General features: G+C 31.3%; 1 protein-coding gene across 1 annotated transcript; it reads left to right on the forward strand.

The window, feature by feature from the left end:
• Positions 1 to 19,640: 19,640 nt before the first annotated feature.
• Positions 19,641 to 20,048, forward strand: LOC136234676 (PHD finger-like domain-containing protein 5A). Its single transcript, XM_066024142.1, has one exon. It carries the CDS (start codon positions 19,716 to 19,718, stop codon positions 20,046 to 20,048), a length of 333 nt encoding a protein of 110 aa, XP_065880214.1. The 5' UTR covers positions 19,641 to 19,715.
• The last annotated feature ends 52,041 nt before the right edge of the window (positions 20,049 to 72,089 follow it).

Here is a 72,089-nt window from a genome sequence, read left to right on the forward strand (position 1 = left end):
TTTCTAGACGGAAATAAATAATTAAATATTCGAGATTATATATAAAACATGATTAAATTAAATTAAATAATAATAAAATACAATGGAGATGTCATATTTAGGAGATAATACTGATGAAAATGGGTACAAATTAATTAAAAACATGATTAAATTAAATAATAAAAAATGATACCGATGAAAATGAATACAAATTATTTGGCTGATAATAAATTTGGAATATGAATATCCACCTTTTCAATTCAAGGGTACTTGTGTTCGCGGTTGTGGGTTGTCATATTGGCATAGCAACAACAGGCATCATAGTTGCCGGAAGTTCCTGGAGGAACGCACGCACAACGGGCACAACATGTTCCACATGCTCTCTGGCACAGTTGTGGCCTCGATGATAGCTTACACCTAGCTACGCAAGCTCAGCCGCAATCTAATATCACAATTCAAAAATATGTTAATATTTCAGTAATATTTCATTAAAAATGTTAAAAGATTGTATAATAACAGGGACGGATCTAGATTGGAGGTTTGGGAGCACCCACTGGTTGCCAGAAAATGCTAAAACTTTTCTGAAAATCGGGTAAAAACATTAAAAAAATATCAATTTAGCAATTATAAATCATAAGAGATAGTTAATCCTAGATCTGTCACGGTATAATATAAGCAGAGAATATATACCTATATTTTGAGGAAAAGGATTTTCCAGTACAATATCATGGTTGATCTGTGAAATAAGTATTAAAATTAGGCAAAAAGCATCCTGAGGCCCCTGATTCTTTCATTGTTTGATGTATTAAGCCCTCGATATTTTATTTAGACACTTTGAGCCCCTGATCATTCATTGTTTGGTGCATTAAGCCCTCGATCTTTCATTTATGCACATTGAGCCCTTGATATTTCTTATATGGGTGTATTAGGCCCTTCCATGAATCAATTTATATATGGGTATATTAAGGGTCTGTTTGGTTAGGTTTATATAACCGCAGCGTTTAGCATTTCCTCTTGACACTGCAGCATTTTGGAACTTTTCACGAAAAGCTCTTTTCTAGAGTTTTTCATGAACAACTGTTTATAGTTACTTGTTATTGACAAAATTATCTTTCTTATTTCCACAAAATGTGTTTCCTTTTTAACATTATTTTTTTATTTTTAGAACATAGTTATCGAAAAATAAGGTTTTATTGTGTTCAATAAATTTTTTATTTTTTATTTAAATTATTTTTATTAATTTGTATAATACATTTTTTATTTTTAAATTTATTTGTTGATTAATTTAAAACATGTCCATATTATTCATTTTAAATACTAACAGCAATAGTTCAGTATAATTTTACCAAACTAATAATTAAACAACTAATAACAAACAGCCAACAATAACAACAAACAGCTTACTACAACCGCAACTAACATCAACAACAATATCTATTAGTTAACAGTTGAATCAAATAGACCCTTAATACACCTATATATGAATTGATTTGTGGAAGGCCTAATACACTCATATATAAAAGATCAAGGGCTCAATGTGTCTAAATGAAAGATCGAGGGCTTAATGCACCAAACAATGAAAGATCAGGGGCCTTAGGATGCTTTTTGCCTAAAAAAAAATAATAACAAGCGCGTCAAATTTAAAACAGCATACACATACATATTCAGGTTAATTACATTAATAGTCACTGAATTTTGAAGTTAATTTTAAAAAGGTCCTCAAAGTTTCATTTTGTTTTAATAAATTGATTAAACTTTCATTTTTATTTCAATAAAATCATTACAACCGTTCTAGACGGAAAAATCACATAAATAATATGGCCGACACATTGAAAATCTTTGACTTTTGTGTATAATTAATCACGTGACTGTCATGTTATACGTAGAGTTCTTTCCAATATAATTGTCACGTCACTATTTTACTAAATTTTTTTATCTGAATTTGTTGAAATGACTTTATTGAAATAAAAATAAAAATTCAGTCACTTTATTGAAACAAAATAAAATTAGGTGACCTTTTTAAAACTGATTCTAAACTTTAGTGGTCATTTATATAATTTATCCATACATATTCATAGAGTTTTAGCTAATTAGGATTGCTCAAACCTCCTCCAATTAATCATATATATGGAAAAAAACAATATCTGTAGGGATTATTTTCATATGAAGTGAATATAAGAATATCATTAATTAAAAAAAAAGGAATCTCATTAATTATTTTTAAGTTAAAATTAGCAAACATTATAAATGACCAAAACTCTTTTAATTAACTCTTCAAAACCAAATACCTTAAATTTGGCTGCAATGCGATTAATTGATCCAATTAATTAACTCTTCAAAACCAAATACCTTAAATTTGGCTGCAATGCGATTAATTGATCCAATTTATCAACATTAAGGTTAAATGGCTTTTGGCTGCCAACATTAGGATAAAATTGCACCATTTTAGAGATTAGGAATAAAATTATTTTTGGTTGCCAACGTTAGATGTAAAACTACATCATTTTAGACATTAGAAATAAAATTGCTTTTGGCTGCCAATATTAGAGGTAAAATTGCACCGGCTTCTCGAATAGGCAATGTTGGGCTCGGGTAAGAATGTTGGTCTAAAGTCGGGGAAGAGACAGAACATGTTGGGTCTAAAGCCGAGGAAGATCAGATCAGTCCCCAGAGGTTTAGACGTTCCTGACTGTAACGTTAAGGGTATTTTTAGAGCCGTAAATGAGCCGAGCCGCTCATGAGCGATTCGATGGTTGGCTCGATTTGTAAACGAGCCGCTCGTGAGCACGATTTACTGGCTCGGTTCGTAAACAAGCCGAGCTTGAGCATGCCAAAGCTCGGCTCGAAAGCTCGCGAGCAAGCTCGATTAGAACATTTATGAACAAATTTTGTGTTAGTTCATAAATATCTAAATTTAATATTATTTCATTTGCTATTAGATGAGTTCGTTCACAAACATAATAAATGAGTAATGGACGAACTATTTGTAAGAATCTTGTTTATTTATTCACGAACTTTGCTTGTGAGTTTGTTTATGTACACAATTAAAAAGTTACTTGCGAGCAAACTTAACAGATATAATTAACTATTTACTCACAAACAATTTATGGTTAGATAATTTTCTTAATGAACCAAGTTCAAAGAGGATTTTGGGTTCGAAACAAACTCAAAGCTCGGCTCGAGCTCGTTGAGCAAGACAAAACTCGACTCGGGCTCGAGCTCGTTAATTTTATAGCGAGTCGAGTTTGAGCAGGTCAAAGCTCGGCTCGATTACAGCCCTAAGTATTTTACACCTTATCCCAAATAAATATTAACCAGAAATACAAAATAAAAAGGCAATAATCATTTTGGTTTCATGCGTTATGCACCAAACTGGTTTCCTTTGATCACGAAGTCAAGGTATAGAGGTCAAAGTAAAGTTGACAACAGCTACGTTTTGGACCGGAACTGAGGTGGATGATATGTCATATATATGGCAAGCATAACCCATAATTCCATAAGCAAATGTTAACTTATCCATGAAATATCTAAAGTCTAAGTTTAGGAGTCTTAAGAGACCGAATTTTTTATTATTATTATTATTATTAACTCGTGTATTGACTCCGATTCCAAACAGTTAGAGAACCAAACAGGTTCAAATGGATTCGGATTCTGATTCCATATTAAACCAAACATAATAAATAATTTTTGTTTCCGATTTTGTAGTTTTAACCAAATGGACCTGAATGGTCAAATTCATAGTTAAATATAGGTTTATTAAATCATAGATTTAACAAAGCTTTGGAATGTTTAGAATCTTTAATTATGATTCTAATACGCATAGATTTAACAGTGAATGACTAAATTTATTTGGTTATCTATAGTTTTTTTTGGTAGTTTGGGAATTACAAGAAAACAACAGCAGCAAAACAAAGAGAAAATTAAAGACAGCAGGACAAGCAAAGAAAACAAAGGGGGGAAAAGAAAAGGAAGAAAACAAAAACAAAAACAAAGCCAAGAGCCAAACCAAACAACTGGATCCAGATTACATTACAATACTTCTAAGGGAAGATTTCCCTAGTTTATCTTCTTGAAGCAGCTTGCAGATTTCCTGTGAGGCTTGGATTAAGGAGAGGACGCTAGTAGGTTTCTCTTGGACAAGGGAGGCTAGGATGTTGGCACACTTATTACTTTCACGGTAGATATGACGAATGCTAATGGACTGAAATGCTTCCATTTTCCTTTGAATAGCTCGAATTAAGGACTTGGAGGGATGGTGGATGGGGCATATAGAGTTAACTATAGTTTATTTAAACACTACTGGTCGAGGCGACAAATTAATCTATTATTTTAGATTTTTTTTCCTCATCATAAAATTTATTATTTCAATTTTATTTGATATATTATTCACTAACAGTAATGGAAAAAAAAGCCCAAATAACATACGGGCCCAATCTGCTTTTGTTCAGTTACTTCCAAATTTTGTCAACTAAACCACGTTTCTGTTTTTTAGGCAGAAATAAATAATTATAAATATTCAAGATTATATAAAACATGATTAAATTAAATTAATAATAATAAAATACAATGGACATCACATATTTAGATGGTACTGATGAAAATGAGTACGAAATTAATTGAAACATGATTAAATTAAATAATAAAAATTGATACCGATGAAAATGAACGCAGCTGATTTAGCTGGTAACAAATTTGGCATATGGATATTCACCCTTCAATTTAAGGGCACTTGTGTTCGCGGTTGTGGGTTGTCATATTGACATAGCAAGGACAGGCATCATAGTTGCCGGAAGTTCCTGGAGGAACGCAAGCACAACGTGATACAATTCATCAAAGGGAGCAGAGCACTAATAGCATACAATGCACTCAGGTTGCAAATACCCATCACACCGTACAAAACAAATTCATTGCATCATAGTTTCTCTTTCCTCTTTGTACAGCTGTATAGTTTTCTTTTGCTCCACGCCTAAAAGGCATCTTTGTATGTATATAAATATCTCTATGTTGAGCTGTTAATGGCAAGGAATGAAATTCCATTTCTTCACATTTATTTCTTCACATTTCTAGGTTAAATTCCTCCAACTTTATGATGGTATCAGAGATTTTACTCACTGATTAAATTTTGTTTTTCTTCTTCTCAAATCTCACGAATACCCAAAACCCACCATGGCTATCACAGCAACTAGCCCCTATTATATTGCAGCAAATGAAAACCCTTCTCTTGTCCTGGTTACATCGATTCTTACTGGTCCTAACTATCATCAATGGGCTAGATCTATGAGGATGGCTTTAATGTCGAAAAACAAGTTTGGATTCGTGGACGGAACCATTCAACCACCAATGGAAGCAGATACTTTGTACTCTGCGTGGCAAAGATGCAACACAACTGTGCTATCATGGATAACACACTCTGTTTCCCCTTCAATAGGCAGCAGCATCATTTGGATTGATGGAGCCGAAGCTGTCTGGAACGATCTTAAAGATCGATTCTCACAAGGAGATAATATTCGTATCTCAGAGTTGCAGAAAGAAATTCAGAATTTCAGGCAAGGAAACTTATCTATATCTGACTATTTTACTCATATGAAAATATTGTGGGATGAGTTGATAAATTTCCGCCCACTACCTGTTTGTGATTGTGATCCTTCCTGTAAATGTGGTGCCATTAGTAAGTTTAGGAGTTATTTAGACTCTGACCAGGTCATAACTTTTCTAAGGGGTCTGAATAGCAATTTTGCTATGATTTGCTCTCAAATACTCCTTATGGAACCCCTTCCATCTCTTAACAAGGTCTTTAACCTCACTACTCAACATGAAAGGAAGACAAATTCCCTCACAACACCTACCCAAACACCAGATCCTGTAGCCTTTGCAGCTTCTCAAAACTCACAATACACAGCCAACAAATCTCAACAGAACAGGACCAATTTCAATTCGAACCAGAAACGCTACAACAACTCTAGCAATCACCAAAACAAACAGCTCCCCACATGCACCTATTGCGATAAGGAAGGTCACACTGAGGACATTTGTTATAGGAAACATGGTTTCCCACCAGGATATGGGAATCGAAACAAGGGAAATTCACAGTCCAGATACAGAGCCAATCAAGTTCAGATGAACAACAATACTGGCAATACCCAACATGATTCCAGCAAAAATCAGAATGAGGAGGTACCTTTTACTCTAACAAGGGCTCAATATAATCACATCATGAGCCTAGTCCCTAACACCAAACATGCTGCAGAATCTTCAAACACTGCTCAAGTTGCTTCTGCTTCGAGCCACAATACCACCCATGATCAACATTATTCTGGTATTGTATCTTCTACCTCAAATGAGAAAACTCTAAATACTAGCTGGATTCTTGACACAGGCGCTACTGACCATGTCATATGCGACCTCAAGTATTTCTCATCTCATAGAGAAGTCACAAATTACACAGTTCAACTACCAGATAATCACTATGTTCCTGTTACACACATAGGCACAGTGCACCTTAGTGCCACTCTCATCCTTCATGATGCACTTTTTGTCCCAAATTTCAAATACAACCTTATATCTGGTAGCAAATTGATTGCCTTTTCCAATATATGCCTCTGTTTCACCTCATTGTGCTGTGTTGTCCAGGATCTGACCACATTTCAGATGATTGGATATGCTAAGGCTAGGGACGGCCTATATCACTTTGAACCACCAGATTTTACCAAGACTTTTTCTGCTGCTACCAAAATGATTCCAAATGACACTTCTCTTTGGCACAAACGATTGGGGCACCCTTCAATTCAAAGAAGCCTTACTCTACAAAGATTTTTCCCTCATTTTGTAGTACCTTCTGGTCATTTTCCCTGTAATGTCTGTCATTTAGCTAAACAAAAGAAGAAAAACTATCCTCTTAGTTCTTCTATGTCTGATGAATGCTTTGACTTATTACATATGGATATTTGGGGGCCTGTGCACCAATCCTTTAATGGAAAACATTATTTCCTAACCATAGTTGATGACCGTAGCAGATTCACTTGGTTATATTTAATGCAACATAAGTCTGAAACAAGGGAAGCCATTCACACCTTTAATCATTATGTTCAGACCCAATTTCGTAAGAATATTAAAGCTATACGGACAGACAATGGTGCAGAATTCCAAATGCACTCTTTTTATGCACAGTTTGGTATACTTCATCACACAAGTTGCCCTGAAACGCCGCAACAAAACGGCGTTGTCGAAAGAAAACACCAAGACATTTTAAATGTCACAAGAGCCTTACTTTATCAAAGCAACTTACCAAATACATATTGGCCAGAGGCAGCAGCACATGCTATTCACCTCATCAACAGATTGCCCACAAACACAACTCAAAATCCCATCCCATATGTTACCTTACATAAACAGCCCCCTAATTGGCATGATCTCAAAGTGTTCGGTTGCTTGTGTTATGCGTCTACCTTTGATAGACACAAAACAAAATTGACCCCTAGAGCCATCAGGTGTGTTTTTATGGGTTACAAACAGGGCACGAAAGGCTATAAAGTGATGGATCTCCAAACCCATAAAATATTCCTATCTCGTAATGTTTATTTCTATGAGCATCACTTCCCCTACAAACAACCTCAGGTCCCACAAGATGACCAAATTCCCCTTCCAAATCTACCAGCCTTTGACCCATCCCTTGATTATCCTTCAGGCGAGGAGGAAACACCTATTATTCTTACTAACAATCCAAATGAAAATGCAGGTGATACTGATACTGATACAGGAGATGGTGATTTCAATGGCAGCCCACATGTAGAAGACAATGTTGCCAATCCGTCCCAAATTGTTAGACGATCAACTAGAGAGAGACATCCACCTAAATACCTACAAGACTATCATCACCGTCTAGCAGGATGCAATAGGAGTGTACAAACAAGTAAGGTACCTAACTCACCTCATCAATTGGAGAAGTGTCTCTCCTATGATAACTTGTCTTCTTGTAAAAGGGCTTTTGCCATCAACATAAGCTGTCAGCAAGAACCGACCAGTTATGAAGAAGCATTGCAAAGCCAATATTGGCGGGAAGCTATTCAAACTGAATTAAAGGCGCTGGAAGCAAACAAAACTTGGTCAATCACCAAGCTTCCGATTGGGAAGAAACCGATTGGATGTAAGTGGATATTCAAGATTAAATACAAAGCAGATGGCTCCATAGAGAGATACAAGGCTCGGTTAGTGGCCAAGGGTTTTACCCAACAAGTCGGACTCGATTTCACAGAGACCTTCGCTCCTGTAGCAAAAATCACCACCATCAGACTCTTTTTGGCTCTCTCAAGTATGAACGGCTGGTTACTAGAACAAATGGATATAAATAACGCCTATCTCCATGGCGAAATCTCAGAAGAAGTCTATATGGTGATACCGCCTGGGTGCACAACAAATTCATTGCCCACAGAGGTGTGTCGATTACACAAGTCTCTATATGGACTCCGGCAAGCGGGGAGACAATGGAATCTAAAACTCACTCAAGCTCTCAAGAACTTTGGTTTTCACCAAACAACATCAGATCCGTCACTATTCATAAGAATTTCAGGTACCAGATTTCTTGCTGTATTAGTATACGTGGATGATTTATTAGTGGCCTCAAATTGCCAAATGGAAATAGACTCCGTAAAAGCTTATTTACATGATTTGTTCAAAATTAAGGATCTTGGATCCCTGAAGTATTTTTTGGGCTTTGAAATAGCCAGAAGTTCACAAGGCATTCACCTATGCCAAAGGAAATATTGTTTAGAATTGTTACAGGAGCAGGGATTCCTGGGAGCCAAACCAGTAAATACACCTGCTGTCCCAAATTTCAAGCCTTCAGCTTCACCTATTCCACTAAAAAATGTCCCTGCATATAGACAATTGATTGGGAAACTCTTGTACTTGACACACTCTAGACCTGACATCAATTATATCATAGGACAACTCTCTCAGCATCTAAACAACCCAACTCAGGATGATTTGCAAAGAGCACACAGAGTGCTTCGATACCTTAAACAGTCTCCTGGACAGGGCCTATTTTTTCCAACTAACAACACTGCTGAACTCAAAGGTTTTACAGATGCAGATTGGGCAGCCTGTGTTGAAACAAGAAGGTCTATAACAGGTTTCTGCATTTTTCTAGGCAAGGCATTGATATCATGGAGATCTAAAAAGCAGTCCACTGTGTCAAAGAGCTCCTCCGAAGCGGAATATAGAGCCATGGCTATCACTGTTTGCGAAATTCAGTGGTTATTGTACTTAATGAAAGATTTCCACATCCATCAAAATGGTCCAGCAATGATTTTCTGTGACAATTTAGCTGCATTACACATAGCCCACAATCCAGTTTTCCATGAGCGTACCAAACACATAGAGATAGACTGCCACTTGATTCGTGAAAAGCTCCAAGCCAACATTGTCCATCTTCTACCGATCAGATCACACCATCAATTGGCAGACCTATTCACCAAAGCTCAACACCTCCCTCAGTTCAACCATTTCAAAACCAAACTCGGCCTATTGAATATCTACATGCCTCGTTTGAGGGGGGGGGGGGGGTGATACAATTCATCAAAGGGAGCAGAGCACTAATAGCATACAATGCACTCAGGTTGCAAATACCCATCACACCGTACAAAACAAATTCATTGCATCATAGTTTCTCTTTCCTCTTTGTACAGCTGTATATTTTTCTTTTGCTCCACGCCTAAAAGGCATCTTTGTATGTATATAAATATCTCTATGTTGAGCTGTTAATGGCAAGGAATGAAATTCCATTTCTTCACATTTATTTCTTCACATTTCTAGGTTAAATTCCTCCAACTTTATGACAACGAACACAGCATGTTCCACATGCTCTATGGCACAGCCGTGGCCTCGATGATAGCTTACACCTAGCTGCGCAAGCTCCGCCGCAATCTATTCAAAAATATGTTAATATTTCATTAAAAATAATCAAAGATTGTATAATATCAAGTACGGATCTAGAGGGGGGTTTGGGGGGCTTGAGCACCCACTGATTACCAGAAAACATTAAAAGTTCTTTAGAAATTAAGTACGGTTTTTAATTGTTTTTTCATGTAAAATCACTAAAAAAATATTAATTTAGCATCCATAAATTAGAAAAGAGACAGTGAATCCTAGATTGGTGTTACTGTATAATATAAGTAGGGAATATATACCTATATTTTGAGGAAGGGGATTTTCCAGTACCATACCCTGGTTGATCTGTGAAAGAATTGTTAAAATTATCAGTGAAGATTAAGTGAGTGAAAAGTGAGAAAGATTGGGAAATTAAATAGAAAAAGGAATTTACCAAAGGATTGGATTGAACAATTCCTAGGAGGAGGATGACAGCCATTAGAGTCTTGAGGTTGACGATGGCCATTTTCTTCTAACTCTGATTTAATTAATCACTAATCAGCAGCATGAAATTAACATGAAAAGGAGGCTGTATTTATAGCTACTCACTCACAGGTTAATTACATTAATAGCAACTGAATTTTGAATTTAATTTTAAAAAGGTCCCCAAACTTTCATTTTGTTTCAATAAATTAATTAAACTTTCATTTTTATTTCAATAAAGTCATTACAACTATTGTAGACAGAAAAATCACATAAATAATATGGTAGACACATTGAAAATATTTGACTTTTGTGTATAATTAATCACGTGACTGTCATGTTATACATATAGAGTTCTTCCCAATATAATTGTCACGTCACTATTTTAGTGATTTTTTTATCTGAATTTGTTGAAATGATTTTATTGAAATAAAAATTAAAATTCAGTAATTTTATTGAAACAAAATAAAATTATGTGATCTTTTTAAACTGATTTCAAAATTTAGTGATCATTTATATAATTTATCCATACATATTCATAGAGTTTTAGCTAATTAGTGATTGCTCAAACCTCCTCCATTTCTCTAGATTGGTCCCTAATTCAAATGAAAATGGTTTTTAATATATTGAATTTAGATATCAAATTCAATATAAGAAAACAAATATCTTAATTAAAAAAATTAAAAAGGAAATTGATTAATCTCAAATGATTTAATCAGATATATGGAAAAAAACTATATCTGTATATGAAGTGATTATAAGAATATCATTAATTAAAAAAAGGAATCTCATTAATTATTTTTAATTTAAAATTACAAAACATTATATATAACCAAAACTCTTTTAATTAACTATTCAAAACCAAATACCTTAAATTTGGCCGCAATGCGATTAATTGATCCAATTTATCAACATTAGGGTTAAAATGGCTTTTGGGTACCAACATTAGGATAAAATTGCACCATATTTTAGAAATTAGGAGTAAAATTACTTTTGGCTGCCAACGTTAGATGTAAAATTACATCATTTTAGACATTAGGGGTAAAATTGTTTTTGGCTGCCAATATTAGAGGTAAAGTTGCACCAGCTTCTCGAATAGGCAATGTTGGGCTCGGGTAAGAATGTTAGGTCTAAAGTCGGGGAAGAGACAGAACATGTTCGGTCTAAAACCGGGGAAGATCGGATCAGTGCCCAGAGGTTTAGACGTTCCTAACTGTAACGTTAAGAGTATTTTTAGGGCCGTAAATGAGCTGAGCTGCTCATGAGCGACTCAGTGGTTGGCTTGATTTGTAAACGACCCGCTCGTGAGCACGATTTACTGGCTCGGTTCGTAAATGAGCCAAGCTTGAGCATACCAAAGCTCGGCTCGAAAGCTCGCGAGCAGGCTCGATTAGAATATTTATGAACAAATTTTGTGTTAGTTCATAAATATCTAAAGTTAATATTATTTCATTTGCTATTAGATGAGTTCGTTCACAAACGTAATAAATGAGTAATAGACGAACTATTTGTAAGAATCTTGTTTATTTATTCACGAATTTTGCTTGTGAGTGATGCAACGCGGAATCCACTGAGAGTTTTAAACCGTAAACTCACAAAGGCTAACAACTTATCTAGCTAAACTAGAAGGAGTGGATCCTAATTTATGGACTAAATCCATAGGAATAATAAAATCCACATTGTTGAAGGATAAACCTTAACAAAAGCTTCTTGAAGAAGATATAATTTTGATTGATAAAAAGTTTCCGTATTACAAGAGAAAGAGATGAATTTATATCATCTCAAAAACCCTAAAACAAATTACATAAAAGGGTAAATCAAATAACTAATTAAAATGATAAGAGAAGGGGTAAATAGGGTAAAGGTAAGTGGAGGGGGTTGATTTATAGATGAGGAAAGGAGCTGAGGGACCAAAAGTGTAAATAACCAGGAAGCTGAAGTAAGGAGCAAGTTGCTGAAAAGTGGAAGTACGCCCTGCGTGTCCATCAGTACACCCTGCGTGTCTTGGCTGATGAATTCTTCTCAGGATCAGACACTCCAATACGCAGGACGTGTCCAACAGTACGCCCTGCGTGTCTTGGCTGATGAATTCTTCTCAGGATCAGACACTCCAATACGCAGGGCGTGTCCAACAGTACGCCCCGCGTGTCTTGGCTGATGACTCTTCTCCAGATCATCCCTGTTTTACACGAGGAGCGTGTTTTCTCAGCACGCGGAGCGTGCTTGATCCACGCCTCGCGTGTATGACCTCCTGGGCTTTTCTTTGGCTCAAGTTTTCAAGTACGCGGAGCGTGTTCATCTCGACGTGGGGCGTGTCTGAGCAGATATGTTGTACTGTTCTGGCCTCTTTAATCGCTTGTTGCTCGCACTTGGTTCTTCCTCCGGCTTCCCTTGCTTGGACTCGACCCTAGGGAAAGATGCTCTGCATCAGTGAGCTTGTTTATGTACACAATTAAAAAGTTACTTGCGAGCAAACTTAACAAATATAATTAACGATTTACTCACAAACAATTTATGGTTAGATAATTTTCTTAATGAGCCAAGTTCAAAGAGGATTTTAGGTTCGAAACAAACTCAAAGCTCGGCTCGAGCTCGTTGAGCAAGCCAAAACTCGATTCGGGCTTGAGCTCGTTAATTTTATAGCGAGCCGAGTTTGAGCAGGTCAAAGCTCGGCTCGATTACAGCCCTAGGTATTTTACACTTTATCCCGAATAAATATTAACCAGAAATACAAAATAAAAAGGCAATAATCATTTTGGTTTCATGCGTTATGCACCAAACTGGTTTCCTCTGATCACGAAGTCGAAGCTCGGCTCGAGCTCGTTGAGCAAGCCAAAACTCGGCTCGAGCTCGAACTCGTTAATTTTATAACGAGCCAAGCTTGAGCAGGTCAAAGCTCGGCTCGATTACAACTCTTGGCATTTTACACCTTATCGCAATTAAATATTAACCAGAAATACAAAATAAAAAGACAATAATCATTTTGGTTTCCCTGTAATCATGAAGTCAAGGTGTAGAGGTCAAAATAAAGTTGACAACAGCTACGTTTTGGACTGGAACTGAGGTGGATGACATGTCATATATATGGCAACCATAACCATAATTCCATAAATCCAGATAAGCCCAATTTTGTCCAACTCAATTTGACTTAACATTCTTTTTCTAGAGTATAAAAGGTTTACCTAAAACGTATCCTCAACTCCCTCATATTCTAATTTTTTATATATTAAACTTTAATCTTTTATTTAAAAACATTAAATATTATTTATTTCTCGAAAAAACTTTTCTCTATTATCGATAGTTTCAAAGGAGAGTCCATTGCCAGAGCCTCTCAGTGTTGTGATGTCCATCTCGTGGGATGGAGCAGGTCAAGAGAGGGGGTTGTGAAGCTGAATACTGATGGTTCCTGCCTCAGTAACGGTAAGATTGCGGCTGGAGGTGTGCTTAGAGATGTAGGGGGCGTCTGGTTTTCTGGGTTCTCCCAGAATTTAGGGTTGGGTTCTTCCTTTTCTGCGGAGCTCTGGGCTATTCTTACTGGAATCAATCTTGCTAAAAGGCTGGGTGTTAAGAGGCTCTCTGTGGAGTCTGATAATTTGGAAGCAATCAAAATGATTTCTGAGAATCATTCTATGGGTCTTAACAGTCGCAACCTCATCAAAGCTATTATAAGGCTTTGCTCCTCCTTTGAGTTCGTAGAGTTCAGACACATTTTTAGAGAGCAGAATCGTGTTGCTGATCGCTTGGCGGCGGCGGGCCATGAAGGGACGTTAGGCGTTACTACCCTTCCTGTTTCCCCTAGTTTCATCTCTCATCTTCTCTTAGAAGATAGGATTGGGGTTAGCTTCCCTAGGCTAATTCCTGGGTAGTTTGTTGTTATTCGTTTTTCTTTTCCTTTTCTACCAAAAAAAAAAAAAAAATAAAGCACGTTTAAGTCAATTTCGGTGTGAAAATATTACAAAGCAGGTTTAGTCGCTAAAAGTTTTCATGAAAGGTCATTGTATATATATATACACACTAAAACATTCGGCCGTTGATAAACTCATGACTATTCATCTTATTACGACGTTGATTGTTTTATATGGATGAGATGTAATGCAATTAGATTGTTGAATGTATTTTGAATTAATGGTGATTTTAAGGAACAACCTCGTGATTTTATTGATCACACCCTTATTCAATGTATATATACGGTTTTACACAATCTAATTAAGGTGCATATGAAAATTCCTGCTCATTTGGATGTAGTATAAAAAAAAATATCTTCAGTAGTTCAATTTTTTGAGTTTGAGGGCTCCAAATTGATTGTTGACCTTATTTCCACACTAACAACACATTTTGACTCTATTGCTTAATTTATATGGATAACCTATTTTCTTAAAAGGATGTGGATCATCTATTGATTAATAAGAAATAACACTTGCAGAGGTCGTAGCTTCTTTTGGTAGAACGGTTTTCTTTTTTATTCTTAGCCCCGTCCCTGGGCCTGGTTGGAGGGGCGTCTGCCCATAGCCTAAGGAAATGAAAGCTTCCAAAAATACTCTTTTATAGCTTTTGTTGTATATTAATATAGAAAAAAAGTACCTATTCAAACATGAGAATAGGATTTCAGCCCTCGTTTGTCGGTCGTTTCCTTTTTTATATAACTGTCTATCCTTTACAGTTAATTAAGGATGTAATTTCACATTTGACAATCACTAATATATCCTAAAATACATGGAATTTTAATAACTAAAATATACATATAGTCCATAAAAATTACATTTAATAAAAATTATAACAACTCAACAATTAATCAAAAAAAAACTTAAAACACAATTTTGTCGATTTATCTCTATTTTCCAATTACTCAGTCATCTTCTTCAATCAATTCCCCCAAATCCCAACAATTTCTAATTTATCTCTCCCACAAATAGTTATATTTTTTCAACTCTGCATCTTTATTTTTCAATTAAAGGTTATATAAATCCTCCTTCAATTCATTATTCATCTAAATTCTTCTTTATATCTGAAACTGAAAGCCATCAAATTTTCTTCAATAATCACAGCAAATTTGGGTTTGAGAGAAGAAAAAATGCATCAAACTCTCTTCACTCAAACCAGACGCCACTCCCTTTATTATTCTTCTTCAAGCTTTATTGGATGATAACTCTGGAAAAGGTAATTTTTGTTTCCATCATTTTCATTGTTAAGGTTGCCAAAAGACAAAACAAAGGCAGCCTTAACAATCTGTCGATCCTAGCGATATGCTTACTCCAATGGGACTCTCTATAGAAAGGCAGTCGTCCTCCCTTGGCTCAAATTCATATCGAAAGTCGAGGGCAACCACTACATTTGAGAAATTCACCAATGAGTATGTGGTTCCTATTAAGGCACATGTACCATTACTGAAAAGTCCTACCTCCAAGGTCTATACTGGCCATCTGTAGATTCGTCCATCGAGAATTTAGTCAAAAAATGTGAAAGTTATCAAGTACATGTCCATTCATATAATCTTCCAAGGTCCGTTTTTAAGACATTATCACACCCTGGCCTTTTCCCGGCTGCATCCAGGCAAAGATGTTTTGTGATCGTGGCTATAGATCATTTCACTAAATGGGCTGAAGTGGAACCCTTTGCAAAAATAACTACAGAAAACACTATCTCATTTCCTCCAAAGGAACATCCTTGACCGTTTTGGAGTCACACACTCCTTTATAACTGACAATGGAAAACAGTTTGATTATTCCCTCTTTCAAGGATTTTGCAATAGATGGACGATCGTAAGAAGGTTCACATTAGTTGCCCACCCTCAAAGTAATGGCTAATAGAGGTTAGCAATGAAACCATATTACGTGACATCAAAGCTAGGTTATATGATAGTGGTCTCTCCTGGGCGGATCATCTACACTCAGTACTCTGGCCATACTACTCTTGGGCTTTTATGTCCTATATACACTTGTTTTAGGATATAAACTAACTATAAATGAATTATTCTTTTATCATATGTTTTATGAGATAGTATGTTTAACTATATAAAGGCATTGATCTTTTATCATAACTAAACAAGTTAAATAAAATAAAATCTCAAGTTTATTTAAGTAATCATAAAGTGTTCATACAAGCATGGAGTGGGACTATACTTTATAATAAGCCAATAAACTTAAAGCTGCCCCAAGTCAAGTAATATGTTTAGGGATTAACATAATGTTGTTGAGACTTGCATGTAACAATGTCTTCTATTGTAAATAGAGAGCTGATCTCACAAGCTTTAGATATTCAGATATCTAGATAGTTGTATGGATCCGGTGAAGGAGTTCATTAGGATTGGGGACCCGACTTGAGATAACAAGATGGATGGATTTATCTGGTGTCACATTTTCATCTTAAAGGTATTAGTAAGTATAAGTAATCCTCAAATTTAAACAAACTTTAATTAGTGATTCTGGATTATGGAATGTGATGCTTTGACTCTGTTTAAACACGGTCCATACAGGAGGGCTTATAGGGTGTGTGCGAGCATGCGTTGGGTAACACATGAAGTAATTGCAGGATAGTTAAAGTTAGATTGAGCATTCATCACTCATGATAGATATGACATATATCAATGGCCTCTTGTGGAGAATTAACTTGAAATCCTTACAATGTGATATGTTTAAGAGTTGAAATCTAGATTTCACTTAACTTATCTGTTCGGAGTTAATTCTACCTGGACAAGTAAAACAAACGTCTCATTATATGTAACTCTACATATTCCATAGTTATAGATTCATTTACGGATATAGTTGATGAAGGATCAAATTATACTCGACCTAATACGGAAAGTAAACGTCAGTATCAATCTAGCTTCTTATCACTATGGGGGAATGTTTACAGTTCTGTTAGTAATAATCTGTGCACTCATTTCCTTATATATTTAGTTGAATTAATTTGTTTAAATTAATTCCAATAACTATATACGGCTAGTAGTAGTAAGAACTTATTGGGTCACACATTGGACTATGAATCGGAGAACAGAATGGTAATTTGAGAGTGGGAACCACATGGGGGCCGAAATTTATATGGTACGAGCCTTAATTTATTAATTTGGATAATTATAATTTGATTATAGTTATAGATAAATTAATTATAGGATTATAATTCTATTATGAAATATGAATTCTAATTTAATTAGAATTGTGAATTATTAATTATGTGAATATATATATATATAGATGAGAGACCAGGTATGACACATTTCTTATGGTGTGACAAGCATTATTGTGTGACAATGACCAATTTTGTAATTAACCTGGGGAAGGTGACAAATTTGTAAATAAAAGGAAAGAGAAAATTATTTTATTTCTTTGCTTTAAAATGCATTTTCCCGACTTTTCTAACTCGTTTTTCAAAAAAATTTATACCGTTGGACTCGTCTTAATTAGGCGGTCATTTTAAGATCTAGAAGCTCAGGTAAAAAAAAAATTCGGTGAATAGAATCCGGCGATTTGTTTTTCTGTGAGAAAACAAATACCCAGAAAATTTTTAAAAAAATCCAAAAAATGTAAAAAATCATTCTGAGAAACTTTAATTCTTGACTCAAAGTGAGATTCCTTACGGTTTAGTCCGAAATCAACGGAATCTGGCGATTAGATGGGCGTTTTCTGGCGAGAAAACAGTAAGTGCCCAGAAAATTCTCAAAAAATTTTAGAAAATGTAAAATATTATTTTGAGAAACTTTAATTCTTGGGTCAAAGTAGGATTTTTTACGATTTAGTCCGAATAAAACAATTTCCTTAATTTTATTCATTTTACATGCTTCAACAATTTATTGGGTCAAAATCGTAAGAAATCTCATTTTGAGCCAAGAATTAAAGTTTCTTAAAATAATATTTTACATATTTTAGAATTTTTTGATAATTTGTTTTGGCACTTTTTGGTCTTACCTTTCAGCACTGTTTGTTGCAATATTTTGTTGGAACAATATAACAATTTTGTTGAAACAATATAACTATTTTGTTACAACAATATAATTCCAATATAAGAATTAGAATTATTTTCTAAATAATATAACTAATATAAATTTGAAGATACTATATTAAATACTAAGAAACAAAAATTAAATTTAAAACATAGATAATAAAATTGATTTCGAAATATTGGTAAACTGATTTATTATATTGGAACAATATAAGTTTTATGATGGAATAATAGAACTATTTTGTTGGAAAAATTGGTACGCTGATTTATTCTATTGGAACAATATAAGTATTATGTTGGAACAAATGGTACACTGATTTGGAACAATTTCGTACATTGTCGGAACAATATAAGTAGGACAAAAAACGTGCCTAGAAAATTATTAAAAAATTCTAAAACATGTAAAGCATCATTTTAAGAAACTTTAATTCTTGGCTCAAAACGAGATTCCTTACGGTTTTGACCCAACAAATTGTTGAAGCATGTAAAATGGATAAAATTAAGGAACAAGTTTTATTGGGACTAACCCGTAAGAAATCTCACTTTGTTCCAAGAATTAAAGTTTCTCAGAATAATGTTTTACATTTTCTGAAATTTTTTGAGAATTTTCTCGATAATTTGTTTTCGTCAGAAAACGTCCACCCGGATTCCGTTCACCAGAATTTTTTTTACTTGAGCTTCAGGGATCTTAAAATGACCGTCTAATTTAGACGAGTCTAATAGTATAAAAAATTTCGAAAAACGAGGTTAGAAATATCGGGAAAATGTATTTTAAAGAAAAGAAATAAAACAATTTTCTCTATCATCTCTTTCCTTTTATTTACAAATTTGTCACCTTACCATTTTCAATTACGATCAAAACTACGTAGTTTTGTTATGTCACATAATAAGCTCATTGTCACAACCTAACCCCTTGTCACACTGGATCTCACCCATATATATATATATATATATATATATATGAGTGAGGCTATAGCAAGGGATTCCCTTACTTTTTATTCTAAGGTAAGAATAGCCTTACTCTAATTACCAAACAATATCCTCCTAATTTAATTAACCAATTTTAATTTAATTAAAATCTTAACCCCTCTCTTTCTCTCTCCTTCTCTGAAACCGATTCACATGGTTCTCTCTCTGATATCTTTGATTCACGACTCTCTCTCTCTCATTGAAGGTGCCTAGAGATATATCACTAAGATAATATTTCTGTCAAGATCTCTGTCCAAATTGGGTGATTCGCTAATTAAAATAAATTAGTTGCTGAATTTGACCAAATACTTGTTGGCGCTCCTGTCTCATTTCCTCATTCCTGCTTCGACATTGACGTCGACGTCCAACTCATCAAGTTCTTCCTTTATAACAAAATCTGGCGTGTTTTCCTCCGATTGTCCTTTCTTCGATGACTGGTGTTGATTTACAGGTTATAGATATAGTGGAATCTGGGACACTTGATCATGGCCAAGCATCATCCTGATCCGATTATGTGCAGGAAGCAACCCGGAATAGCTATTGGAAGACTTTGTGAGAAAGATGATGGAAAATGTGTAATATGTGATTCCGACGTGCGTCCTTGCACGCTAGTACAAACCTGCGATGAGTGCAACTATGAATCGTTCCAAGGTCGATGTGTCATCTGCCAGGGAGTTGGCATCTCAGATGCCTACTACTGCAAAGAGTGCACTCAACAGGAGAAAGATAGGGATGGATGTCCAAAAATTGTTAATTTAGTAAGTGCCAAGACTGATCTGTTCCACGAACGAAAGAAATACGGTTTTAAGATGAGATGAAGATTTTATGCCTGCCCATGTCTAAAGCCTAAACTTTAAAGCATGAATGGAACCATTAGAGCAGTTGATTAGAACCTAAATAGACTTTAAATACGGTTTCAATAGGCGTACTTTTTCAATAGATTAGGGCAGGTGCTAAGGTTGTGCAACCATTGTTATAGATCATTGTGGAAGTGTCAATGGAGATGACAGAGATTCTAAGGAAAACAGGGGTAATGTATAGGAATTTGGTTTGCGAAAAGAATTCCACAACTGCAAAAGACACATGAGTGCACTAAAGCACATGGAGAGGTATAGACTCGATGGGGTTGTTCACTTCAATGTCTATTCTCTAGATTTATTTGAAAGCTTGAGAGTAACTAGGAAACTTTAACCTTTTCGGTAATATCTTCTTAAGAAGGTGATTTCTTTGAAAAATAACTATTTATTGTCATTACAGGAATGTTTTTTTTTCTGTAGTTTCTCTGTTTAGTCTTGATATTTATAAACATGTTTAGTCGTGATACATAGGTTCACAATATTCTTCTTTCGTGGTGGTTCAACTACAATTAGAAGTATGTCCCTTCCTTACATGCCATTATATTGTACAAATTAAAGCATAGTGCAGTACCATAATAACAAAAAACAAAATCAAAACAAATTAATGAACAAAACTTCAGAAACCTTACACAGTACTCAAATGGAAATTCAAGGTCACCCTTTAAAACATGATGTAGGTTAGCAGACAGAGCTTTCTCTTTTTCCACAATGAAGAGAGGGAGAGACAAGTCTGGAGAAAAGGAGAACAAATGTAATGAGTTGCAAACTGAAATCTAAATGAGCGAATGAGTTTAGCTCCTTACCCTTTGGAATTTGATTTTGATTATCGCATTAGAGACCATGGATGTGTTTTCACCAAATATAAATAACGAAGACGGTTTAGGGTTTTTGCCATGTATAAGTTTCTTCCTCTCAACCCATTTCCATTTTAGGTGGATTTCCAAGACACAAAAATCTTTAGCACACCATTTATACGGTTTAGGGTTTTTGCGTTTAGGGATTTAAGAGAGAGAGATGTTTTTAGTTTAGGGATTTGCTGAAGAGAGAGAGGGTTTTTGAGAGACCATTTATACTGTGTTTCTTTATTAAAAAAATTATAAATTTTTGGCTCTAAAATATTTTTGGCTCTAAATTTTTGGCTCTAATTTTTTGCACAAATTTCAAGTCCAACAGTGGGGACTCCATTGCAATTCGCCACTAATCTGTCTCAAATTTTTGTGGGGAAGTAAAAATCCCCACTGATTTTAATATATATAATTGAAATTTTTTCAGAGATATATAATAATTTTTTTCAGCCTTTATAGCGCGAAATCTTGACGCTTTTATTTTAGCTAATCTGTGGGGATTTATGAAATTCGCCACTAATGTATCTGAAAAATTAGTGGGAAAATCTGAAATCCCCATAATATGTAATAAATTTCTCCACCTCTTACAGCACGAAATCTTGGCACTTTTATTTTCATTAATCTGTGGGGATTTCTAATTATTCGTCGTTAATATGTCTCAAAATTAGAGGGGAAAGAATAAATCCCCACAATATGCTCTACATTTTGTAGCGAAATAAAACTTCCCCACAGTATATTATATGAATTGTGGCGAAATTAGAGTTTCACCACAAATGCTTATATTTTGTGGGGAAATTACAACTTCCCCACAAATATATTAGCATTAGTGGGGACCTCAGTTTCCCCACTAAAATTTCGCCACAAAAAATTCAATTTCTTGTAGTGTTACATGTGTATTGTGCTATTACTTTATGATGTAGTGTACTTCAAATTTTGTGTTTGTCAGTCAACTTCCTGCTTTTATACTTTATAAAAAAACAATTTGACCAAATAAGAGGTCATGAACCTTACTTTTTTATTTTTAATTATCTCCTTTCATTCTTCTAGTCCTCAGCTTTCTTCAATCCCTTTTCTATCTTCTGTTTATTCTTCAATTCATGCATTCTTCAAGCTAATAAAGCATGTCCATGGCTGCTTATGAGTCTCAGCAACTGCATGTTATCTTATTTCCATTCTTGGCTCAAGGCCACATGATTCCCACGGTTTCATAATCAACTTCAATGCTAAAAGCTTAAACTAGATGATGGCAGTGAGTTTTTGAAACTCTATTTTCCTGAAGTGGTTAAGATTTTTGTTGTTTATCCACCAATACACCTTAGTTCATATATTATGATTGTTTCTGTTGCCGTTGACCATAATGATTCTGCATGTCATCAAAACTTATCGATTGCAGGCCGGAGTCGTGAATCATTCAAGGGAAGAAAGAAGAAAAAGAGTCGTGAATTAGAAATATGAGAAAGAAAGAACCGTGTGAATCAGTTTGAGAGAAGGAGAGAGAAAGAGATGGGTTAGGATTTTAATTAAATTAAAATTGGTTAATTAAATTAGTAGGATATTGTTTGGTAATTGGAGTAAGGCTATTCTTCCTTTAGAATAAAAAAATGAGGGAATCCCTCTCTATAGCCTCACTTATATATATATATATATATATATATATATAGGGGTGAGATCCAGTGAGATAATGAGTTATGGTGTGGCAATGAGCTTATTGTGTGACATAACAAAATTGCGTAGTTTTGATTATAATTGAAAAAGGCAATGTGACAAATTTGTTAATAAAAGGAAAGAGATGATAGAGAAAATTGTTTTATTTCTTTTCTTTAAAATACATTTTCCCGACCTTTCTAACCTCGTTTTTCGAAAAAATTTATACTATTAGACTCGTCTAAATTAGACGGTCATTTTGAGATCCCTGAAGCTCAGGTAAAAGAAAAATTCCGGTGAATGGAATCCAGGTGTGCGTTTTTCGATGAGAAAAAAAGTGCCCAGAAAATTCTCAAAAAATGTAAAACATTATTCTGAAAAACTTTAATTCTTAGGTCGGAGCGGGATTTCTTAAGGTTTAGTCCCAATAAAACGTTTTCCTTAATTTTATCTATTTTACATGCTTCAACAATTTGTTGGGTCAAAACCGTACAGAATCTCACTTTGAGCCAAGAATTAAAGTTTTTTAAAATTATGTTTTAAATGTTTTGGAATTTTTTGATAATTTTCTGGACACGTTTTTTATCCTACTTACATTATTCCGACGAGGGCTGCGCACAGTTCGGTTGTCACACCCGACCCAAATCGGCATCGGGTATGAATGGAAAATAGGATAACGAACGCCTATCGATCCGAAACATGAATCTATTTTCTAATAGATAAAAATTTAATTGGACTACCTAAAGTTTTATTAATTATTTGGCTTGGACTTGATAATTCTATCAAGCTTCCTACGTATCCCGAATATCTTTGAATCTTTAAATCGAGAATCAAAGCCACGTAGTTCTACCTATTTTAGGTAGTTCTCTTAAATTCGGTAGTTCTCTTGTCACACCCGATCCTAAACGGCATCGGGTATGAACGGAAAACAGGGCAACCAACTTCTAATATCCTGACGGCCGAACCGATTTTCTATTAGATAAAAATTTATTTGGACTACCTAAACTTTTATTTATTATTTGGCTTGAACTTGATAATTCTATCAAGCTTCCTACGTATCCCGAACATCTTTTAATCTTTAAATCGGGAATCAAAGCCACGTAGTTCTACCTATTTTAGGTAGTTCTCTCAACTTAATTGACGCGTTAATGAAATTAATAAACTTCACTTTATAGCTATATAATTTCGTTTCATATAGTCTCGTTTTATCGCTACTACCATTCACAATATATTTAGTATCCCGATCTACGATTTCGACTCGTCAATTTTTAACTCGTTACTAACTTAGTTTAATTTCCTAATAACTTAACTTAATTTCGGAATAGACCAGACCGTCTAAAATTTATTTATTATTTATTTAATATACTCGAATACTTTATCGATTCGACAATATAAAACTTAAACTTAAAAACCTTAAAATCACGTGATCAAATCAATTCAAATCACAGATAATTATCGATATCGTTATATCGGCATTTTGTCAAAACAACTCGTAACCAATCAAATGTTTTATCAAACCAATTCGTAATCAATCAAACGTTTTATCAAACCAAGCCCGTAATCAACTAAACGCTTTATCAAATCAAACTCGTAATCAATCAAACATAAAACCTTATATCAAAATCAATTCATAATCGAAAACATAAAACCTTATATCCTCATATCCATCCTAGAGTTTCTCCCCTTATGTATCGATCCATAACCACAGATATCAATTCAATAACCACATAGTCGAGACGTCTCTTTAACATTGCCTAATCCCGTATTGGTCTTACCCAACACTTCGCTGCCAATACCTGACTAGGTCTTTAGACTGTGTACACAGACCATGTTCCTCACTGAACATGGTCTTCAAATATCAAAACCACCAATCCGGATCACTCTAGATGGATATAAAAATCATAAAATCACAATATGCTCAAGTCTCTTTTCACAATCAAACATTCAATTTATTCCATAATCATAAACCATTTGACTTCAAATAACTATTTTCGCAAAAATAATCGCAATGGTTAAAATTACATAATCTTTTAATATAACTAAAATTGTTAAAAATTCGTATAAAATCATCGATTCATAATTTAATCGAACTTCAAGAATTAAATAACTCAAAATATTGTATCGATAAAATTTATTATCGTTAAAAGTAAATATTCTTATCGGACTACTTTCAATCACCGAAACAAAAATTCTAATAATAGTACTCGTTAAACCACGTCAAACTATTAAGAGTATATCCATCCTAACTTTATATTAAAATTTATCCTACTATTCTATTTCACAAATATCGGTATTAATCCTTCTAATTTATAACTTATTTTACCCCCACAATTTAAAATCACTTAAATAATAACCGAACAACTTAAAACTAAAATTTACACCAAGCACTTTTATCCGACTATTCTCGTTTTTCACCGAAATTGTGACGTGTAAACTAAACTGATATCGTTAACTACGACCGAAGGTTCAGTTAGACTCGTGGCCTTATTAGGAGTGTATTAATACCAATTTTATCTTCAAATTGATTGACATTTGAACTTGTTTTGTAACTATAAAAATTTTCATATTTTTCTCTCTCCAAGTATTAAACCATAAAACGTAAATTAATAAAACGTAAATTAAATTCTAAACTCGTACCTAGATTAATTATCGAAGCCTAACGGTGTAAAGTCGGACGTACCTCGCAGTTCGTCGACTAAATTCATCCTCGCATATTCTGAACTCGTATCTAAAATAATTACCGCAACCCAACGGTGTAAAATCGGACGTTTGTATTTTCGTTCCTCTCTCTCAAACATCCCCCTTCACCAATTGACCCTTCCTACAATAACATATATTTTAATTATAAACTCTTTTTAATTAAACTCTATTTAATTCTATGTTGACACATATGGTTTTACAATTGATTACATGTATGACACGTTTTTTTGTTTATTAATTTTTTATGGTATAATGCCACGTTTTCTTTCTTTATTTTATTTTATTTTATTTATAAATATTAGATTATAAATTGTCATTATAAAATATAACTTTTAATCCTTTTAATTCCTTATTGGTATTGAGCTTACCCAAATGTTTTAATACACATCTAAATTAAATTAGACCCCATAATATATTTCAATTCAAAATTAATTGATGCTCCAAAAGATGTAAATTCTAATTTAGTTCGAAAAATAAAAATTCGAAACTTTTAGATACGGACGTGACATCTCTTGACTTATTAACTTGTTTTAACTTATTCGCACGTTATTTAACTCGCTAATAATTTAATTGTATATTTCACTTTGTTATCATCTTTATATATATAAATCATTTTATCAAAACGAATCAAATTAAATAACTGTTTTATCAAACTAACTCATAAAACAAGTAAACGTTTTATGAAAACGAATTCGTAATCAAAGAAACGTAAAATATTATAATTCAAATCATCAAGCATTTCCAAAACGTAATATAAAATTTGTGTGTGTGTCCATCCTCGAATTCCACCCGTGTAGCTTATCATAACATCAATCATATCAATAATCGAGATATCTCATTCATATCTCGTTCTTTGCCTAACGTTAGGACTACCTTCCGTGCACTCTGGCCATACCGCCCTTAGGTATGGTCTTACAACTTACAACTCCTACCCCGGGCAATCCTAGATGGACAAAACCATTTTTATCAATCGTTCAAAATAAATACACAACATGAAAATCATATTGAATTTCGATCCAAATCACATAAATATTAACAACAACCAAATCAACAACCAAATCAGCGTCCTCAATCCAAAAACAATTCGCATAATATTCTCAAATTCATTTTCCTCGACCTCAATTCGAAAGTATCGAAATCATAAACCCTTCAACTATTTATTTTACAAAACATTCAAATATTTTAAATAGTATATAGTGTTCAAAATCCATAAATATTTCATATCTTAATAATTTCACCAAACTCCAACAACTAAAGTCATTCAATATTATATAAATAGTTTTAAAAGTAAATTATCAACTAAATACTTTTATGAGTAGAGTTATTTTTATCTGACATCGGAATAGTAACGTGTAATAATAAACTGGTATCATTAATTCTTTTAGACCGAATACCGTTAAACTCGTTAATTTACTAGATGTCTTATTCGCACTAATTTTATATTCAAATTATTCTACTAATTTTATATTCGACTTTATACCGACTCTAATTGGCAAATATCAGTATTAGTCCTTCTATTTTCAACCTATTTTAACTCTAACTATTAAAGTTGCTTAAAATATTTTATTGATAGAATTTAAAATTTATCGAAACATTCTTAACGGATTATTTTCGGTTATTACCGGAATAGTATTGTGTAACTCAAACCGGTATAGTTATTTTAAACTGACGTAGTTAGTTTGGACTGATTATACTTTTAAACTCGTTACACAGCTAAAAGTCGTAATACGGAATTTCACTTCGATAAATCTAAATGACAATTAGTCTAAAATTTATATTTTTATTAGTACAATAAATTATTAATCGTAAATCTAAATATATTAAAATTTTGACAAAACTACCGAAACTAAACTTATTCAAAATCATACTTATAATATTTTAAAAATAATTTAAATATAAAATACAGTTACCGAAATATCGTCGCTGAAATGCCGTTTCTAGTCACCGAGAGATCGTCGGCGTCTAAATATCACCAGATATCACCGATATCGAAAGAGTTGTAAAACTAAAATGAGATCTCTATTAATTGAATATCCATTTAATAAAATCATTATAGATAAATTCAAAAATATATATATATATATATATAGAAAATCATATAGAATATTAAAAGGTTTTTCTTTTTTTTTTCTTTATTGTTCAAAAACAAAACCTTTCCAAAACCATTATAATTTTTCAGGATTCTCCATTGGGTTTATATTAAATAAATCATTTTGTTAGTCACAAAAATAAAACATTTTCATCATGAGAAACCATTTTAAATTATGTAAAAGTTCAAATGTTTTTGTTCTAAAACCACTCCACAAAAAACGTTTTTATCTAAAAAATAATATTTTTATATGTTATCTTCCCTTCCCTCCTTTCATCATGTCATATCTTTATATATATGATTTACATGAATTATTTTATCAAATTAAGATTAGTGCCACATATTCATTAATTAATTAAAAGATTGACATGTGTATTTACGTTATTTATAATATGGACATGTGTATTAACATTTACTAAAATAGACATGTAATAGAACACATGTCCTACTACATGCTCTCATTAGAATATATATATTACTATAATTATTTTTAATTATTATTATTATTATTTTAAATAAATTTGAACCTTACTTTTTACGTTTAAGTGTACTAGTAATTGAAATATATAATTTTGATCCTTTTCATTTATAATTTTTTATAATATTTACCCAAAACTTTTAACTTATATCTAAAAACATTAAATTAGACCCAAAAATGTACTTAAATTAATCTAGAATATCTATTTCGAAAATCAAAATTAGAATTTTAGACACGGACGTAACATCAGTCCAAGTCGGGGATTCATGAATCTCCAGTATTAGATTGAAATTCGGAGATTAATAAAAGGAAATCTCCAGGATTGAATTGAAAGAATAAATCTCAAGAATTGAATTATCCCAAAATTTCAGTCCAGTCCCGTTCAGGGATTCAGAGATTCGATTCCGGTCCAATCCAATATAATTTTTCGGTGATTCAGATAAATATATAATATTTTAAGTCCTAAAAAATGAATTAAAAATTTAATTTACAAGATAATAAAATATAGAATTTTATTATCTTACATAACTTGAAATAAATAATATTTTTTTTAAGAAGTAAACAAAATTCATTAAAAATTACAGTATACAACAAGGCTAAAAAACCCCACAAAAATGAAAGTTATAAAATAAAAAATCGATAAAAACAAACAACCTTTTAATTCTAAAAAGACAACACTTCATTAGTAAAATATGATCAGACCACAATCTCTCTAATCATCATCCCAATTTGTAATTGAATCTTCTTAACACAACAACTTCCTTGTTCCAAAGGAAATGCAGTAAAAGCCAAACATCAACCTGAACATATAAAATTTACCATATTAGTGAATCAACAAATGTTAAATTAATTAACTTTCACTTCAATAAAATTAATCAAAATACTAGTAAAAAGTAAAAGGAAAAAAATATGCTTACTAAAGTGCATTTGTTTCAATTAAAAAACTTTAGATATCCAATTGAAATATGGATAAAAGAGATGATGCAACTTCAGGATCAGAACTAATTTCTACAAATTAAATAACATTTATATAGTTAGTATTCATAAACATTTAATTAAAATAAAACTATGAAATATAATTGCTAAGTAAATATTACATTCTTCAATGGCTTCAAGATCTTCAACTTCTTTTTCATGCTTGAAAGCTTGAGTTTAAGTTTTCAACCAATCTTGACAACAAATCAAAACCACAACTGTAGTAGGAGTTAAAGAACTCCTAAATTGATCCAAATTTCTACCACTTGTGCTAAATGTAGATTCAGAAGCCACAGTTGAACATTGAATTGCAAAAACATCTTTTACAACTTTGGATAAAGCAGGATATCTTATAGCATTAACCTTCCACCACAATAGAAGGTCAAACTCAATTACATATTTTTCAGGTGCCTCATTGACATATCTTTCCCATTCTCCCTGAATTGACATATCTTTATCAATTTTCAAAAAATAATCATCAATGTCATCATCCGCTTCATCCAAACTAGAAGAATGTACTCCAAGATTCACATTTTCTTGCACATTTTGCACTATATACTTATTTGACAATGCAATAATAATCTTTGTGACTTGTGCCACCAACTCATTAGCATTGTTCTCACTATAAAAATCAGTGTACTTAGCCATCAAGTACTTAATTTTATACCTTGGGTCAAAAACCACTGATACAAAAAGCATCACATTCATTGTGTCCATAGAACCCCAATACTTATCAAAAATTTTCTCTCATTTGAGTTGCCATGTATTTTAAGGAAGGATTTTTACTGTTTTGACATAATGTAATATCCTTGAGAATTTTCATTACCTCAGGAAAATAAAGGCTAGAGGTAGGATATGATGAACCTGAGAATTTACAAGTTATACCATAAAATCTTTTCAAAAACCTATAAAGATTCTTAATACTCAACCAATCACTCTCAACAAGAATATCATTCACAAAATCCTCTGCATATTTCTTATCAAGATCTTCTAACTTATCAAATGCCTTTTGATATCCTAATGCAACATCTAACATCAAATAGGTGATATTCCACCTAATGGGGAAATCATAGCATAATGCTCTTGTATACTTAATACCCGACGACACACAACAACGTTTAAACATAGTCAATCTTTGTGGGTTGTTTCGGATATATCTAACCACAGCTCTAATTCTTTTGATTGAAACATCCACTAGTTTAAGACCATCTTTGACAATTAGATTAAGAATGTGAGAACAACACCTCATATGAAAAGACACTCTATCCAATACAAGTGCATTCTTTTTTACTAATCTTTTCTTCAATTGTTCAATAGCAACATCATTTGCTGAAGCATTGTTAATAGTAATGCACACGAAAATTCAGAATTTTCTCTTATACACACCAATCATTATCAACAAAGTGAGCAGTTAAACACATATATGACAAATTTTGAATACTTGTCCAAGTATCTGTAGTGAATGACACTCTTTGACATTGAGAATTGACTAAAGCTTTCAATTTCATTTTTTCTGTATTGACCAAAGCAAAACAATCCCTAGTAATGAACGGAAACGCAGCACAAACGCAGGAGGAAACGCATGTGGAGTGGAGGAGTAGATGTAGCGGCTGTGTTTGTAAACATAAACGAGATTTAGAGTTACTATAAGGCAAGGGTTTTCTTTAGGTTATTATTTAGTTTGTAAAGTTCAATATTACCCCTACTATACATATTCTTTTATTTTTCATAAAAGCCCCTCTACATCTACTAATTTATTTTGATACTTTTATATAAAAATAATACTTACAAATTAAAATTAATAATTTTATTTGGGAATCCATTATTAAAATATAAATTTATTATTGCTAAACTTTCGGTTATTTCAATCCAGTTCGGTCCAATCCAATCCAATTCGGTTATCGGTCCGGTGCTGGATAAATTCTGGTCCAGTTCTTTGATGAAAAGTCAACGGTCCAATTCAGTTCGGTTCTCCAAAAAAAGTCAACGGTCCGGTCCAATTCCGGAGTTTTTTTCTCGGATATTCGGTCCGATCCAGTATCTCCAGGATCCGCGTCCAGCCCTAGTTCCGACAGTGTACGAAATTGTTCCAAATCAGTATACCATTTGTTCCAACATAATACTTATATTGTTCCATCAGCGTACCAATTTTTCCAATAAAATAGTTATATTATTTCAGCATAATACTTAGGGTTAATTACAAATAACTACCCTGTGGTTTGGCCGATTTGCGATGTGGTACCTGTGGTATTTTTTTTTGCAAACACCTCACTGTGGTTGTCGCCGTTATACAAATCAAGGAGATGGCAGAAAATCTGTTAAAAAGCTGACGTTGCACAGGGGCAATTTAGGAAATTTGATTTTTTAATTTTTTTTTAATTTTTTTTCTCTCTCCTCCTCTCTCCTTCATCGTTGACTCTCTTCTTCTTCCTCTACGTTTTCTTCTTCTTCACCTAGAATCTTTTCTTCTTCTTCTTCTTCTTCTTCTTCTTCTTCTTCTCCTCCTCCTCTCTTTTCTTCTTCTTCTTCCTCCTCTCTTCTCTTCTTCTTCCTATTTTTTTCTTTTTTTTTTAGAATTTTTTTTAATTCGGGAATTTCCAGAAATTTGAAAATTCTAGAAATCTGGAATTTCCAGAATATGGAATTTCCAGAATCTGGAATTTCTAGAAATCTGGAAATTTCAGAAATCTGGAAATTCTAGAATCTGGAATTTCCAGATTTCTGGAATTTCTAGATTTATGGAATTTCCAGACATGAAGAATGTTCTTCACGTCTGGAATTTCTAGAAATCTGGAAATTCCAGAAATCTGGAAATTCCAGACATAAAGAACGTCTCCAGACATTCTTCATATCTGGAATTTCCAGAATTAAAAAAAGAAAAAAAAGAAAAAGGGGAAGATGAAGAGAATAAATAAGGAAGATAAAGAAGAAGAAAAAAAAGGAAGAAGAGGAGAAAATGGAATAAGAAGAACATAAAATGGAAGAAGAAGAAGAGGAAATGGAGGAAGAAGAAGAAGAGAAGAAGAAGATGAAGTCAACTTAATAATTAAGAAAAAAAAAGACAAAAATTTTCTTTCCCAAATTGCCCCTGTGATTTAACAGATTTTTTGCCGTCTCCTTGATTTGTATAACAACGACAACCACAGGGAGGTGTTTGCAAAAAAAAATACCACAGGTACCACATCGCAAATCGGCCAAACCACAGGGTAGTTATTTGTAATTAACCCTAATACTTATATTGTTCCAACATAATAAATCAGTTTACCAATTGTTCCAAATCAATTGTATTATTTATGTCTTCAATTTCATTTTTGTTTTTTAGTATTTAATATAGTATTTTCAAATTTATATTAGTTATATTATTTAGAAAATAATTCTAATTCTTATATTCTTCCAACATAATAAATCTGTGTACTAATTGTTTCAAATCAGTGTACCAATTTTCTAACAGAATAGTTATATTGTTCCAACAAAATACTTATATTGTTCCAACAGAATTGTTATATTGTTCCAAAAGAATACTTATATTGTTCCAACATAATTGTTATATTATTCCAACAAAATATTCCAACACATAGTGTTGAAAGTTAGAACCAAAAAGTGCCCATAAAATTATCAAAAAAATTCCAAAACATGTAAAACATAATTTTAAAAAACTTTAATTCTTGGCTCAAAACGAGATTTCTTACAGTTTTGACCCAATAAATTATTGAAACATGTGAAATGGATAAAATTAAGGAAATTTTTTTATTGGGACTAAACAGTGAGAAATCCTACTTTGACCCAAGGATTAAAGTTTCTCAGAATAATATTTTATATTTTATGCAATGTTTTGAGAATTTTCTAAGCATTTTCTATTTTCTCACCGGAAAACGCTCACCTAATCGCTGGATTCCGCTGATTTGGGATTACACCGTAAGAAATCTCACTTTGAGTCAAGAATTAAAGTTTCTCAGAACGATGTTTTACATGTTTTGAAATTTTTTTCTCACAGAAAAACAGATCGTCGGATTCTGTTCACCGGAATTTTTTTACCTGAACTTCTCGGATCTTAAAATGACCGTCTAATTAATACAAGTCCAACGGTATAAAAGTTTTTGACAAACGAGGTTACGAAAGTCGAAAATGCATTTTAAAGAAAAGAAATAAAAAAATTTTCTCTTTCCTTTTATTTACAAATTTACCACCTCCCTCTAGTTAATTTCACAATTGGTCCTTATCACACAATAAAACTTGTCACACCAAAATAAATCTATCACACTGGATCTCTTTTATATATATATATATAAATATATATATATATATATATATATATAGAGAGAGAGAGAGAGAGAGTGTTAAGGTAATGTTACTAATATTTATTAGTAAGTATAATGTGATTATATACATATATATGTCTAATGAAATTATTATCCTAGCATAAATAAATATTCTAATGGGATTAGGATAGGAATTGTTATTTATATTTATATTAGATATAGTTAATATTAATAATTATATTTATTTATCTGATTAGAAAACCTATTTAGATGAGATTCTAATTAACTGTTTTAAGCTAATCAGACTAGGGTTCGGGAAATTGAAACAATATAAATACCCCCCCCCACCCCCCCACCTAAGGAATTTGGCCAACACATACATTGGGGAATAAAATATTCTTCCAACTTCCACTCGAAAAATTACCTTTCTCATTTACTCTCTCTTTGATCTCATATTGATTCATTTAGAGGCAATCAATTTAGATTGATATTCATTGGTTCATTACAAAAGTCATTCTCTTGTTTATTTTGTGTTCGTGAAAGACGTTTGATTCCTACGTGGGAACTTCATTTGCAATAATAGATAGATCTTCATAAAAGGTACACGCGTTTAATACTTTTTAATATGAAATAACGATTAACGGATCTTAGGAAAAGGGAAATAGATATAAAATATATATATATATATATTTCCATTGCGCCTATGTTTGTCTATTTTCCTTCAACTACATCACTCCTTACATATCCACGAGCAGAACTCCTTTCTTCATAATATATGGAGAAGAGTCAATGGCCCCGAAGGAAGTCATGCTCAAGTCCCCCAAGGTCCAAACTCATGAGCAAGAACCAAACCATGAAGCCCTCACTGATGCAAACAATCGACTAAAAGAGGACAGGCTTAACTCACTCGTAACTATTACCGCTTAGAAATAGCAAGTATCCCACTATTATAATCAGAGGCTCTGGTCATGCAGTTTCAAAATGGGCGATTTGGTGTTGAGGAATGCGTAACATCATAATCCCCCATTAGGAAAGGAAAACTCTGACAAACCTTGGAAGGACCTTATACGGTCATAACAGATTTCCACAATGGGGCCTAAACAATTCATGGAATGTACAAATGCTATGGCATTACTATCAATAAAAAGCACTGACGCACTATTACTCTTTGCTGGTTGAGTGAATCTCTTATTTTATATAACTAAGCCCTTATTTATTTTTGAAAAATCCATATAAGGCACAATTATCTTACCCCTTTGAAGAAGAGACACCAACCCCCCCCCCCCCCCCTCCACCTTGATATGAGGCATTTTCTTCAAAGGTTTGAGTCCGGATGAGGGGAGTTGGAGGAAGAACGAAGCATGGGTGAGAACACAAAAAAAAAGTTACAAAAAAGCCCCACACGATGTGCCATCCATCCCACATGTCGTGTGGATTAGGTTCTGGCCCGGGGGAAATGGCATGAGGAGCTGCATAACGTTCCATCCATCCTACACGTCGTGTGGATTAAGACACCATTTTGTCGATATATCTCCACTTTCCAATTACTTGTCATCTTCTTCAATCAATTCCCCCAAATCCCAACAATTTCTAATTTATCTCTCCCACAAACAGTTATATTTTTTCAACTCTCCATCTCCATCTTCATTCTTCAATTAAAGGTTATATAAATCCTCCTTCAATTCATTATTAATCTTCATTCTTCTTTATATCTGAAACTGAAAGCCATCAAATTTTCTTCAATAATCACAATAATTTTGGGTTTGAGAGAAGAAAAAACGCATCAAAATCCCATCATTCAGACCAGATGCCACTCCCCTTTATTATTTTTCTTCAAGCTTTATTGGACGTTAACTCTGGAAAAGGTAATTTTTGTTTCCATCATTTTCATTGTTAAGGCCGCCAAAAGACACAACAGAGGCAACCTTAACAATCTGTCGATCCTAGCGATATGCTTACTTCAATATGAAAGGCAGTCGTCCTCCCTTGGCTCAAATTCATATTGGAAGATGAGGGCAACCACTATATTTGAGAAATCACCAATGAGTATGCGGTTCCTATTAAGGCACATGTACCATTGCTGAAAAGTCCTGCCTCCAAGGTCTATATTGGCCATCTGTAGATTCGTCCATCGAGAATTTAGTAAAAAAATGTGAAAGTTGTCAAGTACATGCCCATTCCTATAATCTTGCAGGGTTCGCTTTTAAGGGCATTATCTGTCACGTCCGTGTCCAAAATTTCTAAATTTTTATCATTTGATATTAGATTATATAATATCTCGAATTCATTATTTGAATATTATTAAATTCAAAATAACACATTTGGTTTAATCAGCTCACATTTTTACTTGTAAGTTTAACAGGAATCGAGATTTATTTTTATAATCAAAATAATAAATCAAGGTTTATAATAAGGTTATATTCCTAGGAAGTCAAGAATTTTGGGGATGAATATTTTTAAGGTGAGGAGAATTGACACGTCTGTATCCAGAATTTATGGACTTTATACTCCAATATGAGATGATTGATGGTATTATATTTAATAGATGATTGATTACTTATTTGAGTAGTATAAATGGAGAGTAAAGATTAAATTAATGTATCTAAGTATAAATTAAGAGTTTGGTGAAAATTTTAAGATAAGTATAAATTGAAAGGACTAGTGTTGATATTCTCCATTTTATACAAATCCATATATGGTCGTGCTTGCATTTATAATAATAATAATGAAAATAATGGGTAATTATTTGTCCATGTTTAAGTGTATATAAACATAAACTCGGTATTGTTACTCATAACTGAATGGGTAAGTGTCCAACTAGGAGTAATTTTACGCATAACGTCTAAAATGGTGCAATTTTATCCGCAACATTGGCAGCCAAGAGCAATTTTACCAATGATGTTGTCAAGTTAAGTCAATTTGAAAAATAATACATTGAAATGTCTTATCGTTCATGAATCTTATCATCTATACGTCACATTTGAGACATTTTTATACCTTATTAGTAACAGATCATAAACATATGATTAGACGTGAAAAAACGTTTTTTTTAAAACAATTAAAAAAATATACTGTCTATTATACGAGTTGGACAAAAAAATCAAAATATTTCCATCGATTTATAAATATTAATCTTCAATTCTATTAATCATACAAAATATGAAATATATATATTTTTTTAAAACGAACTGATATTCAATTGATGCATAATAAGGAATAAAATATATCTGTTTTATAATAATGTCTGAAATTGATCCAACTTGCCAACGTTAGAGGTAAAATTACATCATTTTAGATGTTAGGGATAAAACTACTCCTGACTACAGGAATTTTCATATCTATAAACGTTAAGAGTATTTTTTGCATCTTATCCCCAAATATAAATTCATATCTATCTTTGGGAACATGAATTAAAGCACGTGCAATATTAACTAACTATTTAACTTTTTAAAATAATATAAAAATATTATAGCTAGTGAAAAAATTGAATGCTAAATATATTTTTTTCCAACCATAAAAATAATCCATGTGCTTTTGTAGATTTACAAATGAATGTCTTTGGTTTTTTTGTAAAAGAGGATTTATAATTCTAAAATTTATATTTTGTTTTCTCTCCTTTAAATTTTTTTTATTCCATTCCCGTTGGTATATAAATCTCATTTTGCGTGTTCTGAGCTTGATTTTATTAGGTTTTCTCCTTATATGTGAAACTTGTATGACTCGTGGTTTTAAGATGAAATGGATTGATAAAATAATTTGGTTTTTACATAAAAGTCATGAATGATAATAATAATCAATGTTGGTAATTTAATTTACAATATATCAAGAGTGTCAATTTTATCTTAGAAATGTCATACACTAAATAAATAATTGTATTGATTTTGAAATTCCTACTTTTTAGGGATAGATGTTTGAAAAACTATGGAAAAATGTGAAAATATCTAAAAAATTTAAAGAATAAATATATTAAAATCTGAAAGTAATAAGAGAAATAATGATTTATTTGGTTTGATATAAATCAAATTATTACTTACCATAATTTTTAAAAATTGAATTTAATGTAAATTTCCATCTATTTACCAAAATCTTGTTAATTTTCCACTATAAAGTTGTGACCATAAGAATGAAATTCACACATAATTTTTAATAAATTAAATTCTGTAATAATAACTAAACAATTTTAAAATCTTTTGTTAACTGTTTAATTTGAAAAAAGGTAAAATAAAATATTAGTTTCTCACAATATTATTGGAATAAATTAATTGAAAATTTTTGACTAAAACTCAATATTGAAAACTCTATGAATTTTTGCAGCGTTTGGTATTCAAACTTTAGAGGAAAAAAAAAGGAAAGTGCGAATATTTTTCTATAAATATAACATGATACAGGATTACATCTTTGATTTCTCTCTTTTTTGTTCTTCTTCTCTTGCGTAAATCAAAATATTATTATTCTTCTTCTTAATCAAGTGAGAAACAGAAAAATGAAAAAAACCAGCAACACCACCATCACGCAGAGAGAGTACTCCCGTTTACAGCTTAAGTACGATATGGACGATGAAGATATGTAGGCGGCTTTAATTTTGTTTGAACTTCGACACCCAATCCCTTCTTGGAATCGATTTTTGCCTGCTTGGGGTACTAAAAGGAAGAGAACTGCGAAGTTTATTCCCTGCATTCACTGCTGGCAGAAATCCGACATCCCCTGTTCTTCAGGTTGAGAGTTCTATACTAGAAGTCTCAACCTGAAGAACAGGGGATGTCGGATTTCTGCCCACAGTGAATGCGAGGAATAAACTTCGTAGTTCTCTTCCTTTTAGTACCCCAAGCAGGCAAAGATCGATTGCAAGAAGGGATTGGTGTCGAAGTTCAAACAAAATTAAAGCCGCCTCCATATCTTCATCGTCCATATCGTACCTAAGCTGTAAGCAGGAGTACTCTCTTTGCGTGATGGTGGTGCTGCTGGTCTTTTTCATTTTCCTGTTTCTCACTTGATTAAGAAGAAGAATAATAATATTTTGATTTACGCAAGAGAAGAAGAACAGAAAAGAGAGAAATGAAAGATGTAATCATGTATCATGTTATATTTATAGGAAAATATTCAAACTTTCCTTTTTTTCCTCTGAAGTTTGAATACCAAACGCTACAAAAATTCATAGAGTTTTGAGTTTTAGTCAAAGATTTTCAATTAATTTATTCCAATAATATTGTGAGAAACTAATATTTTATTTTACCTTTTTTCGAATTAAACAATTAACAGAAGATTTTAAAATTGTTTAATTATTATTACAGAATTTAATTTATTAAAAATTACGTGTGAATTTCATTCTTGTGGCCACAACTTTATAGTGGAAAATTAACAAGATTTTGGTTGCCAACCTAGTTGGGATGCCCGGCCTACCATCACGTCCCAACCTTCATTCAAAAAACAAGATTTTGGTAAGGAGGGAAATTTCAATTAAATTCAGTTTTTAAAAATTATGGTAAGTAATAATTTGATTTATATCAAACCAAATAAATCATTATTTCTCTTATTACTTTCAGATTTTAATATATTTATTCTTTAAAAATTTTAGATATTTTCACATTTTTCCATAGTTTTTCAAACAATCTATCCCTAAAAAGTAGGAATTTCAAAATCAATACAATTATTTATTTAGTGTATGACATTTCTAAAATAAAATTGACACTCTTGATATATTGTAAATTAAGTTACCAACATTGATTAACTTAAAAATATTATTATCATTCATGACTTTTATGTAAAATCATATTATTTTATCAATCCATTTCATTTTAAATCTACGAGTCATACAAGTTTCACATACAAAGAGAAAACCATATTATTTTATCAATAACGATAGGGATGCTAATTAATGGTTCTTTTCTTTTTTTTCTCTTTGTTCATTAGCATATATTAAATTTAGGTGTTCTTTATTATAGATTTATATTTATTGTCATCACTATTTATATGTTTATTTTTTTTCTTCTTTCTATACTGTCGAATTTTATATTAACTTTTTTGAATGTTCGACAAAGTTGATTTTATTTTGTCAAATGCTTCTCCCTTTGCTTTCGGCACTTTTTGTGTTCCATTCCTTGAGATTTTTTTCCTTTCATCATTCCTTTTTATTCTAATGTTCAAATAATCACGTTACAAGTAAATGATACAAAGAATTTAAAGCATAGAATGATTAAAATTGGATTTTAATTATAGTACACGTATTATATGTTATCTTTCTCATGTTTAATTTTGTTGAAAATAAACTCATTTTTATTATAACATTTTCATGTATATTTTAATAAGTTATTACTCATGAATTTGAATAATAGCCAAGGGCATAGGAAGGAGTACAACAAAGAGCTCTTCTCCACGGGGCTCCACAATTTAAGAGGCTTAGTTTTTATTATTATATAATATGTAATTAAATTATTTTTATTATGTATCATATCAAAAATTAAGTAAATATTAACTTATCCACGAAATATCTAAAGTTTCGGTCTAAGAGTCTTAAGAGACCGAATTTATTATTATTATTATTATTATTATTATTATAAAATATCTAATTAAAATATTTTTATTATATTTATTATGTCAAAAATTAAGTTTTTTTAAAAAGAAGTTAAAGTATTTTGGTGTTTTATTTTGTAGAAATATTATTGTTATGTGAAAGTATTGATTTTTTTTAATATATAGTTCAATTTTTTTTCATTTAGCATAGGGCTCAAAAAAATGTTTAAGATAGTCTTGACTATACTAAACTTTACACTCGGATAAACAAATAACTGGGTAATTATTGGCTTTTGAATTTCATATGTTTAAAGAAGAAGAAGAAGAAGAAATTGGCAACAACAAAACACCTATAAATAGTTCCAGAACTCTCTTAACAAACTGAAAAAAAATTCATTGTAAGTATCTGTTGGGCCAAAATAAAATAAATTTTATTTTCATGTTTATAGAAAGTTTGTGTTTAATTTTAGGGTATAGTTTCCATTTTGTGTATAAATTTTCAATTTTAGTCAATTTATAGAGGGGGACAATTGTTGGCCCAATAAATAAATTCTATTTATTTATATAAATATATATATATAAATATATGTAAATAGAGTATATAGTTAATTTTAATGTAAGTTTGTTGAAATAAAATTATATAAAAAAGGAAACAAAAAATAATAAAACAAATAAAAAATATAGTTTTAGTAGGTCTCGGCGAGACCTACCCCTGGAATTAATTTCCAGGGGTTCATTCGTTCCATACCGGCTTCTCCGACGCGCACCGAACCGCACCCAAAACTGATCCACGAAACCCAACCATTCCTCACACATATGGACATCCTTAATTCTCTCCCTAACCTCAATTTACTTAACTGATGTGGCAAGTTAGTTGATGGAAGTTGGAAGAGGTTGAGGGAAGTTAGGAATTGGTTGATGGAAGGTTAATTAGTTGATGAAGTGTCATTTTATGGTGAAATTCTGAGAGAAATATAAAGAAAGTGGTGTGAAAAAATGATATTAATTGCCCTTCCAAAAAACTATAAATAGACCCTCTCACTCTCATAAAAGAAAAACTCACTCAACACAATCAAATCCCCTCCTAAGGTGTCTCTCTCAATGCTCTATGTAAGTTCTTAGTTTTTTCCTTTTGTTCTTCATTTTGTTCTAGCTTTAATTCTTTCTTTTAGCTTTCCTTTAGCCTTAATTTGAGTTATAGTAGCCTCTTTCCAAGTTTTTTCAATCCAATTTAGCATTCCTAAGTCCTTAGTTTGCCCAATCCTTACCTAGAATTTTATTTTTTAAATTAATTTTTCAGATTCGTCCAATTACTCTCGAAGTCCATTTCCGTCCATTTAGAATAATATTTTGCTTTCAATCCCTTCTACAAAGTTGTTCCTGACATCCTGAAATTCAATCTAGAATTTTTATTTTCCTAATTCCGTGTTCAGAAACTCCATTTACAAGCCAATCTTTACGGCCCAAATTGTTTTAGCTACTCTCTTTTCAGAATTTTCCAGATTCGTCCAATTGTTTTCAAAGCTCAATTTCGCCCATTTAGAGTCCATTTTAGCCTTTGATCCCTTATAGAAGTTTGTTTCTGACTTTCCGAAGTTAAATTTAGCCTTTTTAATCGTCCAATTTTGGGTTCTTAAGCATTCAATCGATCCCTCCGAAGTCAAAGGTTAAATCTGCCCCATTTTGCCTACCACACGTTTGAGATTGCCAAGATCAAGTTCCACACGTGCCAACCGACCGTGGTGCCCCCGAGGACTTCAAGCCGACACTAAAGTTCAACGTCCAGCCGAGATAGCTATTGTGGCTCCGAGTTTGTCGTTGAATGTCAATTTATTTTTATTGCATTTCGATTCCTTGTATTGATTTGCTTTTCCCCAATTCAATTGATTATCTATATGTTTAATATAGAAATTTTTCAATTGTAACTAATTTCATTTTTATGCTTACTTTTTGAACATATGTATTCAAACCTTGATTCCTATCAATAAAATACCAATTTTTCACCAAATCTTGTGTCCATTCCGCACCTTTAATTTCCTTATTTTACCCGTCTTCAATTTATTCGCAATTACTTAAATAAAAATAATTATCTAGCAAATCTATAACGGCGCTAGAGACCCAAGAGGGACTTTTTCAATCCTTGCGTCCCCCGTCAATCGCTTCATTTAGAATTCAATTTTTGGCGCGCAAATCCATAAACTTAACCGTCTTTAATAATTGAGAAATAATTTCTCTGACACGCCCGCACCCTAACCACACGTGACAAGATTGAAAATTAGCATATTCGCAAAATATAGCTAACAGTATCATTTCAAAAGATTTTAAGTTTTGTAGTTTGAAAGATAAATGTTATTTTAGCTTTATTATTATACCTTTCCAATTCTTTAATATGACAATTTGTTCATGAAAAAAAAAACTACGTAGAGATGGTATGTATTTGTTATAGCACTGAGATATTTATATGTTTACAAATTAAACTTTCATTCTGTTTTTAAATTTTATTTTCAAAAATCTTTTAGGGTATTTATAGATGTAATCTTGAGAAAGGCATACGTGGAGATGGTTTGCATTTGTTATAGTAATGAGATATTTACATGTTCACAAGTTAAGTTTTCAATTTGTTTTTAAAATTTAGGGTAAATTACATATTGTGGTGGTGTACAATCTTTACCCATTTTTATATTTTGGTGTACAATCAAAAATCTGTCACGTATAAGCTTCAGGTGACCTCCCACTAAAATGTACATTCGGTTTTTGTGACCGGTCAACGCTAGTCAACTATGCCACGTCAGCATTTTTTATTGTAGAATTTAAAAAAAGTGGGACCCACTCATTATAGAATGACTAATATAGCCTTATTCCTTGTAAAATTATTAAAATACCCTCATCTTCTTCCTTGAACCCCTCTCTTCCATTTCTCTCTCTACCATTTCTCTTTTACTCCTCTCTCGACCATAAACCCAGCAAAATACGAGTAGTCCACCATTGCCAAATAACTATATGCAGATGACGACCAGTCTATAAGCTGCCCTGTGTTATTCAATTTCCTGTGTGACACCTTCAATCACTTCAAGAAAATATAAAGTATAGCTTAAATACTCTCCATTTATCTTAATCTTATTATTCTATACCGACACAAGTGAGATGAAATATCTGTGTTAAATATTTGTAAATTAGACTATAATGTCAAATTGCAACTATTTAGTTTAGTGTTATTGATTAACATTTTGAAAGCAGTCATTTGTAGTATTTATACAATCACAAAAATAAAATTAACATTGAAATAGTAAATTTGATGAGGAAAAAAATCTAAAATATTAGATACATTGCTTTTGACTAGTAGTGTTTAAATGACCCTGCATGTTGGGTTTATTAAATCTAAACCTCGGAATGTTTTGAATTTTTATCTAGATTCTAATAAATGTAGATCTGAGATTTATACACTGACAATAACAGTAATGGAATGAAAAAGAAAAGCCCAAATAACATAAAGGTCAAATCTGCTTTTGTTTCTTTTCTAGACCGAACAAATAAATAAATATTCGAGATTATATAAAATACAATTAAATTAAATAATCTAAAAAGATAAGATAAAATAAAATGGCGAGATCATATTTTTTTATATAAAAAATGACACTACTTTATAATTTTAATTTAACAAAAAAAAAATTGATACTGACGAAAAGGAATACAAATTATTGAGATGGTAATAAATTTGGCATATAAAAATCCATAATTTCAAGGACACTTGTGTTCGCCGTTGTGGGTTGTCATGTTAGCATAGCAAGGGCAAACATCATAGTGGCCGAAAGTTCCAGGAGGAACGCACGCGCAACGGGCACAGCATGTTCCACAGGCTCTATGGCACAACCGTGGCCTTGATGATAGCTTACACCTAGCTGCGCAAGCTCTGCCGCAATCTAATATCGCAATTCAAAAATATATTAATATTTCAGTAATATTTCATTAAAAATGATCAAAGATCGTATAATATAAGGCATGGATCTAGAGGGAGTTTGAGCATCCACTGATTGCCAGAAAACGCTAAAACTTCTATGGAATTGTGTACGGGTTTTTAATTTTTTGATGTAAAATCATTAAAAATATCAATTTAGCACTCATAAATTATAAGAGATAGTTAATGCTAGGTCCGTAACTTGTCACTGTATAATATAAGTAGAGAATATATACCTATATTTTGAGGAAGGGGATTTTGCAGTACCATATCCTGGTTGATCTGTGAAAGAAATGTTAAAATTATAATTAAAGATTAATTAAGAGAGTGAAAACTGAGAAAGATTGGGAAATTAAATAGAAAAAAGAATTTACAAAGGATTGGATTGAACAATTCCCAGAAGGAGGATGACAGCCATTAGAGTCTTGAGGTTGAGGATGCCCATTTTCTTCTAAGTCTGTTTAATTAATCACTAATCTCTCACTAATCAGCGTGAGATTATAAGATGAAAGGGGCTTGTATTTATAGCTACTCACCCACGTGAAATTTACAAACTTCATACAAATGTTCGGGTTAATTGCATTAATAGTCATTCAAGTTTAAATTTAATTTTAAAAAGTCCTCAAACTTCATTTTGTTTTAATAAATTCATTAAACTTTCATTTTTCTTTCAATAAAGCAATGTTATCAGAACCAGACAGGACATTAAACCAGATTTATAGAGGGGTCACTTGGTCGGACCGAATGATTCGGATTGATTGGACCGGATGACATAATAAATAAATAATATTTATATATATTAATTATATATAAAATTATTTTTATAAATTATATATATCCAAAATAAATTATAAAATAATAAATTTTGCCTTGTTATTTTTTATCAACTTAAAAAAATTGATGATCAAAGTAAACCACAAAATTAAGCTTCTCCATCCTACATTTGAAATAAATGAGAATATTCACTGATTTATAAGTAAAAGACGTTTACAAGTCTTTAAGCAATTACTAGAGAAAAGACTCTCTCACGCGTAGAGGGTACAGTTGAAGTATCGTTGGATTAGAAGCGCAGTAGTACGAGATGGACGACGCACAAACGACACCGAAATATGGACCCTTAGACCATTCATCAAATCGGGGTCACACTATTTACTGACTGGTCCGGTCTGAGTTTTATAACACTACAATAAAGTCATTAAAAGTTATATTTTTTATATTTTTTATTTACTATATATGTCATGTGATACGTATAGAGTTCTTTCCAATGTAGTTTTCACGTTATTATTTTAGTGATTTTTTTTGTCTAAATTGATTAAAATGATTTTATTAAATAAAAATACAGTAATTTTATTGAACAAAATATTTATTAAAATAAAAATACAGTAATTTTATTGAACAAAATAAAGTTTTAGATTTTTTAAAACTGATTTCCACTTTAATAATCATTTATGTAATTGTTCATACAGTTTTGTAGCATGAGTGCTCAAACCTCCATTTCTCTAGATCCATCCTAATTCAAATGAAGATAGTTCTTAATAGATTGAATTCAGATATCAAATTCATTTTCAATATAAGCAAAAAAAATAAAAAATCCTAATTAAAAAATATAAAAAAATTGATTAATCTCAAATTAAGTAATCAGATGTATATAGAATTGATTCAAAAAAAAAATAGATATATATAAATTATTTTCATATGAGGTGATTATAAGAATATCATTAATTACTTTTTAATTCAAATTAACAAACATTATATATGACCAAAAACAAAATAAAAGAGATAAGATATAATACCCCTAATATTTAGGGTCAGGAGCAATTTTACTTCTAACGTCTAAAATAGTGCAATTTTATTCTTAACATTGGCAGCCAAGAGCAATTTTACACCTAACGTTGTCAAGTTGGGTTAATTTAAAACAGACATTTTATTACCAATTGCATATCAATTCGTTTAAAAAAATCATATTTTTTTTATTTAATAATAGAGTTGGAGGTTAATATATATTAATTCGGCGAAATATTTTAAATTTTTTTTTGTCGAACTCATAAAATAGATAGTATAGTTTTTACTTTTTTTTTCACTTCTAATCATATGTTTATGTTATTTCATTAATGAGTAATAAAAATGACTCACATGAAGTGTAGATTACAAGATTCATAACCGAAAAGACAGTTTGATGAATTATTTCTAAAATTGACCAAACTTGACAACGCTAGGGTAAAATTGCTTTTCGCTCTTAACGTTATGGATAAAATTGCAGCATTTTAAACGTTAGGAATAAAATTGCTTCGGACTATAAACATTAAGAGGTATTTTTACATTTTATCCCAAAATAAAATAGCTTGAATTTGGGCGGAATATGATTAAATATTAAATAGAAATACAAAATAAAAAAGCAATAATCATTTTATACTGGAACCAAATCAGCACTGAGGTGGATGACATGTCATTTATATGACCGAGAAGATATATATGGCAATCATAACCGTAATTCCATATTGCCACCTCAATTTTACTTTAACATGCTTTCTTTACAGTGTAAAAAGATTTACCAAAAACGTTTCCTCAAGTCCCTCATTTTCTAATTTTTTATATTAAACTTTAATCTTTTATTTAAAGACATTAAATAATTGAGACAACATAAAAAATTAATTTCGGTGTGAAATATTATAGGAGTCCATTTGGTACGTTATAATGCAATGTAATCAATGTTGTAATTTAATCAAATTTGCAATGCAATGGAATAACATTACCATGTTTGTTGACAAATTTTGATAAAATTGGTAAAAATGCAATTATCATTACAATACAGATGTTATTTAGTTAAATGCAATTTTCATGTTTTTCGCATTTTTCTTGTTTTTTTCGTTTTTCATATTTTTCCATTTTTCTTTTGTTTCGTGTCTTTATGTTTTTTTCCCTTTTTTTAATTTTTTGTTTTTTCCGTTTTTCAATTTTTCCGTTGTTTTCCTCGTTTTTTGTTCTTTTTCGTTTTTTTCTCCTTTTTAAGGACTATTCCAAAGAAATAGAATAGGAAAGAATGAAATAGAAATTTCTTATGAATAACTATTTTTATGTTTGGTTGGTGAAATAATATAGAATGAAATAGATAATTTTTTATTCAAAAGTCAACATTACCTTCAAATGTAATTTCTTATTTCTTTTAAAATTTCCATTATTACTATAAATTGTTCAAATATTTAATATATATTATTTTAAAAAATATATTAAAAACAGAAAAATGGGAAACATGAAAGATGGAAAAAAATACGAAACATAGAAAAAACAATAAAAAATGAACGAACGGAAAAATTATAAATACACAAAAAAAGAGGTGGAAATCAATAAAAATGCAAAATGTAAAATGCAAAAAAAAAACATTAAAAACATAAAAATAAAAGAAAAACGAAATAAAAGTGGAAAATGGTGAAAAAACGAAAAACTTATAAACGGTTTAACACAAAAAAAAACACGCAAAACATGAAAAAACACGAAAAAAAAATTATACAAACGGTAAAACACAAAAAAAATGTAGAGACGTGAAAAGCTGTGAAAACGTAAAAATAAAAAAATGTAGAATAAACTCATGAAAATAAGAAAATGAAAAAAAAAACAGGAAAAACATAAAAAAAACGTGAAAAGATATGAAAAAACGAAAATGTAAAAAACGTGAAAATGGAAAACAGAATAATGCAAAAAAAATAAAAAAATAAACGTGAAAATAAAGTTTTGGAATTTTTGAAACTGATTTCACACCTTAACGTTGACAGCCAAGAGCAATTTTATAACTAACGTTGTCAAGTTGGATCAATTTAAAACAGATATTTTGTTTTTATTCTGCACCAATTACATATTAGTTCGTTTACAAAAAAAATCATATTTTCTTTGATTTAATAATAAAATTGGAGGTTAATATGTATAAAAATGACTCACATGTAAAGTGTAGATGACAAGATTCATGATCGAAAAGACAGTTTGATGAATTATTTCTAAAATTGACCAAATTTGACAACGTTAGGGTAAAATTGCTTTTAGTTGACAATGTTAGGGTAAAATTGCAGCATTTTAGACATTATGAATGAAATTACTCCTGACTATAAACATTAGGGCGGAATACTATTAAATATTAAATAGAAATAAAAATTAAAAATTAAAAAAGCAATAATCATTTTGTAACGGAACCAACTCAGCACTGAGGTGGATGACATGTCATTTATATGGCCCGACAAGATATATATGGCAATCATAACCGTAATACCATATTGCCACCTCAATTTTACTTAACATGCTTTCTTTACAGTATAAAAAGGTTTACCAAAAACGTTTCCTCAAGTCCCTCATTTTCTATTTTTTTATATTAAACTTTAATATTTTACTTAAATACATTAAGAAGGTGTTTGTTTACTATTTTTTTATCTTTCATGTAGACACATTGAGTTATTAATCTTTTATATATGAATGTATTAAATCCTTCCGTAAATCAATTCATATATAGATGTATTAAAAGCATGTTTGGTTCAACTGTTAGCTAATAGAGGTTGATGTTGCTGTAGTAAGTTGTTTGTTATTAGTTGTTTAATTATTATCGTTTCATTCCAAACCGAATGAAATATAGCGTTTGGTTGGGTTTATATAACCGCAACGTTTAGTATTTTCTCTGGACACTGTAGCATCTTGGAGTTTTTCATAAAAAGCTCTTTTTTAGAGCTTTTCATGTATAGCTGTTTGTAGTTACTTGTTATTGATAAAATTATCTTATCTATTTCCACAAAATGTGTTTCCTTTTTAACATTATTTTTATTTCTAGAATAAAATTATCGAAAAACAAGGTTTTGTTGCGTTCAATAAATTTTTTATTTTTTATATAAATTATTTTTATTAGTTTGTATAATATATTTTTTGCCCCCGGATCGCTTGATAAGAAATACTATATTTTACTAGTTAATTAAAGACAAAAGCTTAAATAATTGTGACAGAATTAATTAAAGTAATCAGGAATAACAAAATATTAACATTTTCCAATACAAACCATTTAATGTGTGTTATATAAAAAAATAATAAAATAAATTTCTTATCTAGCGTCCCGAGACGTCCGTTAGCAGGCTCGTTTTACAATAACCGTAAACAATTAAACAATTCAGTATAATTTTACCAAACACTAATAATTAAACAATTAATAACAAACAACCAACAACAACAACAAACAGCTTACTATAACCGCAAACAGCAAACAGCAACAGAAACATCTATTAGCTAACAGTTGAACCAAACAGACCCTTAATACACTCATATATGAATTGATTTATGGAAGGGCCTAATACACCCATATATGAAAGATCAAGGGCTCAATGTGTCTAAATAAAAGATCGATGGCTTAATGCACCAAACAATAAAAGATCAGGGGGCTCAATGTATCTAAATGAAAGATTGAGGGCTTAATGCACCAAATAATGAAAGATCAGGAGCCTCATGATGCTTTTTGCCTAATTTTTATTGGATTTGGTTGTGAAATATTTTCCTAGAATGGGCTATTTCCCAACCAGAGTTAAAAAAAATTAAATTTTGAGATAAAGTGTAAAAATACTTCTAATGTTTACAGCCATGAGCAATTTTACCTCTAATGTCTAATTAAAATATTATTATTATATTATTATAAAATATCTAATTAAAATATTTTTATTATATTTATTATGTCAAAAATTAAGTTTTTTTAAGAGAAGTTAAAGTATTTTGGTGTTTCATTTTGTAGAAATATTATTGTTATGTGAAAGTATTAATTTTTTTTAACGAATATAGTTCAATTTTTTCATTTAGTATAGGGCTCAAAAAATATTTAAGACATTCTTGGGCTATACTAAATTTTACACTCTTACGCCCCCATGGTCCTTCCGTGTGGCGACATGAGGGCGAAAAAAAGGAAAGAGAGGGATGAGGTTTCTCTTGCTTTTGGCATAGCGGCCCCCGACGGGAGGCCCGCACGACGGGCTATTAGCTTATTGGTAGAGCGCGCCCCTGATAATTGCGTCATTGTGCCTGGACTGTGAAGGCTCTCAGCCACATGGATAGTTCAATGTGCTCATCAGCGCTTGACCCTGAGATGTGGATCATCCAAGGCACATTAGCATGGCGTACTTCTCCTGTTCGAACCGGGGTTTGAAACCAAACTTCTCCTCAGGAGGATAGGTGGGGCGATTCAGGTGAGATCCAACTTTCTATTCACTCATGGGATCCGGGATAAACAAATAACTGAGTAATTAATAGTTCTAGAACTCTCTTAACAAACTGAAAAAAAATCATTGTAAGTAACATTTTAAAAGGTTTTAAGTTTTGTAGTGATGTAGATTAAATCGATCTGGAGGTTTTAATCTTAAACCAACAAAGATTACAAACTTCTCAAGCTAAACTTGAAGGTTGAATAAACCCAAAAAGGAAGATATCCTTGCTCAAATGGAGGCTTCAAAATATAATATTCATCAAAGTTAACCAACATTACAAAAGATGGAGAATATATACTCCTCCCAAATAAAAGACAAAGACCAAAAGGCCACCCCTAGGGTTACCAACAACTAAGGAGCCCTAGGGGTAAGATAGGAAATACATAAAGATGTATGTTAGGGTAAATAAGTTCAATGGCAAAGTGGTAATTAACTAAGTGGCAAAACAGTAAATAAGAGGTGGCAGATATTGTCCTTAGCAACAAGAACTTGGGGAGGAAGTATTCCTCAACTCAGGTACGTCCCGCGTGGCCTCCCTCACGTCCCGCGTGGATGTGTCCCTGGACCTGGTGGTTCTTGTTGGGCACTCTTACGCGTGGCGTCCTGAGACATATGCCCCGCGTACTCGACCTCATGGTCTGAACTCTCATCGGAGACTGGTTCCACACCCCGCGCCTTGGAGGGCATGCCCCGCGTGTTCGACTTGCTGGGTTGTTGTCACACCCGACCCTAGACGACCTCAATCGGCATCAGGCGTGAAATAGAAAGATCGTAATCAATACTTAAGAGTCTCCAAATTATCCAACGCCATTATATTACAATTGAACTACCAAAGTTCTAACCATAATTCTCACAATAAGCAGCCAACTTTCAAACCCCGCCTAAACGGTCGGTAACCTTCTCTATATCCTGTACTTTCTCACCTAAAAACATTAAAACATTTAAAAACGTGAGACAAAAATCTAAATAAGCAACTATCAGCTATAAAAACTAACTGTACTGAACATAGCTACATATATACGTTTATAAAGGGATTTAATCAAAACCTTATAAAATATACTCAAAACTTAAGTTTATAATATAATCATAGTAGTAAACCAAAACCATAAAAATATATAATCTTGTATCCATTCTTGAGTTCAAAACCTTATAAAATATTGTAATCAAATAAGTGTTTTATCAAACCAACTCGTATTTAGTCAAACGTAAAACCTTATATCAAAATCAATCATAACCGAAAACATAATCCAAATGAACTTAAAACATTGTATCCATCCTCGAGTTTCTCCCCTTAAGTATCAATCCATAATCACATATATAGTCGAGACGTCTCTTAACATTGCCTATCCCATATGGTCTTACCCAACACTTCGCTGCCGTACCCAATAGGTCTTCACACTGTGTACACAGGCCATGTCCCTCACTGAACATGGTCTTCAAATATAAAACCACCGATCCGGATAACTCTCGATGGATATAAAATCATTAAATCATAACGTACCAAATTTCCTTTCACAATCAAATTCCAAATTATTTCATAACCATAAATTAAACTTTCATTCTGATTTTAAATTTGTTTTGGGGTATTTATACATCTAATCTTGAGAAAGACATACGTGGAGATGGTTTGCATTTGTTATAATAATGAGATATTTACATATTCATAAGTTAAGCTTTCAATTTGTTTTTAAAATTTATCTATTTATTTTTTTGGGGTATTTATTGATCTAATGTTTAGAATCTTTCTCCATTTTTTATGGGTTTTTTTTTTCTTTACCTCTATATTCTTTTTGGAATTGCTGCCATGGTTAAATTAAAGTTTGAAGATTTTGCATGCAATGATTTTATAAATTGAAAGGGCAAGGTATTCACTAAACATTTCATTATCAATATTCATAATGCTTGGATTTAAATTTGCTCCTGTGTTTTTATCATGCTATAATCTATAGTTTACTTTGATTTCTGATTTAGGATTCAAATCTTCTCTGTGCAGTGCTACATGAAACGGTAATTGAGGCCACCAATTGAAGCGTATTGGCTGAAAAATGGCATCTCTTTCGGGAACTTTGCTGGAAATGAGAATATGTGAAAACTTTTGATTTTTTGTGGTCACTTATTAGTTCGATTGTATCTACATATTACTATATTTTTATATTAATTTAATTATATTTAATATATTTAGAAATATTATAATACCGTGCATCGCACGGGTACAATACTAGCATAAAAAAAAATACAACATATTTAGATAGTACCATATTTGAGTGAGATTGAATATCACTGTGTTAAATATTTGTGGATTATACTATATACATTTTAAGTGTCAAATTGCAACCATTTAGTGTTATTGATTAAGATTTTGAAAAATGTAATTATTTATTACTTTATATGGAAAAAAAAAGTAGTCATCTGTAAAGTAGTCATCTGTAACATTTATACAATCACAAAAATAAAAAATAACATTCAAATAGTAAATTTTCTGACGAGAAAAAAAATCTAAAATATTGGATATATCATCTTCAGTAGTATTTAAATGACCATGCATAATCAAACATATTGTTAATTTAAGTTTATTAAATCTAAATCTTGGAATGTTTTGAATTTTAATAAGTTTAGATCTGAGATTTATACATTCACAGTAACAGCAATGGAATAAAAAGGAAAAAAAGAAAAGCCAAAATAATATACATGCCAATCTGGTTTTGTTCGGTCACTTCCAAATTTTGTGAACTAAATCAGATCTATTTTCTAGGCGGAAACAGATAATTAAATATTCGAGATTATATAAAACATGATTAAATTAAATAATAATAATAAAATACAATGGAGATATCATATTTTTTAGATAAAAAATGATACTTCCGAATTTAAACAAAAAATAATACTGAATGAAAATGAATACAAATTATTTAGATGGTAATAAATATGGCATACGAATATCCAAAATTTCAAGGGCACTTGTGTTCGCCATTGTGGGTTGTCATGTTAGCATAGCAAGGGCAGACATCATAGTGGCCGGAAGTTCCAGGAGGAACGCACCCGCAACGGGCACAGCATGTTCCACAGGCTCTATGGCACAACCGTGGCCTTGATGATAGCTTACACCTAGCTGCGCAAGCTCCGCCACAATCTAATATCACAATTCAAAACTATGTTAATATTTTAGTAATATTTCATTAAAAATTATCAAAGATAATATAATATTAAGGACAGATCTAGAGGGGGATTGAGCACCCGCACTGGTTGCCAGAAAACGCTAAAACTTCTATCAAACTTGTGTACGGGTTTTTATTTTTTATTTTTATGTCAAAACACTAAAAATATCAATTTAGCACTCAAAAATCATAAGAGATAGTTAATCCTAGATCCGTCACTGTATAATATAAGCAGAGAATATATACCTATAATTTGAGGAAGGGGATTTTCCAGTACCATATCCTGGTTGATCTGTGAAAGAATTGTTAAAGTTATAAGTAAAGATTAAGAGAGTGAAAACTGAGAAAGATAAGGGAAATTAAATAGAAAAAAGAATTTACCAAAGGATTGGATTGAACAATTCCCAGAAGGAAGATGACAGCCATTAGCGTTTTGAGGTTGAGAATGGCCATTTGCTGCTAACTCTGTTTAATTAATCACTAATCAACGTATGATTAACATGAAAAGGAGCCTGTATTTATAGCTACTCACCCACGTGAAATTTTAAACTTCATACAAATGTTCGGGTTAATTGCATTCATAGTCATTCAAGTTTAAAGTTAATTTCTAAAAGATCCTCAAACTTCATTTTGTTTTAATAAATTCATTAAACTTTCATTTTTATTTCAATAAAGTAATGTTATCAAAATCGGACAGATATCAAACTAGATTTGTAGAGAAGTCATAGGTTACTTGGTCGGACCGGATGACATAATAAATAAATAAATAATATTTACATATATTAATTATATATAATTAATTTAAAATTATTTTTATAAATTATGTCACATTCATAAGATGTCGGTGGTGGAGATGCGTATGTTAAGATGGATGTGTGGTCATACGAGAAAGGATCGAGTGAGTAATGAAATAATTAGGATAAAAGTAGGGGTTACATCTATAGAGAATAAAATGAGGAAAACCCGACTTAGGTGGTTTGACCATGTAAGACGAAGAGCGCTTGATGCGCCGGTTAGGAAGACTGAAGAGTGGCAAAGGGATGTAGTGGTGAGGGGGTAGTGGAAGACCTAAGCAAATTTGGAGGAGGGTGATCGAGAGTGATATGAGTTTATTGGGAGTTGAGGAAAATATGGTAGTGGATAAAACAGAGTGGAGGGAGAGAATTGTATCGCTGACACGACTTGATTTCACGGTTTTATATGGTGGTTCATGTTAACCGACCCCAAATCATTTCGGGACTAAGACTTTGTTGTTATTATTGTTGTTATATATATCCAAAACAAATTATAAAAAAATTTACTTCTTATTTTTTTATCAACGTACAGAAATTGATGATCAAAATACTTGAAACTGATTTTACACTTTAATAATCATTTATTTAACTTATCCACACATGTTCATAGAGTTTTCTAGCATGAGTGCTCAAACCTCCTTCATTTCTTTTCCAAAAAAAAAAAAAAACCTCCTTCATTTCTGTAGATCCATCCTAATTCAAATGAAGATAGTTTTTAATAGATTGAATTCAGATATCAAATTCAATTTTCAATATAAGCAAAAAAAAAAAATACTAATTAAAAAATATAAAAAATTGATTAATCAGATATATAAGAATATCATTAATTAACTGTTCAAAAAAATTTAAAAAATACTAATTAAAAAAATATAAAAAAATTGATTAATCAGATATATAAGAATATCACTAATTAACTGTTAAAAAATTAAAAAAAATACTAATTAAAAAATATAAGAAATTTGATTAATCAGATTATCTCTAGGGTTATTTTCATACGAGGTGATTATAAGAATATTATTAATTACTATTTTAAATTCAAATTAATAAAGATTATATATGACCAAAACTCTTTTAATTAACTGCTCAAAATAAAAGGACAAGATGTAAAAATAACTTTAACTTTATAGTTATTAGTAATTTTATCCCTAACGTTTAAAATGGTACCATTTTATCCTTAACGTTAGTAGCCAATAGCAATTTTATTAATCCTAACGTTGTTAAGTTTGGTCAATTTCAAACATTATTATAAATACGTATATTTTGTTTTTTATTCTCCACCAATTACATATCAGTTCGATTAAAAAAAAAGATTTCATATTTTCTTTTGATTTAGTAATAGAATTGGAGGTTAATATATATTAATTCGGCGAAATATTTTGAATTTTTTTTTGTTCAACTCGTAAAATAGACAGTATTTTTTAAATTTTTTTCACTTCTAATCATATGTTTATGATATGTCACTAATGAGTGATAAAAATAACTCACATGTGAAGTGTAGATGATAAGATTCATGACCGAAAAGACAGTTTGATGAATAATTTCTAAAATTGATCCAACTTGACAACGTTAGAGTAAAATTACTCTTAGCTGCCAACGTTAAAATAAAATTATAGTATTTTAGACGTTAGGAATAAAATTACTTCTGACTATAAACCTTAAGGGTATTTCTACATTTTATCCCAAAATAAAATAGTTTAAATTTGAGCGGAATACAATTAAATATTTAATAGAAATACAAAATAAAAAAAATAGAAAAAGCAATAATCATTTTGGACCGGAACCAACTCAGCACTGAGGTGGATGACATGTCATTTATATGACCCGAAAAGATATATATGGCAACCATAACCGTAATTCCATAATGCCACCTCAATTTTACTTAACATGCTTTCTTTACAGTATCAAAAGGTTCAGCAAAAACGTTTCCTCAAGTCCCTCATATTCTTTTTTTTTTATATATTAAATTTTAATCTTTTATTTAAACATATTAAATAATTGACACAACATAAAGAGTTAATTTCAGTGTGAAATATTACAAGAGTCCATTAGTACGTTGTAATGCAATGTAATTGATGTAGACTAAGTCGATGTGAACGGTTTTAATCGTAAACCGCTAAAGAATATAATCTTCTCAAGTCTAGCTTGAAGGTTGAAGAAACCCAAAAAGGATGAAATCCTTACTCCAATGTAGGCTCAAATATTGAATATCATAAAAGTTGTCTTTCAATAACAAAAGAGAGAGTTTTATACTTTCTCCAATTTAAGAACAAAAGACTAAAAGCTCACACTAAGGTGTTGTTTGATAAAACTGAAAATTAAGTGCTGAAAAAATAAGTACTGAATTTTAAGTGCTGAATATTATAAGTGCTGAAAATATTGAATGATTTAATTTTTTAAAAAATATTAGTTGATAATGTTTAATTTAAAATGATAAGTTAAATATTTTGACTGATCAAAATAAGTGGTTTTTAACTTAATTAACTAATTTAAGTGGTGGAAAAACAACCGTTATCAAACGCACTTAAATTAAATAAGTGCTTAATATTTTAATTTAAGCAATTAAGTGGTTTATCAAACAATGTCTAAGTTACAAGTCTAGTTAATACAGCTAGGGGTAAAATAGGGGTAAGGAATAATTAGTGGCAATAATGTAAATAAAGGATAGTGGCAATACAGTAAATAAGAAGTGACAGCTCTTGTTCCTTGTGTGAAGAACTTGGGGATGAAGTATTCCTCAACCAAGGCACGCTCCGCGTCTCCGCGTGGTGTGTTTCACGCTCCGCGTGGGTGAGTCCCTGAACTTGACTCGTCTTGGCTGGTCTCTCCACGCTCCGCGTGGATAAGTTTTTGAGTTTTCTCCTCCTTGGATGGATGTCCCTTGCGTTCACAAGCCTTGAGGCCACGCTCCGGGTGTCCTGTTCCACGCTCCGCGTGACTTGGCTCCAGGTTAATCGAGCAAGCGATGTCCTCATCAGTAATGTAATCAAATTGTAATGGAATGGAATAACATTACCATGTTTGGTTAACAAATTTTAATAAAATTGATAAAATGCAATTTTCATTATAATACGTATGTTATTTAGTTAAATGCAATTTTCATGTTTTTTCGTTCTTTTATATTTTTTCGTTTTTCTTTTGTTTCGTGTTTTTATGTTTTTATGTTTTTTAATTTTTGTTTTTTTTTTGTTTTTCGATTTTTCCATTGTCTTCCTCGTTTTTTCCTTGTTTGGTAAAACTTAGTTGATTGCTAATACTGTAGTTGTTTGTTTGTGTAAAATGACATATAAGAACATGGTAAAGTTTATATTTGGGATTAAATAGTAGTAATTAGGAGTAAAAATGTCCTTTAAAATAGATGGAGCTAATTGAAAAACCTCTTAAAAGTAACATTTTTAAAATTAGTTTTTGAAACCTCTTTCAAACATCTATTCGCCAAACATCACTATTAAAGATTTGACTACTCAAAACCTCTAAAATGGTTTAAACCTCTAATTTTATCCCAAAAAACTCTTTACCAAATAAGACCTATATCTGTAGGAGTTATTTTCATATGAAGTGATTATAGGAATATCATTAAGGTGTCGTTTGCTTTGCGGAATGATATGCAGAATAGAATAGAATTACTATTCCAAAGGAATAGAATAACAAAGAATGGAATAGAAATTCGTTAGGATTAACTATTCACATAATTGGTTGGTGGAATAAGATAGAATGAAATATATAATTTTTTTTATTCAAAAAACAACATTACCCTCAAATTTAATTTCTTATTTCTTTTAAAAAAATTATTATAATTGTAAAAAATATTTAATATATATTATTTTAAAAAATATATAAAAAACAGAAAAATGAAAAACATGAAAGACAAAAAAACATAAAAAAAATAGAAAAAAATTAAAAAATAATAAAAACATAAACAACAGAAAAATTGTAAACACGCGAAAAAAGAGAGGTGGAACACAATAAAAATGTAAAATGTAATACACAAAAAAAAACATTAAAAACACAAAAACAAAAGAAAAAACAATGAAATAAAAGTGGAAAACTGGTGAAAACACGAAAAACTTATAAACGGGTTAACACAAAAAGCACGCAAAACATGAAAAACACAAAAAAAATATGCAAACGGTAAAACACAAAAAAATATAGAGACGTGGAAGTTGTGAAAACACAAAAATAGAAAAAATGTAGAAAAAACTCATGAAAATAAGAAAATGCAAAAAAAAAAAAAAAAACATGAAAACCTCAAAAAATATGGAAAATAGAGATCGTGAAAATACAAAAAGTGGAAAAATGCGAAATTCGCGAAAAGTAAAAAAATATTAAAAACGCAAAAACATGAAAAAAGTGGAAATACACGAAAATGTAAAAAAAAGAAATACGAAAACGTGAAAAAATATTAAAAACACAAAAATGTGAAAAACATTTGTAATGTTTTTGTTGAAAAATGTGTTTATACTGTTTTTTTATATTTTCATGCTTTTGGCATTTTTTTTTATATATTTTTTTTTAATGTTTTTCAAATTATTTTCTTGTTTTCGTGTTTGTTCACATTTTCTTATTTTTCGCGTTTTATCACGTTTTCATGTTATTCACGTTATTTTTTTTTTCTTTTTGTATTTTTTCGCGTTTTCACGTTTTAGTAACTTGGTTACTTGGAAAATCAAATGCATGTAAATCCTTAATTACTTGGTTATTCAATATGGAGCTGATTTAAATATTTAATTAATGCTTTAAGTAACTTGATTAGGGGGCTGGGGGTTCCTTCCCTTTTTTTGGTTAACAAGGTAGATTTCTCCGTGTCATAATTGGTTTCATTCTTCATTTCTTTTGTTGCTCAAAATGTGTTGGATATTTTGCAGGTTCATATCCTGGATTCATGTATGGGAAATTTCTTTGTTGAGTACTATATACATTTTAAGTGTCAAATTGCAACCAATTTGTGATATTGATTAAGATTTTGAAAAATGCAATTATTTATTACATTATATGGAAAAAAAAATACTCATTTGTAGCATTTGTAAAATCACAAAAATAAAAAAATAACATTGAAATACTAAATTTTCTGATGAGGAAAAAAAAAATCTAAAATATTAGATATATCGCTTTCAACTAGTAGTATTTAAATGGACCATGCATGACCAAATTCATCGTTAGATTTAAATTTATTAAATCTAAATTTTGGAATGTTTTGAATCTCAATAAGTTTAGATCTGAGATTTATATACTGATAGTAAAATGAAATAGAAAAACCAAATAACATAAATCTGTTTTTGTTTTACTCACTTTCAAATTTTGTGAACTAAACCATGTTTTTTTTCTAGGGAAAACAAATAATTAAATATTCGAGATTATATAAAACATGATTAAATTAAATAATAATAAAATTGGAGATGTTATAAAAAAAATGATACTTTCGATTTAAACAAATGAAAATGAATACAAATTATTCAGATAGTAATAAATTTGGCACATGAATATCCAAAATTTCAAGGGCACTTGTGTTTGCGGTCGTGGGTTGTCATATTGGCATAACAAGGACAGACATCATAGTTGCTGGAAGTTCCTGGAGGAACGCATGCGCAACGGGCACAGCATGTTCCACAGGCTCTATGGCACAGCCGTGGCCTCGATGATAGCTTACACCTAGCTGCGCAAGCTCCGCCGCAATCTAATGTCAAAATTCAAATATATGTTAATATTTTATTAAAAATGATCCAAGATTGTATAATATCAGGGACGAATCTAGAGGGGGGTTTGTGGGCAACCACTGGTTGTCAGAAAATGCTAAAACTTTTATAGAAATTGTATATGGGTTTTTAATTTTTTTATGCAAAAACATCAAAAAAATTTCAATTTAACACTTATACATCACAAGAGACAGTAAATCCTAGATCCGTCATTGTATAATATAAGTAGGGAATATATACCTATAATTTGAGGAAGGGGATTTTGCAGTACCATATCCTGGTTGATCTGTGAAAGAATTGTTAAAATTATGAGTAAAGATGAAGAGAGTGAAAACTGAGCAAGATAAGAGAAATTAAATAGAAAAAGTAATTTACCAAAGGATTGGATTGAACAATTCCCAGGAGGAGGAGGAGAACCATCAGAGTCTTGAGGTTGAGGATGCCCATTTTCTTCTAACTCTGTTGCTTGGGTAATTAATCACTAAATACTAATTAGCGTGAGATTAAGATGAAAGGAGCTTGTATTTATAGCTACTCACCCACGTGAAAGTTAAAATTTCATACAAATGTTCGGGTTAATTGCACTCAAAGTCATTTAAGTTTAAAGTTAATTTCAAAAAGGTCCTCAAACTTCATTTTGTTTTAATAAATTTATTAAACTTTCATTTTTATTTCAATAAAGTAATGTTATTAGAACCGGACAAGACATCAAACTAGATTTGTAAAGGGGTCACATGTCACTTGGTCAGACCGAATAGCTTAGATTAATTGGACCGAATGATATAAAAATAAATAAATAATATTTATATATATATATTAATTATATATAATTAATTTAAAATTATCTTTATAGATTATATATGGCGAGGACATCAAACTAGATTTGTAGAGGAGTCAAAGGTTACTTGGCCGGAGCGGATGACTCGGATTGATTGGACCGGATGACATAATAAATAAATAATATTTATATATATAATTAATTTAAAATTATTTTTATAAATTATATATATCCAAAATAAATTATAATTTTTTTTGTCAACTTACAGTAATTAATGATCAAAATGAACCACTTGAAATTGTTTTGAAGATAAAAAAAGAAAATTAACCTTCTCCATCCCGCGTAGGAAATAAATGAAAATTTTCACTGGTTTATAAATAAAACACCTTTACAAGTCTTTAATCAATTACTAGAGAAATGACTCTCTCAGACGTAGGGGTGCAGTTGAAGCACAATCAGGTAGGGTGTAGTCGCACAAGAAGGGTGACGCGAAAACAGTACCAAAATATGAGCCCTTAGACCATTCATCAGGGGTCTCATTCATTACTGGTCGGTGCGGTCCGGTCCAAGTTTTATATGATGTAGATTAAATCGACTTGAGAGTTTTAATCGTAAACTCACAAAGATTACAAACTTCTCAAGCTAAACTTGAAGGTTGAATAAACCCAAAAGGATGACATCCTTGCTCCAATGGAGGCTTCAAAATATAATATTCATCAAAGTTAGAAACATTACAAATGAGGAGAATATATACTCCTTCAAAAATAGAAAGCAAGAGACTAAAAGACCCCCCCTAGGGTTACCAACAACTAAGGAACCATAGGAGTAATGTAACACCCTGGTCCAATACCATGTAGATATTGTCCGCTCTGGCCCAATTCCAACACATTGGGCCTCACGGCTTTAAAACGCGTCTTCTTGTATTGGATTCATATCTTACTAATAAGCCTCAATCACTCCCTCTCCATTTCCAATGTGGGATTCAGTTCATTCCTGCCCCCATCGCCATCCCTTGGGGCCGCTCCTTGCTCAGGCCTTCTACCCCGGCGCCACCCATTCCGGACCGGGTCGTTACAGGCCACCAGCTTCCGCCTGGTTCATCCCCGAACCACACATCGTACGTGGAGAACCTGGCTCTGATACCAATTGTAACACCCTGGTCCAATACCATGTAGATATTGTCCGCTCTGGCCCAATTCCAACACATTGGGCCTCACGGCTTTAAAATGCGTCTTCTTGTATTGGATTCACATCTTACTAATAAGCCCCAATCACTCCTTCTCCATTTTCGATGTGGGATTCAGTTCATTCTTGCCCCGTCGCCATCCCTTGGGACCGCTCCTTGCTCAGGCCTTCTACCCCGGCGCCACCCATTCCGGACCGGGTCGTTATAGGTAAAGTAGGAAATACATAAAGATAGATACTAGGGTAATTGAGTTCAATGGAAAAGTGGTAAATAGCTGAGTGGCGAAACAGTAAATAGAAGGTGGCAAATATTGTTCCCAACAAGAAGAACTTGGGGAGGAAGTATTCCTCAACCCAGGTACGCCCCGCGTGGCCTCCCTCACGCCCCGCGTGGTTGTGTCCCTGGACTTGGTGGTTCTTGTTGGGCACTCTTACGTGTGGCGTCTCTAGACATACGTCCCGCGTACTCGACCTCCTGGTCCGAACTCTCGTCGAAGGCTGGCTCCACGCTCCGCGCCTCGGAGGGCACGCCCCGCGTGTGTGACCTGCTGGGCTGTTCGACCGACTTTGGACTCTTAACGCCCCGCGCTCCACCAGGTACGCTCCGCGTGCTCTCCTACTCGCCCTTTTCCTCATCTCCTTCGTCTAGCTTTCTACGAGTCTCGTCCCTTAGTTCCGGGTCCGCCTCCGGAGGACGGATGCCCTCATCATTATAACATTACAATAAAATTATTACACAAATTATATTTATTATTTACTTGATTCATTTGTTTGAAACTGTCACTTGATAAAAAAATATATAAATTTTTATTTTTTTAGCTATCACGTGACTATCACGTTATATATAGAGTTTTTTCCAACATAGTATCACATTGGTGTTTTAGTGATTTTTTTTATCTAAATTGATTAAATAACTTTATTAAAATAAAAATAAAAATTCAGTAATTTTATTGAAATAAATAAATTTTTGTTTCAAACTTTAATAATTATCTATATAATTTATCCACACATAGTGCTCAAACCTCCTTCATTTCTTTAGATCCATCCCTAATTCAAATGAAAATAGTTTTTTTTTCTTTCTTTTTTTTTTGTGAGGAAAAATGAAGATAAGTTTTAATAGATTGAATTCGATATCAAATTCAATTTTCAATATAAGCAAAAAAAAAAATCCTAATTAAAAAAAAGATTGATTAATCTCAACTTAAGTAGTCAGATATATATAAAAGAGATAATATACAAATTTGCCTATGATGTTTTTGGGTAAGTGCATATTTACCCCTAATGTATGAAATGGTGCAACTTTACTCTTAACGTTGTCAAGCCAGTTTTACCTCTACACAACAAAAAATTTGAACTGACTGATTTGACAGTTATTCGAGTATCACATCGAATTTTTCAAGCAAGTTTGTTGATAAAATAAAGCAGTTATGTGTATTTTTACGGGTTGTTTATATTTTCTTTAATAACACAGTAATCATTTTATGCATTTTTTTTTTGTGATTAGCTTGTACCTAACAAACTTAAATATTGACAGGTTGTTTGTAATTGCGTTAGTAACAAAATAAATATTTCAGACATAATTGGTCCTTATAAAGTCTGATGTGATAATTAAATAATAAGTTAAATAACAGTAAACCAGTCTGTTTAAATTTTCTATTGAGTATGGATAAAATTGATCATGTTTGATAACGTTGGGGATAAAATTGTACCATTTCATACGTTAGGGGTAAATCTGAACTTTCTTAAAAACTTTAGGGGCAAATTTATATCTTATCCCAATATAAAAAAACTAAATCTGTACGATTATTTTCATATGAGGTGATTATAAGAATATCATTAATTAAAATGTTAAGTTAAAATTAAGAAACATTATATCATATAATATGACCAAGACTCTTTCAATTAACTGTTCAAAATCCCAAAAAAAAAAAAACTGTTCAAAATCAAATAGCTTAAATTTTGGCGGAATACGATTAAATATTAAATAAAAATACAAAATAAAAAAGCAATAATCATTTTGGTTTCACCAAAACGGATTTCCTAATGGAGAGGTCAAAATTAAGTTGAGAACAGGCTGGGGTTTGGACTGGAACCAACTCAGCACTGAGGTGGATGACATGTCATTTATATGGCAACCATAACCGTAATACCATATTGCCACCTCAATTTTACTTAACATGCTTTCTTTACTGTATAAAAAAAATGTTTAGCAAAAACGCTTACTCAAGTCCCTCATTTTCTATTTTTTTTTTATATTCAACTTTAATCTTTTATTTAAACACATTAAATAATTGACATAACATAAAGAGTTAATTTCGGTATGAAATATTACAAGAGTCCATTTAGTACGTTGTAATGCAATGTAATTGATATAGATTAAGTTGATGTGAACGGTTTTAATTGTAAACCGCTAAAAAATAAAATCTTCTCAAGCCTAGCTTGAAGGTTGAATAAACCCAAAAAGATGAAATTATTGCTCCAATGGAGGCTCAAATATTGAATATCATAAAAGTTGTCTAAAAAGAGAGGGTTTTATACCTTCTCCAATTTAAGAACAAAAGACCAAACGTCCACACTAGGGTGACAAGTCTAGTTAATATGCCTAGGGGTAAAATAGGGGTAAGAAATAATTAGTGGTAGTATTGTAAATAAAGAATAGTGGTAAGACAGTAAATAAGAGGTGGCAGCTCTTGTTCCTTGCGTGAAGAACTTGGGGAGGAAGTATTCCTCAACCCAGGTACGCTCCGCGTGGTGTGTTTCACACTCCGCGTGGGTGAGTCTCTGAGCTTGGCTCGTCTTGGCTGCCCTCTCCACGCTCTGTGTAGACTGTCTTACACTCCACATGGGTGAGTCCCTGAGTTTGACTCGTCTTGGCTGGTCTCTCCACGCTCCGCGTATTTGGACCCACGCTTTGCGTGGATGAGTTTCTGAGTTTCTCCTCCTTGGTTGGATCTCCCTTGCCTTCACAAGCCTTGAGGCCACGCTCCGCGTGACTTGGCTCCAGGTCAATCGAGCAAGCGATGTCCTTATGAGTAATGTAATCAAATGTGTAATGTAATGGAATAACATTATCATGTTTGGTTGACAAATTTTAATAAAACTGATAAAATGCAAATTTCATTGCAATACATATGTTATTTAGTTAAATGCAATTTTCATGTTTTTCTTGTTTTTTCGTTTTTCATATTTATTTCGTTTTTCTTTTGTTTCGTGTTTTTATGTTTTTTCCCCTTTTTAAATTTTTTGTTTTTTTTTTGTTTTTCGATTTTTCCATTGTTTTTCTTGTTTTTTCCTTCTTTGGTAAAACTTAATTGATTGCTAATAGTTGTTTGTTTGTGTAAAATGACATATAAGAACATGGTAAAATTTTCATTTGGGATTAAATAGTAGTAATTAGGAGTAAAAATGTCATTTAAAATAGATGGAGTAATAAGCTAATAGGAAAACCTATTAAAAACAACATTGTTAAAATTAGCTTTTTGGAAGGTCTTTCAAACATCTATTCGCCAAACATCACTATTAAAGGTTTGACTAGTTAAAACCTCTAAAATGGCTTAAACCTTTAATTTTATCCCAAAAAACTCTTTACCAAATAGAACCTATATCTGTAGGAGTTATTTTCATATGAAGTGATTATAGGAATATCATTAAGGTGTCATTTGCTTTGCGGAATGGAATAGAATGACTATTCCAAAGGAATAGAATAACAAAGAATAGAATAGAAATTCGTTAGTATTAACTATTCACATGTTTGGTTGATGGAATAAGATAGAATGAAATAGATAATTTTTTTATTCAAAAAACAAAATTACCCTCAAATTTAATTTCTTATTTCTTTTAAAAAAATTATTATTACTATAAATTGTTCAAATATTTAATATATATTATTTTAAAAAAACAGAAAAATGGAAAACATGAAAGACGAAAAAAACACAAAAAATAGAAAAAAATATTAAAAACAAAAAAATAATAAAAACATGAACAACATAAAAATTGTAGACACACGAAAAAAGAGAGGTGGAAACCAATAAAAACACACAAAAAAACATTAAAAACACAAAAACAAAAGAAAAAAAACGAAATAAAAGTGGAAAACTGATGAAAACACGAAAAACTTATAAACGGGTTAACACAAAAAAACACGCAAAACATGAAAAACACAAAAAAAAATGTGCAAACGGTAAAACACAAAAAAAAATGTAGAGGTGTGGAAGGTTGTGAAAACACAAAAATACAAAAAAATATATAGAAAAAACTCATGAAAACAAGAAAATGAAAAAAAAAACCACGAAAACCTCAAAAAATATGGAAAACAGAAATTGTAAAATAACGCAAAAAAAATGTGAAAATTTGTTAAAAACGTGAAAACATAAAAAGTGGAAAAAATGCGAAAATCACGAAAAGTAAAAAAATATTAAAAATATGAAAACATGGAAAAAGTGGAAAAACACGAAAATATAAAAAAAAAAGAGAAAAACACGAAAACGTGAAAAACGTTAAAAACACAAAAATGTGAAAAACATTTTTAAATTTTTCATGAAAAATGTGTTTATAATGCTTTTTTATATTTTCAAGTTTTCTTGTTTTTCGGATTTGTTTATCTTTTCTTATTTTTCATGTTTTATCACATTTTTATGTCATTCACGTTATTTTTTTTTTTTCAATTTGTTTTTTTTTTTTTTTGGGTTTTCACATTATAGTAACTTGGTTACTTGGACAATCAAATGCATGCAAATCCTTAATTACTTGGTTATTCACTGTGGAGCTGCTTTAAATTTTTAATTAATGCTTTAAGTAACTTGATTAGGGGGCTGGGGGTTCCTTCCCTTTTTTTGGTTAACAAGGTAGATTTCTCCGTGTCATAATTGGTTTCATTCTTCATTTCTTTTGTTCTTCAAAATGTGTATTGGATATTTTGCAGGTTCATATCCTGGATTCATATATGGGAAATTTCTTTGTTGAGTACTATATACATTTTAAGTGTCAAATTGCAACCATTTTGTGTTATTGATTAAGATTTTGAAAAATATAATTATTTATTACATTATATGGAAAAAAAAATACTCGTTTGTAGCATTTGTAAACTCACAAAGAAAAAAAAAACATTGAAATAGTAAATTTTCTGCTCTGGAAAAAAAATCTAAAATATTAGATATACCACCTACGACTAGTAGTATTTAAATGGACCCTGCATGATTAAATTTATTGTTAGATTTAAGCTTATTAAATCTAAACCTTGGAATGTTTTGAATTTCAATAAGTTTAGATTTGAGATTTATATACCGATAGTAACAATAATGGAATGAAAAAGAAAAACTCAAATAACATACAGACTCAGTCTGCTTATGTTCGGTCACTTTTAAATTTTATGAACTAAACCACGTTTCTTTTCTAGGGGAAATAAATAATTAAATATTCGAGATTATATAAAACATGATTAAATTAAATAATAATCAAATTGGAGATGTCATAAAAAATGATACTTTCGAACAAATGAAAATGAATACAAATTATTTAGATAGTAATAAATTTGGCACATATCCTAAATTTCAAGGGCACTTGTGTTTGCCGTCGTGGGTTGTCATATTCGCATAGCAAGGACAGACATCATAGTTGCCAAAAGTTCCTGGAGGAACGCACGCGCAACGGGCACAGCATGTTCCACAGGCTCTATGGCACAGACGTGGCCTCGATGATAGCTTACACCTAACTGCGCAAGCTCCGCCGCAATCTAATATCACAATTCAAATATATGTTAATATTTCATTAAAAATTATAGAAGATTATATAATATTAGGGATGGGTCTAGAGGGGTTTGGGGGGCAACCACTGGTTGCCAGAAAATGCTAAAACTTTTATAGAAATTGTATACAGGTTTTAAATTTTTTTATATAAAGACATCAAAAATGTCTATTTAGTACTTATAAATCACATGAGACAGTGAATCTTAGTCTTAGATCCGTCACTGTATAATATAAGTAGGAATATATACCTATATTCTGAGGAAGGGGATTTTCCAGTACCATATCCTGGTTGATCTGTGAAAGAATTGTTAAAATGGTAAGTAAAGATTAATTAAGAGAGTGAAAACTGAGAAAGATTGGAAAATTAAATAGAAAAAGTAATTTACCAAAGGATTGGATTGAACTATTCCCAGAAGGAGGATGACAGCCATCAGAGTCTTGAGGTTGAGGATGCCCATTTTCTTCTAACTCTGATTGAATTAATCACTAATCTCTCACTAATCAGCGTGAGATTAACATCAAAGGAGAGCTTGTATTTATAGCTGCTCACCCACGTGAAATTTAAAATTTCATACAGATGTTTGGATTAATTGCACTCATAGTCATTTAAGTTTAAAGTTAATTTCAAAAAGGTACTCAAACTTCATTTTGATTTAATAAATTTATTAAACTTTCATTTTTATTTCAATAAAGTAATGTTATTAGAACTGGATAGGACATCAAACTAGATTTATAAAGGGGTCACATGTCACTTAGTCGGATTGAATAGCTTAGATTAATTGGACCGAATGATATAAAAATAAATAATATATATATATATATATATATATATTAATTATATATAATTAATTTAAAATTATCTTTATAGATTATATATGGCTTGTTATTTTTCTGGCAACTTACAAAATTGATGATCAAATTGAACCACTTGAAATAGTTTTGAAGATGAAAAGAGGAAATTAAGTTTCTACATTCCATATAGGAAATAAGTGAGAATTTTCACTGACTTATAAGCAAAAAATATTTACAAACCTTTAACTAATTACTAGAGAAAATGTTCTCTCATACGTAGGGGTACAATTGAAGTACCATTAGGTTAGGGGTGTAGTCGCACGAGGTGGGTGACACGAAAGCGGCACCGAAATATAGGCCCTTGGACCATTCATCAAATCGGAGTCACACTAGTTACTGGTTGATCCGGTCCAAGTTTTATAACATTGCAATAAAATCATTAAAAAAAATTATATTTATTATTTACTTGATTCAACTATTTGAAAATGTCAGTTGACAGAAAAAAAAATATAAATTTTTACTTTTTAACTGTTACGTGGTTGCCATGTGACTGTCATGTTATACATATAGAGTTCGTGACAATTATTCTAGTGATTTTTATATTTATTATTTAATTGATTCAATTGTTTAAAACTGTCAGTTGACAGAAAAAAAAAATTTACTTTTTAGTTGTCACATGATTGCCATGTAACTGTCATATTATACATATAGAGTTTGTGACAATTATTCTAGTGATTTTTTTTTTTGTCTAAATTAATTAAAATAAGAATTCAGTCATTTTATTGAAACAAAATAAAATTTTGAGTCTTTTTAAAACTAATTTCAAACTTTAATGATCATTTATATAATTTATCCACACATGTTCATACATTTTTCTAGCAATTAATGAGTGTTCAAAACCTCCTCCATTTCTCCAGATCCATCCCTAATTCAAATGAAAATGGTTTTTCATAGATTTAATTTAGATATCAAATTCAATTTTCAATATAAGAAAAAAAATTCCTAATTAAAAAATAAATAAAAAATTGATTAATCTCAAATTAAGTGATATATATATATATATAACTATTATATGTAGGGTTTATTACACTGCTGAACTTTATTTATTTTATTTATTTTAACATTGTGGCCACTGACTACGATTCTTAATAGTTTAATCATTGAATTTTACACTTTCTAATATCGGTGGCCACTCAACTTTAACTGACTCCTAAAAATGGCCGTTAACAATCTTAAAATGAAATATTCAACAATTAAAGTTTTTAAGAACGACATTTATCATGAAATCATATTTTTTATTTTTCAAAATCATATTTGTTGGAGCTTTCTCTCTCTAAAAATTCACTCTCCCCTAACCAAACAACACCTAAATGACCTCAAAACGAATTTTTTTAAAAATTAAAGTTTTTTAGAATACAATTAACTCTTTGATATTTTTTTATTTTGAGGCCATCAATAGTCGTTTTGAGATGTTCAGTGGCTACCGGTATTAAAAAGTGTAAAGTTCAATGATCATTCAGTTAAGAATTGAAATTTAGTGACCTTATTTTCATTATATATGACAAGAACTCTTTTAATTAACTGTTAAAAATAAAATAGCTTCTTCCAAAAAAAAAAAAAAAAGCTTAAATTTGGACGGAATACTAATATTAAATAGAAATACAAAATAAAAAAGCAATAATCATTTTGGTCAAAATTAAGTTGAGAACGGCTGGGTTTTGTAACGGAACCAACTCAGCACTGAGGTGGATGACATGTCATTTATATGGCCTGAGAAGATGTATAAGGCAACCATAACCGTAATTCCATATTGCCACCTCAATTTTACTTAACCTGCTTTCTTTACTGTATAAAAAGGTTCACCAAAAACGTTTCCTCAAGTGCCTCATATTCTAATTTTTTTATATTAAACTTTAAAATTCTATTTAAACACATTAAATAATTGAGACAACATAAAGAGTTAATTTCCGCGTGAAATATTATAAGAGTCTATTTGATACGTTGTAATACAACGTAATGTAATCAATATTATAATGAAATTAAATGTGTAATATAACGTAATGGAATGGAATAACATTACCATGTTTGGTTGATAAATTTTAATAAAATTGATAAAATGCAATTATCATTATAATACGTATGTTATTTACATGTATTTCGCGGTTTTTTTGTATTTTTTTTGTTTTTCATATTTTTCCGTTTTTCTTTTGTTTCGTGTTTTTATGTTTGTTCCCCTTTTTTAATTTTTGTGTTTTCCATTTTTCGATATTTCCGTTGTTTTCCTCGTTTTTTCTCTTTTCCGTTTTTCGTGTTTTTTTGTGGTTTTTATTTTTTTTGCCTTTTCCTGTTTTTCGATTTTCATGCTTTTTTTTACGTTTTTTGCATTTTTTCCCTTTTTCGGGTTTTACATTTTCATTTTTTTTCTTCGTATTTCAGCATTAATAATAAAAATACAAGGGTTAATCGTAATGGGATCCATGCCTCTCTTGTTCGTAATGACCGTTGCAGAAATCTACAAAGAAAAATTAAATGATGTATTTGTGATTCTATTACGACAAAAATGATATGACTAACAGAACATGGTAATGAGTAGGGGTGCACGTGGTCGGTTAAACAGTCCATTAAGGTTAATTCGATCGGTTAACCATTTTATCGGTTTGTTAAAAACACTAACCATATACTAGTCCATTAAATTCGGTTAATCACTAATCGGTTAACCAATTTTTTCGGTCGGTTAACCTTTTTTTGGTTTCTAACCATTAGTAAATAAAAATGAAAATAATAAAAGAATTCTAATTTTTATTGTGAGTGAGACAGCGGGTCAATGGCGAGTTGAAGAGATCAACTGCGGGGAGGAAGATGTGTGTGCATTATGTCCGTGTAGTTTTACATAATACACTAATTATTTTAACTTTCATGGTTTTACATAATACACTAATTAGTCTCTATATGGTCCATCGGTTTTGATTCCATTAAATTGTTTAGTCCCTATATCAAATCTCCGTCTACAAATATGTTAAAAAACAACTAAACGAATAAAAATAAATTTCTAAAAGGCAAAATTGCCCCTAATAAAACATCTAACTATAAAGTTTTGGAAAACAAGTAATAAAAACGCATAAACTGAAATTAGAGAGACAGTAACAAATAAATTGCGAGTTAATTACATAATTTTATCTTATTTAATGTTCATATTTGATAGAAGGATTAAACTATTAAAAGTGAAAAAATTTAGAAACCTTATAATTAAATAGTGGACTAATTAATGAGTTGTGTAAAACTATAGGGACTAAATAATTATTTATCCATATAAATAAATGTATTTATATATATTTTTTAAAATATTTAATTGATATTCGGCCGGTTTCGGTTAACCGCGGTTTTTGAAATAAAGAAACTGTAACTGTAACCATTAATCACTATTTTTAAAATTAAAAATCACACACTAGTCCATCGGTTTCGGTTAACCTTATTTTTGGTTTGGTTCGGTTTGGTTTTTCGGTTTTCCGGATTTTTATGTACACCCCTAGTAATGAGCATCCATTGTAATGGGCATTCTATTTCAACGTATCAAACGGGACCTAAATATATTGCACGTGTCACTATCCTAAATGGTCAAGAATATCCAAAACACTAGAAATTGTAAGAGTCAATTAAACGAGGATATCATCTTGCCTCTAACACGTAGACCATTTGAAGATTTCCACATCCTTCTTGATGAGCTATAAATACAAACAAAGAATGTAAAGTAGCATATACAACATCGGGAAACAAAAATGGCTCATGTTACTTTCCGTTAACACACGACATGTGATTCATCCAACACGACATATCAAACTAATCACCAAGTTTTGACATTTTTGCTTTGTGTACTAATTGCTTTATTGCACTATTTATTTAATGTTTTGGCATCTAGCCTATTTACTAGCTTACCATTAGATTAATTATAACCATTCTACCCTTAATGCGATAATAAGTTATGTTAATAGTGCATTTAAGGATTTTATATCTTTTCTATCCTAGGGTCGTCGAGGTATAAAATGCTCACATTTTTTATAAAGGATGTAACTTTTATCAAATAAAATAAAAACTTTTATCATTGGAGGCTAAAGTTTTCATACCTTTAGCACTATTTCCTTCTAGTTTAGCTAAAAAAGAGTTATTTCTTTGTTAGTTTAAGATCAAAACTATCAA

This window comes from Euphorbia lathyris, chromosome 7, assembly GCF_963576675.1.
Source record: "Euphorbia lathyris chromosome 7, ddEupLath1.1, whole genome shotgun sequence".
Taxonomy (NCBI): domain Eukaryota; kingdom Viridiplantae; phylum Streptophyta; class Magnoliopsida; order Malpighiales; family Euphorbiaceae; genus Euphorbia; species Euphorbia lathyris.

Excerpts from the sequence above, each read along its gene's own strand:
- LOC136234676 (XM_066024142.1), top strand. The coding sequence starts at position 19,716 with ATGGCCAAGCATCATCCTGATCCGATTATGTGCAGGAAGCAACCCGGA.